The 72,089-nt window shown below is 39.5% G+C and overlaps 1 protein-coding gene across 1 annotated transcript; it reads right to left on the reverse strand.

Annotated features, from left to right (window-relative positions):
- Positions 1-1,817: 1,817 nt before the first annotated feature.
- On the reverse strand, positions 1,818-23,536 carry LOC131737609 (uncharacterized; the record flags this gene model as incomplete). The annotated part of the gene is made up of 2 exons (XM_059027863.1): positions 1,818-2,081; positions 21,335-23,536. Coding segments are annotated over 2 exons (2,466 nt in total), but the record flags the coding sequence as incomplete, so codon positions are not given.
- Positions 23,537-72,089: the final 48,553 nt, after the last annotated feature.

Below are 72,089 nucleotides of genomic sequence, written 5' to 3' on the forward strand. Positions count from 1 at the left end.
TAAATACACTTTTTAAATACACCATTGAGAGCTTAAATGCTTCTACACACTCTGTAAAAAAATTGAAATGATCGGATGTTCAAATCCGGCACTACAGTGAGATTTATTTTAGGACGTACGCCGTATGCCCCCTAGCACTTTATGAGGACATTTTTAGGGCGTACACCCCTGTGACCAAGTGGGTAAGTGTGTACAGGCAAAGAAACAGACAGACAACGGGGTGTTTAATGATCTTTGTTTTTCCAAAGCCTGGTGGCAAAACAAACAGTAAACAATAATGATAGAAAGTAATACAGCGGCGTGTATTACTTTACTTATAATCCCCGGGTTTGACCCGCAATCAAAAAGTCCTGTTCTTTATACACCCACACGCAACACAAAACACATACACAGTTCGTTAGTGAGTGAATTAGTGCTCGTGGTGCAAATACAATCCTCCGTGAAAACAAGTGTAGTGATCTTGTCCGGTTTAGTGCTGGCCTTTGGTGACAGCTCCGGATCGTGTTAGATGTCTAAATAACAAACAATTTAGACACGACAAACAAAACACTCATAGTTCACAATACAGGTCTCCTTTAGGTCTTGTTCTAATCATTTACAAAGGAACAGATCACTTTACTACATCCCCTTTATACCCTCCCTCATGACTCCTTGGTAAACGAGTCCATTCCACTCCTCCAATCCACGGATGCCACACCGTTTCCCGTCAAGGTCATTGAGTTTGTGTACCATAGCTCCGCCCCCTTTCTAGATGGCCGACTTCCACCTAACCCTTGAAATAAACTGTCATGCCATTTAGTCCAGGATACTCTGTTCCCTTTACACAGTGCCCTCACGGTCGGGAGGGAGATCTAACACCAAGAATCATTCGATCTCTGTCACAGCCCCCTAGCACTGAAGGGGTTAAAATAGCCACTCACACCTCTGCAAGGCTGAAGTACCATTCGTGGATAATTGCAGTTAGGCACACACATTCCCTTTAATGTGACCATTCACACTTTATCAATCAGGGGCAGAGTCCGTACTTGAAAATAATATGTGAATGCAACACCATTCCAACATTTGAAGACATTGAAAAAGACTTTGTCACAATGTTTGTCATTGACTTTATTACGTTTCTTTAGTATTTATAATTCCATTGAGTGTTTAATAGCTACAGTATGGAGGAGGTTCTTTACTACTGTCTGTTTTCACCTCCCTCTCAGCACCACCCTCTCCCATACCCATTCCTACTTCCTTTCCTCTACTGCTCTCTACCATAACTATCTTTAATATCCCTGTAATCCTCTCCTCTCATTCCTGTCCTCTGGATTCTCCCTACTACCACAAATTTAACTCCTCTAACCTCATCTCCCTGCCTCTCCCTCATCCCTCTGCTCACCAATACATACACACCACATAAAACATAAAATACAAAAAAATGCACTGGGGCGGGGCACCCCACCACATATCTCCCCCCTTGTGTGCAGCACACATGGCCTCAAAGGCCACCTCCCCCCTTAAAAGCCCAAAAGTCCTAGGCGGTGCAGGCTGCAGGCTTGGCAGTCCTAGGCGGTGCAGGTTTTGCAGGCTCAGGCATGAGTTGATTCTTGGGAGGCGATGGCGGGAGCTATTCCTCGAAAGGTAGCTTCAGCTCCTGTGGTGGTTGAGGGAGCAACAGGTAGTTTCCCTCTTGTGGTGGAGGTGGGAGCTGCAGGTAGTCTCCTTCTATCTCTGAAGATACAGCTCTCCCTCGGTCACTGGAGAGTGGTGCGGCTGTCCCTTGGTCACTGGAGACAGCGGGGCTTCTCCCTCTCGTGCTGAGAACTGGTGCTCCTTCAAGACCTCGAAAGCGCTGAGGTAGGCCTCCCAGCTGCCCTCCGGTCGTTCCTCCTCCTCCTCTCGGGGGGGGGGTCAGTTGATGACGGAGTGGCCCCCCTCCCGCTCAGGAAGGGCACCAACTCGAGGCCTTGAGGCCCCCTCTTGGGCTGTGGATGCTCCTCCGGCTTCCCCCTTTTGGCCGCTGGACGCTCTGGCTCCTTAGCTCGCCTCTGGAGGTGAAACCAGTCGTCCGAGGAGTCCACCTCTTCCCGGCGGACCAACTCTCAGAAAAGGGGGTCCTCGTATGGGCATTCCCCCTGGAGATGCCTAAACCCTGCACTTTTCACACTGGGTTGCCCCCTCATCCTCCTGCCGCACCTCTCCTGGCCTGAGTCTTGGAGGTGCTGTTATCCCGGTTCTGACACCATATGTGAACAGGTTGGCTGGTGGTGATGTCAGGCTAGGAAATAGACAAATACATCAAATTTACAGTTTTTTTCCAATTGACGTAACACAAAAAAACAAAAACAATCCGGCAGTGAAATTCAATCCCTTCCCTATCCAATGATATGCTTTTGTACTGCAATCTGTACTGCAAAGTATGGTGGCTCAGTAAATCAAAGAAATTCAGTATACCTGTTGCAGTGCTATATAAATGTCAGTGACAAAACATTTATACAAGTTTGTCACTGACACTCTGAGTGCGAGACCTACATTCTCATAGAAATTATGAGTGTAGTTGCTGCTAATAGGTTCCAGTGGGGATGTGACATAATTAACAACTAAAAACAAGGATCTCAGTGACACAAGGGGCATGAAAGTGAATTATACTGTCTACTGAAATGTATATAAACAGCACTCCCCTATACAATAAAAGCAAGAGCCAGGAGAGTTGACAGATCTAATGAAAAGTGCTCTGGAAGTTCAATGTGATTTTTGACTTGTCTTCCGATGGCTAGCACCACCCAATTCTGTCAATTAGATTTTATTGTTATGATTTCAAGACGAATAACCTGGCTTGTTTTGTGCTGATGTCATGTTCACAACTTCTGTAGATACTGTTTCCGTCAGCACAGTGATTGTCCAAACGTTCGCAAAGTACTAGCTAACTTCAGCTTGCAGATTGTGCTTTATCAGACAGGGACATTAAACCTAACAAGAAACCAGAACTGCTACACATCATATTCCACATGTAAAGTGTGTATACTGAGGACCCCCCCCCCCCCCCCCCCCCGATTTTTACAGATGTTTCAATCAAAAACTATTTTTTACCGATCTTGTCCCTATTTTAATACATGTAAAATAAAATTCCCAGAACTTTTTTTTAAAGATAAAAAACGAAAACGTGGAACACTAAGTATAATTAATACAGGACTACTGCATAAATCTAATCTAATTGGTTTCACTTAAAACAAAATAAATGTACATATGATTTTACTAAAATAATTTATCTAAGGCTATTCCATTCTACAAAAAAATAAATGTTTTAATATATATATATATATATATATATATATATATATATATATATATATATATATATATATATACTAGTCTCTATAAAAAAAATGCTAAGCATTCGGTTTATCTCCTTTCCACTTAAATGGGTTCCAAGTAGGACCTTGTAATCTATTATTTTAATTACATTGTAAAAGATAAATCGATACCATCATGCTTACATCTGATTACATAAAATTAAAAACTGAGGCTTCACAGAAAAACTAAAGCAATACATCATGTTTTGTAAACCTCTAATGAATAATCATTGAGAAGGGTGTCTGGTGCAGCAGAGGTAGTTTAATTGGGGTTTGTGTTCATTCTGAAAGATTGAAAGTAATGATTGTGAGCTCTACATGATCACACTCTCTTGCTTTCCTGGTTAAATAAAAGGGGGTTGTTTTGTTATTTGCAGACCATATTTTCTGCAATAAACCAATAATACTGTAACTGCTACTTATATGTTGGCATACTTTATACTTTTTTTTAAATAGCTGTTAATGCACTTGGAAAGTTTAAGTTAAAACCAAACATTTGTTTTATGAGATCACTTATGTTTCAAGTATGTTTCTGAAAGCTAGCTGTCAACTAAAGAAGTGTTAAAAATGATTGCCTCTTTAGCTTTAATTACATGCTTATTAACTTGTATATGTTTCCGCTGGGCAATGTGATGATCCAACCATAAACTAGTGATTGGCTCAAAAACCAGCTACCTCCAGACCCTCATCTCTCCCTACACCCCCACTCGACCTCTCCGCTCCGCCTGCACTAGAAGACTGGCTCCACCTCCGCTACGCTCCCCTGCCTCCCGAGCCCGCTCCTTCTCCACCCTTGCTCCGCAGTGGTGGAACGACCTTCCTACAGATGTCAGGACTGCCCACATTCCGGCGCCTCCTTAAGACTCACCTCTTCAAACAGCACCTGTAGAACTCCTCTGTTGTATCCTGGGACACTATCACCCTTCATTTAAATATGCTTTATTTTGCTCTTATCTGCCCATTATTTTACTGCATTTAATCCTGTACCTCAGAATATTGTAATCTGCCAAGTGTTTAATCTGTAGTATTTTGTACTTAATCATATCCTGATGTAACTATCACTATTTAATCATATCCTGATGTAACTTTCACTATTATCTGCTGTATTATTGAATTGTGGTTTGTCACACTTGAGAATTATTGTATTTCTTGTTTTTATTGTATGATTTATATTGTAACACTTGAATGTATTTGTATTTGCTTGCGATTGTAAGTCGCCCTGGATAAGGGCGTCTGCTAAGAAATAAATAATAATAATAATAATAATAATAAAAACAGTACTAAACAAAACTCCACTATTACTGACCCTAAGCAGTCCCTCTATCAGCTCTTCACAAACTGAAAAGTCTTGGAAGTTTTGCTGGATTCAACCCTTAGCTTCCAGCCTCATGTCTCAGCTGTAGTTAAGTCTGCTTATTACCATCTGCGGAACATTGCTCAAGTCTGTTTGTATCTTGCTCAATATGATGCTAAGATTTTAATTCATGCGTTTTTTTTGTCCCGTTTGGCTATTGTAATGCCCTCCTGGCTGGTCTGCCCTGTAAGCTTATCAATCGCTTACAGCACATACAGAATGCAGCAGCACGTATTCTGACAGGAACAAAAAGATCTGAACACATTACACCAGTTCTTGCCCTGTTACATTGGCTTCTTCAAAATATTATTAATGACATTTGGTGCTGTTTCTGGAAATGGCCCTACTTACATTAACGACAAGCTTATATCCTATGTCCCTGGACATCAGTTGAGTGCAGCAGGTGCTTTTGGTGTCTACAGTTTGGTGGGCAGCAGTGTGGAGTAGTGGTTAGGGCTCTGGACTCTTGACCGGAGGGTCGTGGGTTTAATCCCCAGTGGGGACACTGCTGCTGTACCCTTGAGCAAGGTACTTTACCTAGATTGCTCCAGTAAAAACCCAACTGTATAAATGGGTAACTGTATGTAAAAATGATATCTTGTAACAATTGTAAGTCGCCCTGGATAAGGGCGTCAGCTAAGAAATAAATAATAATAATAATAATAAGTGTAGTTCCCTTGGTGGATGAGCCTTTGTGGAATTCTTTCCCTTTCGAAATTCATAATGCTGATTCATTAATTACATTTAAATCTAAACTTAAAACGCATTTTTACACAAAGGCCTATTTGTAGACTGGGATGGTCTTTTGGGGTGTTTTGTGTAACAGACTGTTTACATGCTGTGTAATATTGTTGTATTGTGTATTGGATTGTTATTAGATTGTTTTTAATATGAAATGTATATTTTTTTTGTTAAGTACTTATTTTGAATGTTTTAGTATTGATGTTTTTATTTTTATATTGTAAACTTGTTTTTACTGTGAAGCGCTTTGGGATGCCTTGGCATGAAAGGCGCTATATAAAATACATTTGATTGATTTATTGATTGAAATTACTGACCTCACTTTTTTGTCTGAGAATAATTTATTTTTCTCGTTTTTTTGTGAAAGCAGGATATGCAATTTAAAAAAAAATCAGTGATATAAAGAACATAAACTGCTGCATCTGTTTCCTCGATGATGGCAACATGGTCTGATTAAAGATTAAATATTGGAGTTTGAACAACAACAAATTATGTCATTCGGTACCATAAAAGTAGCAGCAACTTCCCATATATACCATTTTGTACCAAAATGCAAAGAAAGTAACACAATATATAAGAAAAGGTGATAACATGTCTGGATCTAATAACAGGTAAGAAATAGATTTGATGACCTTATTTATCCTGTGAGGTAAGCAATGTGATAATGTGGTCCAGGAATGAGGTTGTAAAAAGCAATTGCTACTACTACAGTGAGTTCACTTTGACTTAGCACAGCAGAAGAGCTATTAATTTGACATCCCCATGACACAAATTCAGTCTAAAAAAAAAAATCACATCACAACTTTCTTCCATCCAGGTAATCCACTGGATGGAAGTGCATTAAAATCTCTGTAAGGATTCCTGACAATGGCGAACAGATGAAACGTGAACTCACTCTGGTGCAAAATTGCATTCATGTGAAGACATTATTGGCAGATGTGAACTTCTAGTTGATAAGACACCATCGGAGCATGTTGAAACACAGTTCAGTTAATCACATTTTTTTTTTTTTTTTGGGGTGGTCAGCTTCAATCTAATCTTGTAAACCAGCTGTGGGCATGTTAAAATTTGACTTCAGTTGGCTGCTTTCAACATTTGCCAGAATGTTCTGTAAAGAATATATATATATATATATATATATATATATATATATATATATATATATATATATATATATATGAATATATATATATATATATATATATATATATATATATATATATATATATATATATATATATATATTCTGTGCATGACCTGGACTGTGAAGTCTTTAGAATAACATGATATCCACAGACAAGATCAAGGCAGGACACGGACATTGAATCCCAATGCATGCTAACATGGTGTGAAGGTCAAGTTATGGCATATACATGCTTTTCATCCTTTGAAAAAAATATCTGGTAAAAAAAGTAGTAGGTTAAAACTGGAAGTCAGCCATTTTAGAGGAAGCGCATAGCTGCAAGTGCACCGAACATCTCCATTGTGATCAGCTGCAGGGCAGGCAGTGATTGGATAGACCAGGGCGCCGGGCTGATTACAGGAAGGAGTTTGGTAGTACAAAGGGGATGCAGCTACGAGAGTACGGCCCCTAATGCTGGAGAAGCAATTGAGCCAGAGCATTGTGTTTGTGTTTGTTTGTTTTACGTGCTGTTTGTAATGCAGAGGAGGATTAAGAGCCAGGAGCTGCAGCCATGAAGCCAACACCAACCCTTGAGCACTACCCTCACTGCACAACATGGACACTCACCACTTTCTCCCACTGAAGAGCACAGTTTTGTGCATGGAGAACTGTGGCTATTGGAGTGATTGTTTTGTGTTTGGGACTGAAATCCCACCGTGGAAACTAAACCTATACCATTGCTGGTATTGGGGTGGAGCATTTATTATTCAGTATTTAATAAACCACAGGCACGTTTGTAAAAGTACTGTTTGGACATTCACTTTGTGTACACACACTACTCACATCCTGACACCCCCACTCTGGGCATATTAGCAATACTACATTGGGCAAAATAAATATAATGGAAAGAGGAACAAATATAAGACTCCAAAGCGGTTGACGACCGGCAGGCCATTTTTTTCCTGAGGTGCTGGTTGACATTGACTTTGGTTCCTGAGGTTGCTGCACCTAAACAGAAGGAATTGATTGTCTTTTGTGTGGACAAGTAATGCTGAATGCAGTCCTGGTTGAAGCGAAAATCCGGTTGAAAGTGGTGAAGGCAGACCAGTGGAGGAGCGGGTGGAAGGAGCGAGGGAGCTGTGTAGTCCTTGATGGAGGTGAGGAGATTGTGTAGGGATGAATTGAATTGAATACCAGATTGCTGAACTGAGGAATAGGCAGTGGGGAACAAATGAGCTGACAGAGCCTGGTCTGAACCGTAAAGCCTTCAATAGTGCCGTAGCAGTGGAGAGAGAGACAGAGGTGGAGGCAGATCAGGAAGCAGTGGCCCTGTGAAGATTGGCAGCTTGGCGGCAGGGCAGGTGCAATGGAAACAGCAGAAGTGATGGCCGCGGCTGGTGTGGGGGGAGAGAGACTGATGGTTCCAGGCGTGATCTGATTTTCAAGTTCATCCAGGTGATCAGAGACTGAAAAAACTGTGGTGCTGAGTGGTACAATGAATTGCTGATGTCATAGTGATTTGGAGGCGCATGTCGGAGAAACAATCAGTAGAAGCAGATGGATCGGATAAAACACCTGTCCTTTGTTGATATTAACCATAGCTTGGTTGTCGCAGAACAGAATGGGAGTTCCCGAAAGGAGATGTGTGAAGCTCTGAAAGGACTGGATCATGTAGCTCCATGACAGGGAATAAGAGGAATCAGAAACTGCCATATCTAAAGGCAGTGCCAACAATGACAGATCCCGGGTAACAGAAAAGACTGGGAAGAATCACCTAAATTAAGATAATTCAATAGATGTGGATCCTGGAGCTTCAATTATATTATGGCAGAGGAAGACAGCAGAGGAAGGACCAGTTCTTGAACCACGGCTAAAGGTTACAACATTGCTTTGCTAGCACACCTACCAAACAGTTCTGTGTCAAAAATTACAACTCATGTAGTTTTGACCAATTCTAATCTATGGTTTTAATTTACATTTCCCTGCTCTTTATCTTACAGTGGTACCTTACCATGGAAGACTATTCTGTGTCAAATTAAAGATTCAAATAAGGTAGGGATTTCAAGTCTTGACTGAAAATCTATTTATTTTTCTTAACATTCACTTAGCTGTGATCTTTTAATTTGTAGCTTTCCAAATAACAATTTAGTATAATTGTGTTAACTTTTAATGTTCATTGATTATTATTATTATTACATTTTAAATGAATAAATAGGTAACAGTGTACAGTGTCTTGGGATGGCTTGCTGTGAAGGGCATTTTATAAATGTGTTGTATAGTGCTCAAGTGTCAATGTTACTAAGTCCATCAAAGATATGAATGCACAGTATGCATACCAATCATTTTTTAAAAGTGGAAAGCATTAAGCACTGAAGTGCAACATCAAAAGTCCAACCAACAGTAAAACGCTCTGACTCACTTCAGTCAGCTTCACTCAATTTTATTTTATTTACCCAATTAAAAGTCAACGTTTTTGAGCAAGCAGCTCCTTCATCAGGACCATAAAATAACCCAGTTCTATAAAATCAGAGCTTAACCACTTCAATTCCAGATGTAAAAATGAAACCCCTTCCCAGGTACCAGATTTTGAAAATAATAATAATGTTTCCAAACCTGCAATTGCTATAAAATGTTAACATATGATGAATCAAACACAAATGAATGACCTAAACTGTGTTTTTCATTAACCCTTTATGCTCCTGTGTACTACATAACCATGCTCAATATAGAGATAAAAACACGTTTTTTTTATTTTTTGTTTGAACAATGAAAATGAAAACACTGCTAATAATGCTAATAACAATAATAATCAGTAAACAGTAATTATCAAATAAAAATCAAACAACATCAAAACGTGTGCCATTATCGACTTGCTCTGTGCCATTTATTGAAATGTTCAATACAACAGAACCCGGGGTTGCCTTCACAACCACTGTACATTTTTCTTGTGTCCTTTCTTTTGTTTTCATTTTCGTAGCAGACCCTGCACCTTTTTTGCGGTCTCTGCTTCCCTTGTGTTGGATGGATCGTCACAAATGCGTGTACAGCACTACTTTGCCCAGGCATTGTGATGGATCTGGCTGCCGCAGACGCCTGCTTTATTGCCTCGTACCCAGTACTGTGTTTTAATAGTATTCCCGTTTGCAGCTGGCTTACCTGTAAAGTAGCTCTTTTGTTTGTACAGTCACAAAGGTAAGTGATTTGCTTTTTGGGAACAAAAGCCAAAAAGCACCCCAATGGAGAATGCAAACTCTCTAGTTCAATGGCGGGGTGCACATCTGTGTAAACAGGTGCAAAATCAAATGATGGAGGACTGGCATCATGGTAGGGATCAGTAATAAACACCCAGTCCCCTGCTGTTCTTGGCTCCACATCCTCTTCATCATCATCGCTGAATGATAAGTCAGCATCACTGTCGCTGGTATCAAAATCCTCCGAACCAACTTCAAAATCTTCATCACTCCTATTGTCGCTAATAATAAACAAAAAATAATAATTTAAAGCACTATATATACTGTATATATATATATATATATATATATATATATATATATATATATATATATATATATATAGTCTTCTAAACGCCCACAGTTAGATTGGAATTGCTACATGACACGCAATTGGATACAAATGTCACCTGACCCTCCCCTGACTTTCTTTGCACATTCCACAGTACTAGCACTGCCTTAGAGAATGAAAGCTGAAACGCTAGACCGAAAAACCGCTCATAGAACAGAATGGGAAACTTGACGTACGCACGTACGGCATGGTACTGTAAGTGAGTTTTCATTTGACGTACGCGCGTACGTCATGGTGTTGAAGTGGTTAAATCTCATGGGTGCTTGGTCATTTTCCCACTTCTTAGTATAATTTTGCATGTTACTATAATTGAACTACTCTACAGTTTGTGGCTTATGCATATATTGGCTTACATTAACAAAGTAATTACATTTTCTTAAACAAAGATTGCCTCTATGTTCTTTTGACTTTAATTAGTTTAAGTGATAACAGTTGCAGAGCTCCATGGCATTTTAATCATGTAGACACATCTTTTGCTGTCAGAAGGGGAAATTAAAAACCACTAGGAGGTCTTTTATTTGCCATGATAGCTGGAGAGGAAATTAAAATGGGTACAATAATTAATGACTGATTTGTTCAATTAGAGGGAGGACAAGAAGACATTTCTCATAAGATGAAACAAAAGGACAACCAGAAGAGTTATTGAAATGGAATAAAATGTAATTAATTTAAGAACTGTTACAAGGGTGTCACTTTCAAATTCAACCCCCTAAATTAACTAGCTAAAACTAACCAAGTAACCTTTTCTCTTTGGTACAGACTTGCAGCACAGAATATAGATCAGTCAGACATTTCTGTAAATAGTTAAAAAGACTACATTTACATGATAGTTGAGCTGTCAGTTTAACATTTATTGATTTAAAGCACTATGCTAGCTGTAAATAATTTAACATACATTAGGGGTGCTGTGACAAAGTTCTACAAGAGTGTAAATCAACCCCCCCGATGCAAGGAGGTGCATAAAGAGGAAGTAGTGGGGTTCTGAAAAATATAGCGTTACACGTCCTCACATGTTGTTACAACTATTTAAATAACGTACCTGTAATTCTTCTTTCATTGTTAACATCCTGACAACTTTTTATATTAATAACTTTTGTCTATTTCAAAGATCTTTTCAAAATGTCCACTCTAGTGCACTGGTAGTGTAAGGAATATTGCCCACATTGTCAAACAGAGCAATAACAATCCATGATGTGGTAGGGAACAGAAAAGCCAGGGCACTTGTTACGTTTTTATTTTTTTAATTGCTCTTCCAGCAGTTATTTAGAGGACAGACTTCAAACCCCAGTGCACCAGAGCGGCCATTTTGAAAAGAGCTGTAAAACATTGTCAGGAGAAACACCAAATTGCTTGTCGACTTGTGTCTGATTCAGGTTTTTTTCAGGAGCTCGAACATTTTCCAACTTTTTGTAGCAAGAGAACAGCAGCATGTTTCCCCGTTTGTTTACATGCCATTTTGTAGCGATGAGGTGCAATCATAATACAAAACAAGGCAATGGTATGACGTGGTTCTTGAAAAATGTAATAAACTAATCAGTGTGCCTCAAAGAGTCACATTTGAAAAGATTGAATAAACCATTTGAATTTAAGTTTGATGATGGTGAGTTATCAGGTTACAAAACAGTACTGTATCAGTTGTGAATGAATCACTAGCGGTGCCAAAAAGGTGTTCTTTTAAGTGAAGTTCCTGTTCCTCTAGGCAGAGAATTTACAATGGGAAAAATCAATGTCACCACAATGGTGTTCTCTTAGGTGAAGTGTTCTCTTAGGAGGTGTTCCTATACGCAGAGACTACTGTATTATAAGAATATTATGTAGTGGAAAATGTGGGCAAGTAGAGTAGCCTATTGTAGATTTACTACCAGTAAAAATTACTGTACTGAATATTTTGACTGGACTACCATAAGGATCAGAATTGTTGATACTAGGTTCTATTGGAAAACTTGTATAAATTATATATGTAAATGTATAATAGGTTTAAAATAAATATATACTGTATGCAGTCAAAAATATTTAGCAAATAATACTTCTTTCTTATGGAATGTTGATTATTCATTTTTTTTATTTGTGTAACGCTATGTCTGGGTTTTTGTCTGGCTAAAAGAAAACTACATGGAAACCCAAAAGGTATTACCAAAATAACGTAAGAAAAAGATGAGACTTTTTTTTTTTTTCATGGAAACCTGGCCAAAAAAATTGGATTTAACAATCCATTTGTGAGAATTGTTTCGCTATTTTTTTCAAGTATATTTGGTAACCCCACCCTTAAAGCCACTGTAAGGCGCAAACAATTAAAATTGAGCCTGTGTAGTTGCTCTTCCTTCTGTCAACCAGAAACAAATTATTCACCTGGAACCAATAGACCACTGAAAATCAATGGACCTGGACAAAACTACGACCTGGGAATGTCAATTTCCGGGTAAACACAAGATGAACATAAAATACTTTCAACACTGCATCCTAAAGGTAAAGAATGTATCAAACGCATATTATCACAATTTAATGTATTCTGAATATATTTCTGCTTTTTAAATTCATTATTATATAGCTATTATACAGCTGCTTCCCAGACACCAGCAAGTGCTAAAACAGTCATCTATAGCAGTGATGATCTAGTTTGTATTAAAGTATCTGCACTATTTACCCTTGAACAGACACTAATAGAGTTTGACGAGTAAAACATCTGTTTTGATTAATGTAGATAGCAGATACATACCACCACAACTGAATATGCCCATTCAAGAGGTCCCTAGAGAAATATGTGGTGGCATGCATAACTTTTCTATCCAACTGCTTGTGAAGACTAACACTGTAGCTCTGCTGCAGGGAGGATTGTGATTTCAGTGAATAAATAGGCAGTTCAAATTCTTGTCAATAATGGAGGCATAGTTCTCAGGTCCCTCAATGGTAGCTGCTCTCACAGGATGGCAATTTAGTGCTCTGCTGAACATTTAACAGAATAGATGAATTGAAAAATCTAAAGATAAATTAGAATCAGCATGCACTGAAGTGTCTGCACTACTGGTTCTCATCTGCAGTCTGCAGGACTGTTTCTTCTAACTGTGGATGAGGGGAATAGGGGGGAGGGGGCACATGCCCAGCTTCAGTAAGCTCTCATTAAGTGACAGGGAACGTTCTCAATGAAGAAAAATACCCCTATTATTTAAGCTAATGTGACTGTAGCAATCTTGACTGTAAAGTGCCAATTGGTGTGAAAATTAATTGAAAGGTTACTGAAACACCCTTGTCAGATATAGAAAAGCTGAATGCTGCCCTGCAGACATTTGTCAGTGAATAAACATTGAAAAGGCAGCATAACAGATCAGAAAATATGCTGACCACAGAGCATTAACCTTTTTCTGTTGCTAACACTGTAGTTAGAAAATGGTGTGTGTCATGAGATATATTGATTCTCAATCAATAATCGGGAGCCCTGTGGAATCTGCCCGCCAATCATGGCAATGACACAGAGAGGTTGGGTGAGGGTGTGTCATCTCTCCCTCTCTCTCTGAGTGGTCGGGAGGCAGGTCTTGGGGGGGGTCACTCGACCAATAAAAGTGATGCTTTGCTGTTCCCCCAGTCTCGCCCTTTCTAGGAGAAACAACAGTGGGAGCTCCGTTTGCAAAACTTGGATTACAAATCATAACAGAAAGTCAGGGTCTGGAGAAAGAGAGAGGGGTCTGGCGTGGCTGCCTCCGCTCAGGACCGATCTGATTCCGAGCTGGAAGCCATGGGAGATGATTTCTTTGCTTGCTCCCATGACTTCCGACTTGAGCAAGAGCGTGACAATGTGCTGGGCAGACTCTTTGACCAAGCTGCTGAGATTAATGGTCGGGTGGTCGAGCCCAGACGCGCCGCCACGTACCCTCACTTTGAAATCAATCGAGATCTCTTGTACCGTGTTGAAAATTACCCCAGACGGTAATGTTGCTCGTTCCGCAGCCCTTTAAGGAGGATTTATTGCCGTTGGCTCATGCTATTCCCCTGTCCGGTCATTTGGGAAGGGACAAAACCAAAGTGAGGCTCATGGCACAATTCTAGTGGCTGGGGCTGGATGGTGATGTGCGGTGGTTTTGCGAACGCTGCGGGGAGTGCCAGAAGGCCAGCCCTAGAGCTGTTCCACGGGCCCCACTGGTGCCATTGCCACTAGTGGAAGCTCAGTTGTGCACGTTTCACCCAGGGGATAAAGTGCTTCTAAGTGTCAAGGACCTTTTGAGATTACACGTCTGGTTGGGACGGTGGACTATGAGATCTGCCAGCCGGAGCAGCGGAGAGAATATATATATTAGGCAGAGCCTAATATATCTGCTTTGTCACTGTCATCACCACAGCTAATCACTTCTTAGCCCAAATCTTCCTCCCAACCTAAATGTATTCCAAGATACAGACTTGACGTTTCAAACAACTACCAACTGCTTCTTTTTATTTTATTTATTATATAGAAGAAAATGATTGAAAGCATTTTCCATGTACTATATGTGGCAGTAAAAATCAGTTTTCTTCTAAACTCCTTGGGCCTGTTCACATAGCTTTGACTCCTGAGTTATTTAAAGAATGTTTTTATCAAAGTTTGTTTTATGTATGAATAACAGTTTGATATTCTATACTGTTGGCACTACAAGAGTTTCATGAATATACAACTTTTTTGAAACAGACTTTTTTTAAACTAACTGTGTGAACAGGGGCCCTTTTATGTGCTGACTGTGTCTGTCTGTCCCTCCGTCTGTCTGTCACGCTCTACATGGCGAACAATGCTTTGATTTTGCACCAATCTACACCAAACTGTTATCGTGCGCTCGCAGCCTCCTACAGAGTTCAGATTGCATTTGGCTATAATCTGATTATCCAATCATTTTATTTTTAACCTTTGACTTACAGGGTTCTCCGACTGAAGTCCCTGGTTTTATGTTCTGTTATTGGGTTATTTTACTGTCACTTAAGGATGAGCATGGAGTTCTTATCCTGCCACAGGTTTTAGACCAGATGACAGTTGGATATGAGAACAGAATGGAAGCTCCCCATGTAAAGTGTAGGAAAAGCTACTTCCGTTCCTGCCTATGCACAGTAGGGCTCAATATGATAATTTAAAATAAATATTCCCCGCCCCAGGGTTGTAGGATTGAATAACAAGTGTTAGTGTTATATGTTTATCCCGAATGAAACACTGTTTTATTGCTGCATATATATAATCAGAAAAATATATTAATGTAATTACTGTTTCAGCTATGGAGTCTTTATGGTCAGTCTGTCTATTGTACTTTTTAAAATTTTAATTAGCAATTAGTATTAACTACTTTAAAATGATTATATATATATATATATATATATATATATATATATATATATATATATATACACACACACAGACGTGCTCAAATTTGTTGGTACCCTTACAGCTCATTGAAATAATGCTTCATTCCTCCTGAAACGTGATGAAATTAAAAGCTATTTTATCATGTATACTTGCATGCCTTTGGTATGTCATAGAATAAAGCAAAGAAGCTGTGAAAAGAGATGAATTATTGCTTATTCTACAAAGATATTCTAAAATGGCCTGGACACATTTGTTGGTACCCCTTAGAAAAGATAATAAATAATTGGATTATAGTGATATTTCAAACTAATTAGTTTCTTTAATTAGTATCACACATGTCTCCAATCTTGTAATCAGCCTATTTAAATGGAGAAAAGTAGTCACTGTGCTGTTTGGTATCATTGTGTGCACCACACTGAACATGGACCAGAGAAAGCAAAGGAGAGAGTTGTCTGAGGAGATCAGAAAGAAAATAATAGACAAGCATGGTAAAGGTAAAGGCTATAAGACCATCTCCAAGCAGCTTGATGTTCCTGTGACAACAGTTGCAAATATTATTAAGAAGTTTAAGATCCATGGAACTGTAGCCAACCTCCCTGGGCGCGGCCGCAAGAGGAAAATCGACCCCAGATTTAACAGAAGGATAGTGCGAATGGTAGAAAAAGAATCAAGGATACTCCAAGGTGAAGGTATGTCAGTTTTTGATCGCACCATCCCTCGCTTTTTGAGCGAAAGCGGGCTCCATGGAAGAAGACCCAGGAGGACTCCACTTTTGAAAGAAAAACATAAAAAAGCCAGACTGGAATTTGCTAAAATGCATATTGACAAGCCACAATCCTCCTGGGAGAATGTCCTTTGGACAGATGAGTCAAAACTGGAGCTTTTTGGCAGGTCACATCAGCTCTATGTTCACAAACGAAAAAATGAAGCTTTCAAAGGAAAGAACACCATACCTGCAGTGAAACAAGGAGGAGGCTCGGTTATGTTTTGGGGCTGCTTTGCTGCGCCTGGCACAGGGTGCCTTGAATCTGTGCAGGGCACAATGAGATCTCAAGACTATCAAGGCATTCTGGAGTGAAACGTACTGCCCAGTGTCAGAAAGCTCTGTCTCAGTTGCAGGTCATGGGTCCTCCAACAGGATAATGACCCAAAACACACAGCTAAAAGCACCCAAGAATGGATAAGAACAAAACATTGGACTATTCTGAAGTGGCCTTCTATGAGTCCTGATCTGAATCCTATCGAACATCTATGGAAAGAGCTGAAACTTGCAGTCTGGAGAAGGCACCCATCAAACCTGAGACAGCTGGAGCAGTTTGCTCAGGAAGAGTGGGCCAAACTACCTGTTAACAGGTGCAGAAGTCTCATTGAGAGCTACAGAAAACGTTTGATTGCAGTGATTGCCTCTAAAGGTTGTGCAACAAAATATTAGGTTAGCGGTCCCATCATTTTTGTCCATACCATTTTCATTTGTTTTATTATTTACAATATTATGTTGAATAAAAAATCAAAAGCAAAGTCTGATTTCTATTAAATATGGAATAAACAATGGTGGATGCCAATTACTTTTGTCAGTTTCAAGTTATTTCAGAGAAAATTGTGCATTCTTCGTTTTTTGTGGAGGGGTACCAACAAATTTGAGCACGTCTGTATATAGCCATTATACAAGGTGACAATAAGGTTTATTTGGTTCATAAACTGTATACTGTTTATGGTCTTGGGTAAATTTTGCAATTCCCATTTTGCTAATTTCCTTTTAAATTTGATAATCGTTAATTTCCTAAGGGATTAAATGTGACGTGACCTCTAGCAGTCGCTGCTGCACTAATTCTTGTAATTGGTCTTTTCAATAGAGCCTTTTAAAAAGAATGTTCTCTTTTATAAAACTATTAAAGTGTAAAGCTAGTAAAAGCATTTCTGTTGGAAAAAGATGCATAAGGAATTTGTCATTGTCTTTCAATTTCCTTGTTCATGAACAGCACAGTCAATTATTAGACTAGAAAAGATCTCAAACCTGTTTTGAAGGAAGATATCAATATTTTAGTTCATTTTATTGGATAAACCCAGCATTTTTCCAACAGTAACAATTGGATGCTTTTTTATGTTTATTTTTGACTGCCCATATAACTGTCTGTTACTGAAATTTTAAATGACTTGATTCGTTAAGCAATAGGTTGGGTGATCTCAAAGAGTGATTGGAGGGTGCATTTCAATGCTGAAGGTGCACGATGAGATAAGAGTTTTAAATGGAGCTGTTTAGTACCATTTAACCAAATACAGATACTGTACCAATATTTGTTAGTACTGAGCCAACAACAATATACTGATTGATTGATCTTGCAATGTTGCCCTTTATCTATGAATTGTCTGCAATTGTAATTACATCTTGTGCTTGCCTAAAGAAATATCCACATCAAAATAAGTACAATTACACCAGCAAATTAATACTTTTGAAGTTCAGTGTCTGTTTCACTTTTCTCACACATACAATAAGGGTTGTTACATATCATTTCTTATAGTAGTTACTACCACTAATAATAAAAATAATAATGCTGTAAAGTTCAATACACTGCATAGATTGGCCCTGTTTTACTTATTAAATATGAATAAATAATGATCATAAAGCAGAAAAAAACTCAAATTCACTTCACATACCTTATTAGTAACACGACTGGCAAAGAGGCCAAGCGAATCTGTTATGACACAGAATGACACAGATGTGTGTAACAAAGCATGTCTTTATCCCTCTCTATCTACTGAAGCTTCCGTTACTATGGTAATGGGGCATTTACCTCAAACATGATGTACAATCCAGTTTCACACAACATGTTATTTGACTTATTGTATATATTAATTGAGTAAGGTTATTCTCCTTTGTTAACAATTAATGAAAATGATTGCATATAGTTGTAAATATATATTTTCTCATGTATTATTTTCATTTCTTTTGAAACTTTGAAAATGTTTTTTTAAGATATGAATGCTATCTAAGGCAGAATTAAACATTTAAAAACCAAGTTGCTAGCAATTAACTGTCCATCTGTCACCTGATTGCACATTTGCAGAAATCACTGTAAGGAGCTACTTTCCCCCAGTGAAATAATACAAGATGCATAAAGAAATAAAAGCAGAAATAAAATTCACATTCATATCTTCAATAATACCTTTCACGTCAGAAATTATAAGATAAGTCATGCGTCAGATCGTCTCCTGCTAAAATTATTATGGATAATACTTTGTTTGTAAACTACAATTATATAATTTCAGTATTTATCTGCTGAGATCAATTGCTCTATACATTTTGAGGCAGCATATTTGGTTTGTCTTCCTTTTTCTTTTAGTCCCATTAGTGACAATAACAGCATGTACCATGACTAACCCATATGGCCACATCCCTTCAGCTCCACAAGATGAAGAGACTTGCTAATTCAAGGTAATTACTCTCCTTTCCAATACTGGTAGTATTGCAAGATTCAGACCTGTGCTGAGTTTATATTACAATTTAGGTCTTTGCAATCCATCACTTTACAGAAAAAGATATATGAAAATGTCCTGTAGGGTTGCTTAATATTATTTATATCTCAGATAGAAATGATCTGATATTGCTTCAGAATGTCATTTCACTTCAAAAGGGAGAGGCAATGAAATATACTTCATGCTTACTGAGACTGCATTACTCTGCTCTTTATCAACTAGCTAAGTGCATCTCCTTTCTTAAAAATGTACTACTTTTGTATTAGGACCCTAGTCATTGGCCCGTCTTAAGATGTTTGAAGTCAGTCTCATGTGCTTGAACCTGAATCCAAGTGTGGGGAAACATTCAGCATTGTGGGGTGGATTTGTGCAGCAACAAATTGTGTCCTTGTTGAATCTGGAAAATTTGTATCCCAAAAAAATACGAACATAAGGAAATGTATGAAAGAGAGGCCATTCCTTGTAGCTGATTGATCTCAGAACTTTGTCAAGTTGGGTCTTAAAAGATCCAAGGGTTCTGCCTCAACAACATGACTAGGTAACTTATTCCATAGCCTAATCACTCTCTGTGTGAAGAAGTGAGGGTACAGTGGGTGTCACTGTAGTTGTAAATAGCACACAGCAAGCACTATCATGAATAAAATAAAATGTACTACAACAGTATTTGTGAAACTGCTCTAGTGTGTGTTGTGTTGGCCACTGAAGCCTGTTTTGCAAGTGTTGGCCAAAACGCAAAAAAAAAAACACTTCTACCTTCTCTATAGTTAAACAACTCTGTTGTATGTTTTTGCAAATGCACAATTATCATTCATACTTTTGTATTGTTCCAGTTCACAGAAAACGATAGGTTGCGGATGCAACCCCGGTTCCCTGAAAGAGAAAATAACCATCAAGGTATGGGATATTGCCGTCAGGCAGTAGCGATTGGCTGAGCTTTTATAGCAAAGCTGCCGATAGGCCTCTGCGCGAGCTGCCACGTAAGCCCGCCCCCTTGGGAGCTTACTATACGCAGCGCGCAGAGACTCACTTCCTCTTTTGCTCTTCAGGCCGTGGAGGCTTCTGAAGCGACCACGCGGCTTGATGGTTATTTTCTCTTTCAGGGAACCGGGGTTGCATCCGCAACCTATCGTTCCCTTTCAAGTCGAAAATAACCATCAAGGTATGGGAACAGTGTACCCAAGCCGTCGCGAGGGAGGATTCTCGGCAGTAGGACAGACTTACGTCATAACGCAACTGCGTAGGCAGAACATCTAGGCATATGCGGAGCTGCGCCTCAGCGTCTATGCTCGTAATGACACCTGTCTTAAAGGTGGAACAGTCAACACCATGCTATCAACCACTCTATACGTCCGCATCCTGAGGCGTCGTAGAGTGTAAAACAGATGCTCCAAACAGTGGAGCAGAGGAATCCAGTACATTTAACCTGTAAAACCTCATGAAAGTATGCGGCGTAGCCCAACTGGCTGCCGCGCAAATATCAGACAAAGGCACCCCTCGAAAGAGGGCCCAGGATGTCGCCATACCCCTGGTAGAATGCGCCTTCAACTGCCCTGGTGGTGGAAGGCCTGCAGATTCATACGCTAATTTAATAGCATCCACTATCCAGTGGGAAAGGCGCTGTTTAGACAGCGGCTGACCCAAAGATCTAGAACCATGGCATATGAACAACTGTTCTGTCTGCCTCACAGTCTTTTTACGGTCCATATAACACCTCAATGCCCTCACGGGGCAGAGCATGTGTAACCGCTCTTCCTCTGGGGAAGAAAAAGGAGGAGGATGGAACGCCATCAACTCGACTGACTGGTTCATGTGGAACGGGGATATAACCTTTGGTAAAAAGGCCGGATTAGGGCGCATGGAGACCTTAGAACCGTCTCCTGCAAAACGAGTACAAGAAGGATGCACTGAAAGTGCATGTAACTCGCTCACGCGTTTTGCTGATACCACAGCCAGCAAAAAAGCTGTCTTAATAGATATGAGCTTCATATCCACGCTGTGGAGAGGCTCAAACAGTGCCTTGGTAAGGGCTTCTAGCACCACATCAAGGCTCCACGACGGTAAACTGGTCGTTCTTGGAGGCCGCAAGCGTCTTGCGCCTTTCAGAAACTGAGATGCCAAAAAATGACAACCAGGTGATAACCCGTCAATGCGTACATGACAAACCGAAATGGCGGCTAAATACACTTTAAGTGTAGAAGGAGATTTCCCTTCATCCAGCAGTTTCTGCAGAAACTGCAATATTACTGCCATAGGACAGGAGACTGGGTCGTGGCTCTCAGCCAGACACCAACTCTGAAACAGCTGCCACTTATACGCATACTGCGACCTAGTAGAGGGCGCTCTCGCACTCTGGATGGTCGATATAACTGCAGTCGAAAGCCCTAAGGCTGACAGGCGCTCCCGCTCAGGGGCCAAGCCCACAACTGCATGAGTTTGGGGTTCGGATGCCAAAGCTGTCCTTGAGCTTGGGACAACAAGTCCGCTCGCAAAGGGAGTTCCCTCGGGCGACCGTGCAGTAACTGCACTAGACTCGGGAACCATATTCTCCGAGGCCACCGAGGAGCGATCAGAATCACTGTCGCTCGCTCTACCCTGACCTTCTCCAAGAAGGCGGGGAGCATCGGAATCGGTGGAAAGGCATACAGGAGCCCTGGCGGCCATTCGTGAGCCAGTGCATCCACCCCCAGGGGGCTGTCGAGGTCCTTCACCGAGAACCATAGGGGACAGTGCGTGGTCTCTCGCGAAGCGAAGAGATCGACCTGCGCTGTGCCGAACCATTCCCAGATGCGCTCCACCACTTGAGGGTGGAGACGCCATTCGCCCGCAAGAGGACCTCCTCTGGACAGGAGATCCGCTGCGTAATTGACTCTGCCCGGCAGATGAACTGCACGCAGAGAGGCTAAACGCGGTTGAGCCCAGAGCAACAGCCGCGTTACCATCTGGTGAAGACTGGGGGACCGCAATCCGCCCTGGCGATTGATATACGCCACTACTGTGGTGTTGTCTGACCGCACTAACACGTGCTTGTCTAGAAGCACTGGCAAGAAGTGCCGGAGGGCGAGGTCCACCGCTCTGAGCTCTAGAGCGTTGATGTGGGCTGACCTCCAGGGTCCTGACCACACTCCATGGGTCCCTGTCCCGTTCCAGACTGCTCCCCAACCGTGGTTGGAAGCGTCGGTCGTGATGACCTGCCTTCTGAAAATGGGACCCAAGCGTACGCCTTGGCGGAGGTTTGACGGAACTCTCCACCAGCGTAGCGCTTCCCAGCAGGCTTGGGATACCCTTAGCCTGCGGTGTTTGTCTCTCCGCGGATGCAACGCGAAGGCATTGAACCAGGCCTGCAGAGGTCTCTGGTGTAGTAAGCCCAAAGGAAGGGCTTGTGAGGCTGCAGCCATCAACCCCAGCATGCGCTGACACAGCTCCATGCTGACTGTTTGTCTCAACCTGAATAGGGAAAGACACCGCTCTATTGAGGCAACTCTTTGTGTCGACAGGGTCGCTTCCATGGACACTGAGTCCAGATGCAGACCCAAGAATTCGGTCTGTTGGCTCGGCACTAGGCGGCTCTTTTCTGAATTGATCTTCAGACCTAGCCGCCGAAGATGGTCTGTAACCATCACTGTGTGCTGTGCCACCTGCTCCTTCGACTGCGCGCAGACGAGCCAGTCGTCCAGATAATTCAGCAGTCGGACACCTTGAGCCCGCAAGGGAGCTAGAATGGCATCCATACATTTCGAAAAGGTTCGAGGAGCTAGTGACAGGCCGAACGGAAGGACACAAAACTCGTATACCCTGCTCTGGAATGCGAAACGCAGATACTTCCTGTGACCCGGGCAGATGGGAACGTGAAAGTACGCATCTGTCAGGTCCACGGTGGTGAACCAGTCGCCGTGTCGGACTGACTGGATGATGTGCCTGTGCGTAAGCATCCTGAACGATAACACCCGCAGGTATTTGTTCAGTACTCGCAGATCTAAAATAGGACGGAGCCCGCCGTCCTTCTTGGGCACCAGGAAGTATTTGGAATAGAACCCCTGGTCGATCAGAGCAGGGTCTACTTGTTGAATGGCACGCTTGCTGAGCAATGCTTGTATTTCCACATTCAGAGCTGAGGACTGAACCGAGTCCTTCACTGCAGTTACGACCACCCCCCGAAAGGGGGGAGGTTTTAACTGGAACTGAAGGGTGTACCCGGTGGATATAGTTTTGTGCACCCAGATGTCGTTGGTGCATTGTTGCCAGAACTGGAGCTGGGAGACAGTGTAGGGGAGGGTTAACAGCTGCCTGGTGTTCTCAGGGCTGTTTGGGCTGGGCTCGTTCGCGAGGGGCCTGGCCAGAGCCCCGAGGGCGTGGCTTGGCACCACCTCTAGGGCGCCACCCTCCGCGCTGCGGTCTTGAAAAAGGAGGTTGACCGCGCGCTGCTGTGCTTGAGGGAGAGGTCTTAGTACCCCCTGGCCGTGGCTGGTGCTGTGGTGGTGCCCTGCGCCACTGATGTTCCTGAGGCCGCTTCGGCTGGAACGACGGTTTTGGCCACATTTTCGCCATCTGCTGTGACGCCTCCCGCGCCTTGGCGGAGCGTTGCAGCATCTCCTCCACCGCTGGACCAAATGTGTGTCCCGGTGTAATTGGGGCATCCAGCAACGGGGCCTTATCAGGTTCCTGCACTCTCGCCTGCGAGAGCCAGAGCTGCCTTCTGGCCACCACCAGAGACGCGATGCTCCTGCCCTGAGCCCGCGCGTTGAGCTGGGCCAGCTTCACCAGCAGTTGACTGATGGTCCCCAACTCGCTTCTGAGGGCCGCCGAAGGGCACTCAGGCAGGTCTTTGATTAATGCCGCTTGGTAGACCGTCAGCAAGCTGGCCACATTAGAGAGCTTGACCGCCTCTGTGGCCGCAGCGTACCCCTTCTTGAGGTGTACCTCAGTGGTCCTGCACTGCTTATTGGGGCATGCAGGATCTTTCGTCAGCCCCGATAATGTTGGCGTCTTCACCAACGCGGCGAACGCAGCGTCCACAGGTGGGAAGGACGCCAACCCAGCCTCACTTGCCCCTTGTATGTTAAAGGCCGAGGCCTTGCGAGAAGTCGCCGGGGCAGAGGCCGGAGCCCCCCAGGTGGACTGTACCTCCTTAATAAAGTCTGGGAATGCCGGAAGCATCCTGGACTGACTGGACTGGGCTGAAGGCGACTCAAACAAGGAGCGCCGAGGCGGCTCCGCCATCGGCCACTCGACGCCCAGGTGGCGGGTTGCTCTGTCCACCACAGACCACGTAGGGTCATTGGTGTCCAGCACGTGGAGCTCGTCCTCAGAGTGCTGGGAGGCTACCTCAGCCTCTGTACTGTCCCCCTCTAGGATGTCAGATGCGTCTCTAGACAGCGCATCGATATCCCACTCCCCTTGAGACTGCACTGGAGGAGCGACGACCGGTGCAGGTTGTGGAGGGGCCACTGGCTGACTAGCAATGGGCCCAGTCGGTTGTCCTGGGACTGGAGGCACCACATTTGCTAAGGACATGAGGATGGACTGCTGCCCCATCATAACCTCCATGAATTGAGACATTTTGGAGGTTAGCTCTGCCACCCCCGACCTGTCTCTGTATCGCCTGTCCCGACGAGGGGAACGAGAGCGTGCTCTCCGTCGAGGCGATCTGGAGTGCGACCTAGACTCCCGACGGGGGCGTACCCTACGAGGGGAGGGGCTGCGCTCCCGAGCGCGTCTGGTGAGGGACCTCTGACCAGCCGTTAGCTGGGAGGACGGGCTCCTGGAGAGCTGCAGCCGCCCTGGCGGCGTCGCCGTAGATGACGGCGGGGCAGAAATGGTGTGGGACGATCCAGTGGAAGGAGAGCGCCCACCCACTGCTTTCTTCGCCCTTTGGCGGAGGGTGCGTGTCTGGAAACCAGCACAAAGATGGCAAAAAGCCCTATCCGCCAACGCGGATGCGGCGTGCTCTGGCCCCAGACACGCCACACAGTCCTCATGGGGATCGCTCGCTGGCAATTTTGCCTGGCAGGTGACGCAACGGTGGAACCCGGACATGGTTGCCGAAGCGTGGACGTGCCCTGATCGTAAAGGCGTCGATGCGCCAAGCGTCGAGCGCCGAAGCGTCGAGCGTTGAGGTGCGTGCACCGAGTGTCAAGGCGTCGAAGCGCCGAGCGTCGAGGTGCGTGCACCGAGCGAGCGCCGAAGTGCGTGCCCCGAGCGTCGAGGTGCGTGCACCGAGCGTCAAGGCGTCGAAGCGCTGAGCGTCGAGGTGCGTGCACCGAGCGTCGAGCGTCGAGGTGCGTGCACCGAGCGTCGAGCGTCGAGGTGCGTGCACCGAGCGTCGAAGCGCCGAGCGTCGAGGTGCGTGCACCGAGCGTCAAGGCGTCGATGCGCCGAGCGTCGAGCGCCGAAGCGTCGAGCGTCGAGGTGCGTGCACCGAGCGTCGAGCGCCGAAGCGTCGAGCGTCGAGGTGCGTGCACCGAACGTCGAGCGCCGAAGCGTCGAGCGTCGAGGTGCGTGCACCGAGCGTCGAGGCGTCGACGCGCCGAGCGTCGAGCGCCGAAGCGTCGAGCGTCGAGGTGCGTGCACCGAGCGTCGAGCGCCAAAACGTCGAGCGTCGAGGTGCGTGCACCGAGCGTCGATGCGCCGAAGTCCCCAAGCGCAGACGCGCTAGCACCAAGCTCTGATGCGCTGCACAAAGCGCCGAAGCGCTGCACCAAGTGGCAAAGTGCCGACACCAAGCGCCTAAGCGCAGCACGCCGGAGCGTGAGTACCGAGCGTAGAACGCTAGCACAGACGCCTAAGTGTCAGCTGACCCGCAGAGCGGAGACGCTATGTGCTGGTACAGTGTCTGATGCTGTGCACTACTTACCTGCTGGTGCTGGGGATTGAGGCTTAGTGGTCGTCTTCCTCTGTGTAGTGAATGGGATTTTTTTTTTTTTTTTTTTTTTTTTTTTCGCTGCAGCAGTACTGCTGGTGGTGATTATGTGACTGGGACACAGTATATGTGGGCACAGTACAACTACCACGCGTTTTTATTTTTTTTTTTTTTTTTTACCGCAGGCAGTACGTGGGAGACAGCAGAGCAGGCTCCACACACACGCGGTCTAGCCAAGGCAAGACCGGGGCTGCAGACACGCGCGCGGCCAAGGCCAACGCAACGTGCGTCACAAATATATACAAATACACACAGAAAAATATATATTTTAATACAACCCAAAACACAACACAATAATCAAAATTAATTAATAAAGGAAAGACGGGAGACCACGAGAAACGCGATGCAAGCAAAGCGTGAAGGAAATATATAAAATATATAAAAATATACACAATATATAAAATCCTTAAATAATAATAATAACGACTCCGAAGAGTGTAACTGAAATAAACTCGGAGAAGGGGCAAAAACCAGCTTCTCAAGCTTTAAGCTTATTGAGTACAGTCAGCTACAGGCTCTAATACCTACCGCTACCAATGCTGAAGACAAAAGAGGAAGTGAGTCTCTGCGCGCTGCGTATAGTAAGCTCCCAAGGGGGCGGGCTTACGTGGCAGCTCGCGCAGAGGCCTATCGGCAGCTTTGCTATAAAAGCTCAGCCAATCGCTACTGCCTGACGGCAATATCCCATACCTTGATGGTTATTTTCGACTTGAAAGGGAACCTCTGTTAACAGTGACAAAGAAAATAACTACAAAGCCCATTTCCATAGCTTTTCTAGCCCAATTAAAAATATATATTTTAAAATGATATAATGCTCTTTTTTAATAAAACATACCAGTCCAGGAGTGTTTGTATTATTATGTCTCCTGTCAGAAAGGCACACAATATTGTATTATTGTACTGTACTAGTTAGAAGTGAATATACTGATGTAATCGTGATAGAAATTGGGGACTTGATCCATTGATCCAAGTCAGTCTATACATAACAGACAATTCAAGTTTACTGTGTGAATTATCTTTGTTCTCCAAGATGAACATTATTAACATTTTTAATATCAGCATTCTTCTTCTTTTTTTGTTTGCCTCCATATTGCACTTAATGAGTTCTCACACAGCTTTAATGTCCTAATCCAGCAGAGGACCTACCACTTACACCACTGACCTTGAGTGTTATTATCAAAATGAATCATACTGATCTGTAGTTCAATTAGGTTTACTACAATTTGCTTTACTTTTATAATAGTGGATAGCAAAAACATAAAAATAGATTCACAGTTCTGTGGTTTTGGCAGGGAAGTAACTCAAGCGAGACAGCAATGAAGGCAGACTTGTATAATACATTTGAAAATTATATATATATATATATATATATATATATATATATATATATATATATATATATATATATATATGCTTGTGGGTAAGGGGACAGGTGTGTGAAAATGTTGCATTGGACCTGACATTCCTGTAACCAAGAATTTTGGGATCTTAACAGAACATAATGGACTACTCTTGCTACGGGGTCTGTGAATAAAGTAATTTCATAAAAGGCTGTTATTGATTTGTATCAAAAAACATTTAAGAATATTTTTTAATAAAAGTTAAGTAGGTCGGGGATAAATTAGCCATCAGAAATACCAACACACTCTCCACTGTGCTAGAAGAGCCAGGGTCCATAAGAAATAGAAGCCATAAAAGAGGACTCCACTTTGTTGCATTATTTAGTAGGAAGTGTAGGTAACTGGAGTGGGACTGTAAGTCAAAAGAATGTTTGGACATTGAAACACAGTGAATCAGAGCTGCACTGGTTTGTGAGGCAGTCTGGAACCATGCTGTTTACAGCTTTGTAGGTCAGGGCTAACTCCACTGGGAGCCAGTGAATACAGTAAAGCCTGAGGATTCCTAGATACACCATGCTGGCATAGCACGTGTCATAAACACTTTCATGGTCACATTATTGTTTATCCTTATTAGTGACACAGAATTATTTCCCTCCATAAATGGTTATTTCCAATGTTACATTATGGTGACCATACCTACAATATGACTGTGAACAAAAAATCTTTCAAGGTTTAATGTAGTGTTTAATAACGTGTATAAATAATCTTATGTCATCTTCACTTGCTGTCATTGATATGGTCTCCTTGATTTAATGCTAAATGAGATTTCATTTTGTTTTTAAATGTTTTGTGGTCAAATGTCTTGTTATCATTTATCTGGTTTTAAACCCATTTTGTCTGCAGTCTCAATGATTGTGTTGTATATTGTCATTTTCTTTCTGTTTTTGAGAAAATAAATTGGTTAGATTGATGTCAAACAGACTACAATAACCAATAGTCCATTTATACAATGCAATGTATGATTAGAGAAATCTTTTTATTTTTTATAATTTTTCGTTTTATTTATCACAAAATTGCATTCTATTTCCTTTTATTACAGATACACATTTTAATAAAACAACTCATATTTTATATTTTAACTACATACATATATTTTTATTAAACATTATCCACTTTTTTTACATTTGACAAACAGATGCACAGAAAAATAATTTAGTTACCATAATGTATTATTAGCAGCAGTAATGGTAATGTACAGTTCCCCAGTATTTTTAATGAATCTCCTGTTTACAGTAAATACTGCTCATGCCCTTTTACACTGCCCTACTATTGTGTCATAATAATTGCACATACAGCTCTCTTCTCTACCCATTGAAACAGGGCTCCAGTACACAAGCTTGGGGTTTCTCAGTATTTAAAATCATTCAAAACCAAAACAGCAAGGGGGCTCCTGAGTGGCGCATCTGGTAAAAGCGCTCCACGTGCAGTGCAGGATGCGCCCTATAGCCTGGACATCACTGGTTCGAGTCCAGGCTATTCCACTGCCGACCATGGACGGGAGTTCCCAGGGGGTGGCACACAATAGGCCAAGGGCTGCCCGGGGGGGAGGGGCTTAGGTCAGCCAGAGTGTCCTCGGCTCACCGTGCACCAGCGACCCCTGTAGTCTGGCCGGGCGCCTGCATGCTTGCCTGTAAGCTGCCCAGAGCAGCGTTGTCCTCCAACGTTGTAGCTGAGGTGGCTGCATGGCGGGCCTGCAGTGTGAAAAAGAAGCGGTAGGCTGACGACACACGCTTCGAGGGACTATGCATTTTTGTTGCATTGATTTGAAGTGGAAATAGTTTGGGAATCAGTATGTAACTTGTTAGGTAAAAAATGACCCTACTGTTTAGGTCCACCCTGTTATCCATATGGAATGGTACGTCACTCTTAGCTTTCATTTATTTAACTTTAATCATGTTTATATTATTTCTCCATTTATGGGACAATATTTCTTGATTCTCAAGCTGCTAAAGTGTCCAGTAAGTCCAGCATCAACAGAAGAAATTCCTGGATTCCTGTTATGCAGACAGTGGCCTGTTTCACACTAACTAAAAGGTATGGAATCATGTTTGTTTCTGAATTGCAACACTGGCAGCTGTTAAACTTGTCACACATGCATGATTTCCACACACTCTGTTTAAAATGGATGTACCTTTCAAGAAAAGAAAGAAAAAATGAACGCCCCAGTTTTTTCCAACCCCCTTTGACACTGCTGTGAAGATAAAAGCTCATTGCATCTTCTTCAAAAATAATGTATCTGTGAGGTGCACACGTTCTCCCAGTCATGTGCTCATCCTTCAAAAAGCAAGACTGAATAAAAAGCCTTTTTCAAGAGTGCTGTGCGTCCGTATGTGGGAGAAATGTGCAGGACTACAATAGCTCTTTGAATTGCTAAAATCCTTTTATTGCTAACCAAAGTTTTAATTAACACTTTCATGAAAAGTAACCATATGGGCAAACTGTCTTCAGTCTGTATCTGATTATCACTGATTGGCTGTGGCGTGCCATCTATGCATTGCATGCCGTGGAATATATTTTATTCCAGATATTTAAGAATATGATAGAAAAATATGTTTATTCTAAAACATTTTTAAGTATATGATAGCCCTGTATGCAAGCAATCTGTTCGCCTCGGCAGTCTTCTTGTTTTGTTGGTCAAGGCATGCAACGCTCCAAGTTGCATCAGGTTGCCTAGGTAATGTGATGCAGCGTGCACATCGCTTCCTGGTGGCCATGCGCTGGAAAACATAAGCAAAGCATGCAACTGTAGAATTGAATCCTCCTTGACTGAACACTGAGGGGTAGGTTTACTAAAGTGTTGCGCCTGTTGCAATAGTTGCAAATGGGTCAGAAGTCTTGGGTGAAATGGACTGGACAGGCACAATGCTATTTGCAACTTTTTAGTGAATGCTTTGCAGCAGCATTTTTTTCATTGTGGTTCATCCTCAGATGAATATGTAGTTATGAACGTTACTGCATAAATTTGCTAAAAGGTGGTGGAGAGAGTGCAAATCAGTGTTCTCAAATATTATAATGAGATGTACGAAAGCTGCAGACAATTGCGACACTTACAATTGCATCCACTTTTTAAGAACTTTTGAAAGCATGTTTTAAACAGCCGCAGTTGCTGCTGGCATTTCCCAGGCCGCCTTTTCTCGTGCATTGCCAGTTGTGCACTATTGCCTTGTTATTAAAACTGGAGGTATGATCTGCCCTTTGCAACACCTTGAATTTTTAATTTATATTCTAATTCTGAGGTGATATACTAAATGTTGCTATGAGACGCAGAATTGTAATAGCATCCATAACCCCTGTACACTGTAGACACTTAAATGCATATTTTTCAAATTGATAACATCTGTACTGTAAAACTCAGGAATATAAATATTTAAAGTTGGTAGCAGCAGAAAATCTGCTTTCAGTTATTTGTCACTTGTTTTGTGTGAAATTAGACAGGAAGGTAAAGTGGCAATAAAAATTAGTGTATGTATGGCAGTTGCAAAGAAATACCGTTATTTATCGAGCCTAGTCTGAAGTTTTTTTTGTGATACAGCTATTTTATGATAATTATTTACTTAAACCTTTCTAGTCTACAGATCCGAAGAGACAAAATGTATGTGTACTATTACTTATATATGTATATGCACTTAAAACATGAATATATATGAGATTTTTTACCTGAAAAAGATCTGGGTACCCAGGTATTTTTCATGTTGGGTACCCAGTTCTGGATTTTGTACCCATTCCGACCTCTAATATATATATATATATATATATATATATATATATATATATATATAATTAGGCTTGTAAGCTTATTATTATTAATTTCTTAACAGACACCCTTATCCAGGGCGACTTACAATTGTTAGAATTATATTACATTATTATTATTTTTACTGAAGTACCTTGCTCAAGGGTACAGCAGCAGTGTCTACCACCTGGGATTGAACCCACAATCCTCTGGTCGGGAGTCAAGAGCTCTAACAACTACTCCACACTTAACGTATATATTAACTTTCTGTCAAGAACGTAACCTGTGTTGTTGCTTAAAAGTTACTGAGAATGCGTCTGAACAAATACAGGATGATGATGCAGAGATCAAAAGTAACCTGCTTTATTAATTTATTTTATACATATTATATTGTTTTAAAATCAGTCCCAACTGTAACCGTCTGTCTTGAGCGAAACTTTTTAAAACCTTTTTGTTTTGAAGCAATGCATTATCTTCAACCTTTTTCATTTTTGATTGCTGTCTAAGTCTAAACGCCGCTGGATCGTAGTTCGACATATGTGATCAAATGAAACATTGCAGGTTGTACAAAATAGTTTGCCACCATCACCATGTAGAATGCAAAATTATTGTACATGATCCTCTGCAGTAATATTTTTGTAGGTTTTTTTTTTTTTTAATTCATTTTGGAAACTCGCTTAACAATACCAGTTGAGATCTCCTAGGATACTAAACCCGCCCCATATGCCCATATCTACCAATCAGTGAGGAGAGCCCAGAGTGGTTATTGGCTGCTGTTAAGTGTCAATCAATAAATCCTGCCAGTTTTCTTTTTGAAATTGAAATAAACTTATAATCACATCAGGAACCTGAACTGGTACACATAACTTAATTGGATTTAAGTGCAGGGTAAAAGTACACAAAATAGACCGTTTACACGGTGAAGAATGAATTTCAAGGTCCGTGTGATGTTTTTCACGGCCGTGAAATAGGTAGGGCTTATGGTAATGTATGTCAGCGAATCCACGTGGGCGAAACATTGCAACATGTTAAATCAATTAATAATAAATCCATACGTGTATGAAAGAGATATTCTACATATTCAAGTATGGAGATGCAAAATAAAATGATCAACCGGAGAATGTGTCGCTGTGGAAAGTTCCGTTGCAGGAAAGGGTAGGCTACCTCTAATGTACTGTTTGGAAAAATGACGATATAGTTGTATTCACCGAAGATAATGCAAATCTTAGTGTAAGTGGCTATACAAAGTCATGTACAGTTTTGATTAAAATACGAAAGCAAAAAGTGAAATTCATCTCTGCAGCCATGGCACTGGCAGGGACTGCTGTATTCACTAGAAGCAGGCTACACAATTCATAAATTGTAACCCCAACAGCAAATCAAAAAAGAGAGAATTATTTCCATGTGAATAGACTATAGACTATAGTATAGTGTTAACACAGTTTTCAAACCTTGTTTCTTTTCTCCTTTAGACAGTGGGGTTGTTTTTTTGTTGTTGTTTTTTTTTTTCTAAACAGTTATGTTTACACTGGAAATAATCGATAATTGATAATCGATGTCAGTGTCAGAGTCCGATTTACAACACTTATATATATATATATATATATATATATATATATATATATATATATATATATATATATATATATATATATATATATTGTATTCATTGTATTGTATTGTATTTTTTCCACTTTGTATTTCTCTCACTGTGAGCAGAATTTAATATCCATCATTTGCTTAGGTCTCTGTGTGCTTTCCACAATATAGAGATTTTATGCCTTTTGATCAATAAAAAATGATGATGTTTTATTAGAGATTGAAATATTCACATGCCTTCCTGCATAAGAACTGTACACATCAGAAATGTCATTTTTGTCACAGTTCTGATATTTTACATTTGTTTGAGAAAAGGGATCCTCTTATGTTAGCACATGTTTCCTTTCCTGCTCACGAGAGAGTATAGAAGGCCATGGAGCATCAGCATTTTAATCAACATAAAAATTAAGAGGAAATTATAACAGCTCTAAAGTTATCTAATTTATTAAATTTCTCTGTAAAAAAAACAAAAAACAAAAAAACCTTCACATATAACATTAAAATTTAGTGAATCAATTCAATAGTACTTCACAAAAGACTAGTTAAAGATCTGCAGTTAGCAAAGACATGGAACTCCAGGTTTGTGTCTGTGGCTGGAGCAAGGTGACAACGGTCAAGGGTTTGAAGATTCATCAAGGGAGAATGAATGCTTGCAGGAGAAAGGACAAGGGCCTCGCATTGATCAGTACTTCCTACGAAGTCAGTCAAGTCAGTCAAATGAAAACCAGCGACAGGAAGCAAACCTGGTTTTGACATTTCCAGGCCATATATTATGCAAATGCATGTTCTGCAATAAAATGTCAAAAACATGTTGATTAATCAATAATACAATGCCTAGCTTGGATTGTATTTTTAGAATTTAGTGCTGAAAAAGTAAAGCAACATACCTTAATCAACAGTCCTTACAATTCCTTTGTAAAGTACAGGGAGGAAAGGCATTCATACTGGTGCTGTCAACAAGAACCTAGACAAAGAACAAAGTTATTTGTGATTAACAAATAAAGGATGAAAATGAGTACTAGCATTCAGCCTGATGTTAATAGTGAAAGCATGTCAGCTCACTGAGGATATGAATAAAAACAGCTTTACGCCAATAGGCTGTCTGAAACCCTTGAAACGTGGCATTCCATACATATGCTGTCTATCCAAAGCAAAGACAAACTTTGCTTTGGATACAAACCACTTTAACCATTTGTGACTAGAATTATAAATAATAAAGGATTAACGAACACAACAAAAGCTGATGATAAAGAATTGTTTGTATTGAATCATTCACTTATCTCACAACTGTTAAAACAAAAATGAAAACATGTAATACCAAAAGGTTTTATTTGTAATTCCTTTTTCAGGGGTAGTTCCTGTGGCCATACCAACAATGGTAAGACCACGGGTATATGTACACAAACTGGAGCGTAAACACAGGGTGGGTACATACAGCAACAAAACAATGCCAAAATAAAACACTGGTACTATAGTTTTTGTCGCGGTGTAGCACTGTTGCTACATATGTGGGTGTAATTTTCACTCACCTGTCTCTTTAAGTAAAGGCAGTAGCCTGGCCAGGCCAACCTATAAAAACTACATTTCCCAGTGTCCATTTCTTTCTTTCTTTCACCCCATTGGTCCATTCAAAATTTCATCCACCAATCCTCTCACACAGTCAATCTTCACCTGTCTCTTATTTCTCTGATTGTGGGGGGTTGGGAGTGTGTTTTTTTTTTTCCTGTAGCTAGCACCTTGGTGAGAGAGTCTGTCTACCTTTTGAAACCTAATCTTTATACTGTTAGCTAGATATTATTCTTTAGCCTTTGTTTTTCTTTTTGTCTGCTGCTTTAGTTTATTGTCTAGTTACTGTTTTTTGCTTAATTAGGTGGGGTAGTTTCTGTTGTGTTTTTTGCTGGAGTGTGTGGTTGTATGTTTTTATGCATCTGTTCTGGACTGTTTGCAACCTCAGTTTTCATCAAATATCCATTTCATCGTTCTTAATGTTTTTCATCTCCTGAAGACCTCTACATCATCGTTCACATTCATCCCAAGTAACTAACTGGACTTCCATACCGGTTTGGTGAGCTCTTTCCGTTGACTGTGTCATTGTTGTTGTTTTTTTTCTTTTGTTACTTTTTGGGACTTCATTACTATTTTGTTGATTTATATTTTGTGTTGCATTGTTTATTCATTCTGTATATTAATCAGCCTCAGTGTCAGTAATTGTTAAATTGTTGTGGTTATATTCTTAAGCTCTGCTGTGTATCTTCATTTATAATCTGTTTTCCTGGGTTTGTTTGCACTTTATTCTCTTCCTTGTCACTCTGTCCCTAATTGAGTTGTTTTCTTCTGTAATTGTTTAGTCTTATTCTTTTTGTCAAGTTTTGTGTTCTTTGGAATAAACCAGAGTTTGTGTAGTTAAATTGACGCATTGTGACGACCCTGTTTTACTGTCAGTCACCCTTACTGACTTATTTAGTTTTAATTATTTGGCCAGTAGTATCTCCTAAGGGAGGACAGTACAGTTGCCTATCAACTGTGTAGGGTGACCGTTACAGCGGGATGAGGAGCTTGCAGGACTGGGTGCTTCTACCCTGCCACCTTGCTGAAATCGGGACTATGCAATACTGGCTTGCTGCACAGTTTCGCCTTCAGGATCCATAAGGCCCTCTGGCATGGCTCCATCCACTGGTCCGTATTTGGGGCAGCCTTTTTGTCTTGGGGATCGGACAAGCAACCAGTAGCCTGATTTGTCTGCCCCCCAATCGATACCCCCAAATACTCAGAATCGCTCTTCCCAATTTAACACTTCTTTGGATTAGCAGTGAGTCTGGCTTCCCGCAAGGATTGCAATATGGCCGCTGCTCTACGCAGCTGGCTTGACCGGTCTACACTGTGGATGACCACATCATCTATGTAGGCAGCAACGTATTGCTGATGGGGCCGCAAGATGAGGTCCATCATCCTCTGGAAAGTGGCCGGGGCTCCATGCAACCCAAAAGGCAGTGCTGTGAACTGGTATAACCCAAAGGGTTTCACACCAGCGCAGACTTAGACCCCCCAGCCTTTTCTGGCGTTCCCGGATTTCCTGGAGGAGGTGAAATCCTCTTGGCAACACCCGGACTCGGCGCCCAATGTATCCAAGAGCGCAGCCGCATTTGCTTCCATGGAGGGAGTGGAGGCGGTAGGGCAGTTCCCTTCTGTGGACCCCACCACAGCTGCCCTAGTGCGAGCCCCCACTGTGGGAGGCCTGTCCAAGGATCCTGTATGCCGTAATGGCCAATGCAGATAAAGTAAAACACTCATGTAATGTGGCCTAATGTGTCTTGATTGCCACCATTTAGCCAGGCACATACCACAGTCTTTGTAATCTGAATGAAACTCAGAAAACAGAATGGGATTTTTAAACAGGGCGGTACCTGTATTTTTACTGACCAATAACCGGGCAGCTAAGCTGCTTGCTGGTCTCCGCCACGCTCCACGGCCTTAGCCTTAACACAGACAGCTAGCAAGCGGATTCAGGGTCTTTAAATATACGTGCCAATAAACCACAGGTGTTCTGAATTCCCAGGACCTTGTAACACCTGCTGGGAAGTGTAGTTATTTTACCCTGCCCTTAGGCTGCTGGACTACACTGTCTCATCCAGTGGTTATAGAGGGAATAACTCTACCCTACATTTTACCGCTCATTGTATAAACATTTATACTAGTTGACTTGAATCTCCCGGCTCTTTCAGAAATTAAAGCCAGTTTAAAAACGCACTGTGTTTCTGTGTTCACAGCCAGTGACCAGAGCAGCAACACAGAGAACTTTCACAGTTTACCTGGAAACCGTTTGTGGCCTTGCATAAGAAGCAGAGCATATGTCTTTGTTTTAATATTCTAAATTGCATGAAAATAGAATACAATTAAATTAACTCTGTATCTTTTTGTTATTTTTATTCAAATGGGGCTTTGACATTTATCGTCAATATGCACCATTTTATAGTCTAAACAATCCATCATAGACAAGCAATATGTACTGTGGTCACAAAAATGAGATATTGTAAGTATACAGCGGTGATGATTTTAAATGACAGGCACTTTATCCAATTGATATTTGGTATCTGAATATGGTACTTTTTGATGTTTAAAAACAAGGTTTTTAAAATATTATTTTCCTTTTTTTTTCTCTTTTAACTGCAGGGATTCTGCCCCCTGGGCACCACCAAAAATTTTACAAACATGGTGCCAATGGGTACAGTAAAACAGTCAAGCAAAAGCAGATCTTTGCTGGGGATTTCACAGAGATCTAGTCCAGCAGCATAGGTGAAAAATTGTGCACATTTTGATACTAGTATCAGATTTGCAGGGTGTTGTGCATGATCCTTCTGATTAATTTGTGAAATTGTGCCAATTGAAATTAACCCTTGTGTGTTGTATGCGACACGAGTTGCCAGGGTGAAATACGCTGCATCTGACTGGGTGATATTTGTCCCCAAACTTGAATTTCCTGCACTTATTGCATGATGGGTGCAAAATAACCAATCAAAAGCCAGTTTTCACTCAAAAGGAATTAGGTGAGATTAGTAGAATACAATATGGCTGATTGAGTGGTCCAGAAAATTCAGTTTCCGACCAAATTCCGGCCACTTTTTGGCAATTTTGAGCAGTGTTAACCAAACTAGTTCCTGAAATGGAGGGTAGTAATTAAGTGTAAATAAGATATTAGCATTAAGGTACACTGTTTAAAGTAATTTTTCACTTCAAATAAGTAGAGATGGTCAGCAAGATCAAAGGAGACAAAGCATATGTAGTTGGGTACTAGGAACAGTTTGCCTGTATCTGGTATTCCAAGGGACCCATTCTCATGGGTCAAACCCTGATAGGAAAGGGGAGGGGATCTGCAGTGTCTGTGAGTTTGACAGCAGACAGCTAGAGACAGCAGCAGACACACAGAGCTCCACATGGGTTGATAAGCAGGTAAACTGATTCTGCCCAAACTGTAATTGTTCCAGGTAGGACAGTATGCTTATTTCACCTACTTGTAATATTAGTTGTTTAACTGTTAAATAATTTGCATAATGGGTTAAAGTGTAGACATATAGTCTAGAGTTAAAAGTTATCATAATCATGCATTTACATATTATTGATAAAGGCAGTTTAATATGTGAATGAGAAAGGCAGTTTAATATGAGATATTAAAAGAAAAAAGTTTTTATTAGTTATGATTTTCTAATTATAAAAGTTTGAAATGAGGCTGTGCTTAAACCATCATGATGTGCTGGGAAAGTGAGAGTGTAATGTATCCTGGTACGATGTAGCAATTTTGGGCAGTTGCCATACAATGAGCACAACAGCTGAACTAGAGAGAGTTGTCTGTGAGTTTGTCAGCAGACACATAGAGCTCCACATGGGTTGTTAAGCAGGGAAACTGATTCTCTCCAAACTGTTGTTTTTGCAGTTTTCCCAGTGAAATAAATCATCTGAAGAACTGAGTGCCTTCATTTGCAGACACAACACAATGCAATCATTCGTAGTACTGTAAATCATTACAATTACAGTTTAGTGATTGTGAACAACACTTATTACACAATAAGCTGATAAACAACATACATTACCAGATGGCAGCGGACTTCATCCACAAATATGCAAGCTTAAAAGGCACCAGTTAGATGCACAGTGCCATCTGGAGGTGTCAGCATAAAGATTTGTTTTAAGTTAATATATACCTGTAGCAGGGCGGTAAGAAAGCCCTGCCCATGAAAAGTGGGCAGGGCAAAGCCCTGCTGTTTAAATGTATTGTTTATTTATTTGTAGAACGGGGTCTCCCCCTCCGCTCCTGTGTTATTTTGTATCTGTGTATTATGATTTAGTTATTGTATTTATGACGACGTGTTATTGTTTATTTATGGTTTATTGTTTTATAAATATGACGGCGAAACGCCATGTTATTATTTTGCTTTTATTTAAACGTGTTCTGGCAGAGGCGAGGTTGGTCGCTCGCCCTCTGCCAGGAGTAATTAAAAACCTTGTGCAGAAGGTGGCCATCTCCCGAATTAAGTGATTAATTTGTCACTAAATCGGGAGATGGTCACCTGCATATAAACCTGCAGCGCTCTCGGTTCCATGTGTGGGTTTTCAGAGGAGGAACGAGAGTGAGAGAGGAGAACGAAAGGTAAAGTAAAACCAATACTAGACAGGATCAGTGAAGGCTGTTGCCCAGCCTGACCAGGAGTTTTGGTGTGTGTTTAGTGTGCGTGATTATTTTGTTTAAACTTTTATTTTGCTCTGTGAGCAGTGTTTTTTTGTTTAAATATTTATTTTATTTTTGTTGAAAATAAATGGCGCATGGTGCGTCTTTTTGTCCTGCAGTACTGTCTTTGTTTCTGTTCCAGCATCTGGCCTGACATTGTCACAACGCCATTCCTGTCACAATACCGTATAAAACGGGAGATTTTGGCTAGTATTAAATTCAGTGGATTTGCTACATTGGGTTTTTTTCATGGCATGTTCACAAAAGTTAGTTTTGCATTTTAATTCCAAAAACATTTCAATAAATATTTACTGAATCAAATGTGTCTGCTAAAACAGTATCTAATTTAACTCGTCACAGCATCTACAATGTAACTGCAGCAACTTGGAGAACAACAAAGAAGGCTTTCTAATCAGTTACAGTATTTATCGCTCTTATATGGCCCTTAATTTTAAGAACCAGTATACTTTTATGATAAGCATTTGATATCTCTCAGTTTTAAAACTATGGTTCACAACATAACGCAGTGGCACAACCACAGTATTACCATGCAGTAACTGTAGGGCAGTATTGCCACTTGTGAAATCTTTAACAATAAAGCCGAAACGAAAATGCTTTTATTTGCTTCAAAATCATTTCAAACTGGTTAATAGACTAGCAAACACTGGCAAAATCAGCTCAGTTTTATACAGTGCAAAACAGTTTTAACGTTTTGTTTTGTTTCTGGACTTTGCAATACCTGCATGATGCCTGCATTAATAGTCGTATCTACAACATATTGACAATAACAATCAACCGTTTTGTTACAGACTTTCACTAAGTCTGACACAAACAATTTTGGCTGTTAATTAAACCCTTGTAAAAAAAAAAGAAAAAAAACACACGCACATACACACAAAAAATGCTTAACATAAAAAACAACAGTCCTACTACAGTAGCAGGCGCAGTTCACACTGCCTCTGGGTTTCAGATCGCATCATCAATTCCAGATTTTTTAAATCCATTGATGGAAATGTCCGGTCTACTTTCAATGTTTTCAAGCAAATTGGCTTCATCACTGCCATTCTCATATCCACTTTGATATCTGACACATTATTCCTCTTTTCTTTAATATGTTCTGTATACCAGTCTGACAAAGGGCAAGATCATTATGAGTACTGTATGCAACCCTCTGATTGTTGGAAGTATTATTGGTGATCCAATCAAACTAGCCAATAAAGCCCAAATAAATTATCCGCCCATTATTCAGTATAGCCTAGGTTAAGATGTGCGCTGGAATTAAAAAATAAAAATGCATAGAGAACCTTGTTAAAAACAAAAGTAGCTCAACATGTATATAACCTGTGCTTGTTAGCAGTATACATCCTTAAGCTTAGCTGCCCCTGCATGTCAGCCTTTTCTCTTCTTTTACAGATTAAGTAAAAGACAAGGAGGCTGTGTGGTCCAGTGCTTAAAGAAAATGGCTTGTAAGCAGGAGGTCCCCGGTTCAAATCCCACCTCAGCCACTGACTCATTGTGTGTCTCTTAACCTCCGTGTGCTCCGTCTTTCGGGTGAGACGTAATTGTAAGTGACTCTGCAGCTGATGCATAGTTCACACACCCTAGTCTCTGTAAGTCGCCTTGGATAAAGGCGTCTGCTAAATAAACAAATAATAATAATAATGAACCATTGCATTGTAGAGTAGGAAGTAGAAGTAGTGACAACTACCTAAAGAATTGTGGTGGTAGAATGTACAGTATAGTACAGCTAAAGACTGGTAGTTACTAACAATGGAGAAAAGTCCTCAAGAGTATGAACCCAGAAGGAACAGTCCTTCCTCTGGGCCATGAAGATCATACGCAATTAACCTGTCACTCTGCATCATCAGTCAAATTGTAACACAAGAACATCCCACGTGTTCTGCAAAGTCAAACAGAATGGACTGGTGCAGGTTATAAGACAAGGCTTTGCTGATATCCACGAGCTACCTGCAACTTTTGAACTTTGATTATTTAGATGAAGGCAAAGGGGTAGCAGAATGTCTACTACAACATAATGCAGTGTATCACAAGTCCTGCAGGGACACATGCAATAAAACCAAGCTGAAAAGAATGATAAAAAGGAAGTCCCAAGATTTTCATGGAGAGAGAGTCAACAGGGTTACAAAAGTGCACACGCTCAGCTTCATGTGTCCAGCAGAAAGATCCCACTGAGGCAGTTCGCTTCCTCTGTGATCAGGTGTCTTCCCTAGAGGATCCTACAGAAGCATACACATTTGGCCTGGATGCTCATGTTCGCTCTGTAGCTCTGCGGATACAAGATTATGAACTGCTTCGTAAACTCAGTGCCGGAGTCTTGATTTGCCATTGAAGCCAAATACCACAAAACATGCCTTGCTTCATTCTATAATCGTGCATGACCGAAGGCCAAAGAGCACTCACCACACCAGGACAGTGAAACAGTGACACACAGCATTGTTCTTGCTGAGCTGATATCATACATTGAATTGTCAATGTGAAATGAACCGTGGAGGAAAGGCTAATATCCTGAGACAATGCCTGCATTTTTTGCCAGCACTATCTAAACAAGGGATTTAAGGGAGTTCCCTAATAAAAGCTGAATCTCAAAACAATAATAATATAGTATAGTAATTGTTATAGCTGTGTATAATGGTGTTTAAAACAGGATTCATGTATCCGCCTTTTTACATATCCACCCTTACTCTGGTCCCACCACAGTCAGATATGCGAGAGATTACTGTATCTTCAAATGATTTAGAGATACCTTTAAAACCCTCATTTTAAAATATCTCTAAATGACAGTTTAGCTTACCATGCTAGCAAAATCCAAATGGTTTACATATTTATTTCATTTTTAGATATCTCTAATTGACATACAGATATCATTAAATGAATTTTAGGTATCTTAAAAACTGCACAATTAAAGATATCTGTAATTCAATTTGAGATATCTGAAAATGTTTTACAGCTATCTCTAAATATTTCAAGATATCTTAAAATACAATTTGAGATATCTCTAAATTATCTTTTGGCTTGCCATAGTCCCTTGGTTTAAGGCATCTGGAACTGTTTGTTATTGAGTAGCATAAATAACAGGACGAACTCCCAAGTTTTGGCAATCAAGCTGCATTTATTCACCAACAGGAATCCAAGGATACACATTTCACTTTCCTATTTGTTTAAGTCTAAGCATTTATTGAGTAAAGATACTGCAGGCAATGCATAGGACTGAGGCAACACAGATAACAGGCTTCCTAATACTGTTGTCTTAGCTAATTGTTATTTACTTTAGGGAGTGAGTGCTCACAAATCTACCTTACTTTCCACAAATTCCATCTGTCACTCACACGCAATACGTGTCACACACCAACTGTGGCTGTGGCTTGGCATGGGACTTGTAGTACAGCAGAAGCCTATTTAAAAAATATAGTACTTTTTAAGTTAGAGGTTTTAAATTAGAGGTTCATTTCACCTTATTCTTGGTAGATGTGGGAGTTAGAATACGATTCAGGAATGTTTCTTGAATTTCTTTTGCAGTTGGAAATCACTGGCATTACATGCTTTCAAAAAGTCAGGGTCTCGTAACAGTCTTTGTAAAGGTACTACTCCCATCAGTCAAGCAGAAACTTTGTGTTGACATCAGTTTCACAAGATTAAAATCCATTATATACACAAGGGAATGCAAATGTCAAGTTAACCTCCCCACTTCAAACTCGGATTCACTTATCATGTATTTTATCAGCAAGAGGTAGTCTTCACAAGCTTCAAGATGACATTCAATTCCCTAAAGTTTGTGAATTATTTTAACATTCTCCTATGTTTTATGAATCACAATTTAAAAGAGAGACAATCAATCATTTTAGCAACCCTGAGTGTCCTCGTTAGACAAGGTTTCATGTACTTTACCAATGTTTCTCTTATTAAATGCTTTATGTAGTTGCCTATGGTCTGAGGCAGGCAGGGAGTGTTGTGAACAAAGTTGAGCACCTGCTGCAAGGTGGACAAGGGGGAGAGGTGGGCAACGATGGGAAAGGGTGGAACAGGTAAGCCTTTTACAGTACACCAGCAACTTTAATAGTCATCATCATCATCATCATAATCATCATCGCACGGGTGGCTGATATGTATGCCTTTTCTGCTTTTAGAACATGAAATTGAGCATAAATCAGTGACATTCAACTTCCTACTGAAACACATCATCCATTGTTGTGTTGTTGATGTAATCAACTCTCTGAACCTTTAAAAACTTCTACTGTGTACTCTGTGGTGGAATAATAACTACCATTAGCTACAGAAATGAACAAGTTCCATTGTTGAACAGTTTGTTATGTTACATTGAACACTGAATCCATAGTGTGTGCAAACAGGATAATAATAATAATAATAATAATGAGATATTGCAAGATACAGTAATAGTGTTACTCACCTGCAATAGTTTGCAGGTGAGTAATACAGTAATCCATTGTGTATCCGACTGCGGTGAGACCAGAGTAAGGGCAGATATGTAAAAAGGCGGATGAATGAATCCCCAAAAGCACCCCCTGTACTGCAAGTAAATTGGTCATGGTGTGAAATACTAATCTATGAATTCATTAATAAGTCAGGCTTTCCAGGCAGGATGAGTTCTTCACTTATATGAATTCTTTGTGTCCTTTTGTATAAAGCATTTAATTTGTTCTATTTTGTACCGTTTTTTTCTTTCTTGTTTGCTTACTTTGATACTGTTGCATACAGTATTGGAATAAAAAGATATAAATTATTGATTGTTGCTTCTTTGCCTGCACATAGAGATTGTCATTATGTGAAATGGAATTTGTTGCATGACAGTGTCCATAAATGTTATTACCAATTCACAAGAACAGAAAAAAAAAATCCCTTTATCGCCACCACGGCACTTAGGAGTAAGACAGAGAAAATATATAATGGGTTCCAGCGGGATTATTGTGTAGTTAGGATGTCACAGTCGGTTTTATAAATTGGATTAGTTTTTATATCCCACTGAAACCCATTATTTATTCTATTTATACCACATTTTATTCTGTGTGTGATCTTTTTTGTGCACAAATAAATTGTATAACTATTTATGAAAAGAATAAATTGTCTTTGAAACTAATTTTGATGCTGTAATAGGCCCGGGAAGCAGACCGACTGCAACCTCTCAGGGTAGAACAAATAAGTGAGAAGTAAAGCTTATTTCTTCCCAAAATGTATTGCAAGTGGAAGGTAGGTTGACAGGTTTTATGGATTGGCTGGTTAGGACGCTTTCTTGTGAAAATGCTTGCTTGGGCTAATTGACAGGTTCAGTTCGCTTACAGGCTCATGGAGAGTTACCTGCCTGATACCTAGACAGATCAGTCATATGCTACAGCATCTGACAATAAGCATTATACTGTATAATAATTCTTACACATATAGTAATCAATGACTATATGTTAGGGCTGTCAAGCGGTTAAAAAAATTGTGATTAATCTCGCAATTAAACATTTTAATCTTTGTTAATCTTGGTTTTAATCACATATTTAATTAACACAATTACTGCATTCATCTCGTTCGTTTGTTTTATTACTGATGCTGTAATTATTATTATTATTATTATTATTGTTATTGTTATTGTTATTGTTATTGTTATTGTTATTATTTTAAAGTTCTTATTATCTATAAGGCCTTACATGGTCTTGGAACCTTCTTATCTTCAAGATCTGCTGACCCCATATGTTCCTGGTCGTTCCCTGAGATCAGAAAATGCTAATCTTCTGACAGTCCCTAAAATTAATTTGAACTCTGTCGGAAACCAAGGCATTTACCTATAATGCCCCCCATCTTTGGAACTTGCTCCGATTCATATTGGGAATGCTAGCACAACTGAATCTTTTAAATCCTGTTTGAAAATGTATTTGTTTGTATCTGTTTATTTGTAGCTGGATTATATATTAGACACTGGCCTTTTTATATTTCTGTTGCAAAGCACCCTGAAATGCTTGCATGAAGAGCGCGATATAAGTGAAATTTGTATTGTATTGTCATTGTCGTCGTTATAGTATTATTATTATTATTATTATTATTATTATTATTATTATTATTATTATTATTATTATTATTATCATCCAAAAAACAACCTGTTGTCCTATTTCTGGATTAATATTGCTACCCCTTCTTTATAGTTTTATATTTATTTACACAGAATTACACAGATAAATTCCAGCATTTGCTGTTAAATTGTGTGAACCAACTGCTAAAGTACCTGAAATAGAAGTTGAATTTCACTAATGAGAAGAATATTCTATGCGATGCTATGTTCTGTATGATTCTTTTAGTACATTGCATATCACTGTCTCACATCAGCTGTGACAGAAAGAGACATTTATTGCAACGCAGGAGTTTATCTAACGAGATGCTGATAAAAGCACTGTGTATTAATAAAAAAATAAGTTTAAAAAAAGTAAATGTCAAGAAATAATGAAAATATTTAAATACAACTTTCTGTAGTATATTTATATATAAGCAGCACAACGAGTTATCGCAAGAAGGTTGATTTGATTATCTGCAGTAACGGTGTTCTACCAAAATAGGTTGTTTTGCATCTACAGCGATATACAGTAGTCTCTGCATAAAGGAACACCTCCTAAGAGAATACTTCGCCTAAGGGAACACCCTTGTGGTGAAATCGATTATTCCCATTGTAAATGCTCTGGCTAAAGCCAATAGAGATGCCCAAGCCAATATAGATGCCTTTTTAAATCCAGCATTACCGGAGTGCATAATAAATTGCTTTACATAATCAAGAATGTTTACCGACCTGAAAAAAATTATTTTGTTTTACAGAAGATGTTGATGGGTTGACAGATCTCTAGGATGCCAAACTTCTTCACAGTGATTCTAGTAAAGAATCTGAAGTAGACTAGCCTTAGCACCCATCAAACAACTGTAAAATCAAAATCATAAACAGTATTTTCAAAATTCTTCTTGATCCTAGTTCTTGAGGGCTGTGACTACCACTGGTCATTTTACAGTTTCTTGGTAGTGTTGGAAAACATGGAACAAGTATTGAATAGCAGTTTGCTACGCATGAGGAATGACGGCTGTATTCATGTTATTTTTCTGAAAAGTGATTTAACATTGGATAGAAAAAACTGTTAGTTCCAAAAATGCAAGCACTGCTGTGATAGATGAAAGCTGCAATATGGTAGAGAAGTTAAGATTCATTTGTGTCAAAGCAAATGGCTGGCCAGCAGCACACGGCTGTACAAACAAGTCCTTTGATCTCCAGCCCTGACATGAAAGAAGTTTGCCCTTCGGGAGTCCACTGGGTTATAAAACTAGTTAACAGGTTTTTGCTTAGAAAATACAGCTGGTTTATGACGGGGTCATAAAGCTAGTTTTCAAGGGGGACCGAAGAGCCAAAAAGAGATAATGAAACTGGGATCAAAGTGTCTTAGGCAAATCGGAGAGATAGGAACAAGGAAGATGACAAAAACCAGATGTATGGACCTTTGTGACACCAGGGGTTTGAGGAATGCACTGAGTTCAGAGGTCGTCACACTGGACTACACACACACACACACACACACACTCACACACTAAATGAAATATATGTTAACAGGATAATGAGTTGTACCTTTTCTATTGGTTAAGTGTCAGAGAAAGAGGAGGAGAAAGACACCTATGCAGAAGGGTATTTAATGTCATGCAACAATTGTAAGAACGAGTATTCTGTGTCCTGTACCTGGGACCAGGCTCCCTGCATATTTCAATAAACCTAACAACTGACTGAAGAAAAGGACTCTGTGCAGTTTCTTGAATCTACTTACTCACCATCCTTTTTTAAGTTACATCAGGTAGGAAATCACTCAATTGCAGTTATGAGGACATTTCTAAAGAAAAAAAAAATATGAGTGAATTTTTTAACTTTTTGTTTGACTTCAAACTAGGTAACCTTAGGGTATATTTCATTATAGAGTGAAAACGTTATTTTCTTAATAATCCTCAGACCCTCAGCTGTTTAGAAATATATAATATATATATATATATATAATATATATATATATATTAGTGGATATTTGCTCTGATACAAACCCTGGAGTAAAGTTATCCATTGTTTTGGTTTCTGTACTTCCTGGTCCGTGACGTCACCACTGCGAGCCAGCCTGCCACACCCCTGCTCGTACACTTTAACTAATGTGTAATTACATTACTAGGCTTTTGTTATCAACATTTTGTTACCTGATAGAATAACATGGTAATTGCACATTTATTCCACCAGTAGTTACCATGTAAGAACAGAAACCATTGGCAATTACCTACATAGTTAGCATGTTTTTACACGGTTATATATGCCCCCAAATCAACTAAGTAAAACTTCAGGAAAGAGGAATCTGTTGTTTACGTTCAATTAATAATTTATATCAAAGGTTGTATCATCAGCTCCTCTAAATATACCAGCCCATGTGTAGTTAGTTAAATTAAAAGTATCAGTATTTATTATTTTAGAATGAATACGAAACTCCACATATTAAATAACTCACCAGAATAAGAAAGTAGTCCAGCTCTGAACACTGCATCGTACAAACAGCAGCCAGTACCTGAAAAATGTGTTAACCACTATCTGTACCTTTGGAACTTACTGTTTTTCATAAATAACTTGCTTATGTTTAACAATGGGAGTGAAATGGATAGTGGGTTAACCACTCCCTATTGTTTACTTGGGTTGAGTCTGTATGTACAGTAACAGAATTTGTACTTTTTGCTTTTGTGATCATGACACTAGCTGCAAGATGCACATTTAACATGCATCTTCATGATATTGATTTGTGTACACCTCCACCCAAAATCTTCTATAAAAAATGACTATGCTTCGATGTAGAATTCTGAACATTAGTGTATAGTCTGTATCTAAAAAAATATATGAATCTCACCCTTTGTGTGGCTCCCAAAGTACTGATTGCATTTTGATCTATGAATAATCAAGGGCCATCTCTTGTGTTAAAAGGTGCTAGTCAAGTAATGATGCTGAAGTCATTTTATATTACGATTGTAAAACAATAGCAATAGACATCACACCAATTCAGTACATAAAGTTGAGGTAAAATGTGCCAATCTTCCTATTATTCAGTATTTTGTTCTATAGCAGGGATAGGCCCTTCCAGACCTAGTATTCATTTCAACCATATCCTTAATTGTTTAATTGAGTCAATTACACCCCCCAAAGTATTATTTTATTTGACCTGGTGTAGAATGGGTCTCCAAGGCTGCAGTTACCCATCCCTGTTATATATGCAGGGAAAGATTCTTCAAGCATTGTCCTCCCAGTTACAATTACTTGCTATCACGGTTTTTTTAAAAGGAAAAAGCAACAAATACAATCTAAAGCTAATAAGAATCAACTTTACAATACTTACACACCACAAATACCCTATTCACACTATTTATTTAATGCATCATTTTTGAAAATGTGGTTTTCGGTTTATTATTATTATTATTATTATTATTATTATTATTATTATTATACATAATTAGATACCGTACACTTTCTTTTAAAAAAAGTAATGGTAACTGTTTCATCAGTATTACTTCCAAACTGTGTCCAAAAGGAAGTGAAACAATGACTTTACCAGTCAGCGCTAAATATTTATATACCCCCTTTCTATTGCTGCTGCCTTAAAGCCATTCAGTAGCAGGGGTACTTTGTGCACTCTATCAGAGTGAGTGAATGATGTGGCCTCCCACAAAAGAAGGTAATTTTCTTTTAATGTAGTGCTGTAAACATTCATCACAATGGCAGCCCGCTGCTGAAGCCAGCAGCAATTTCTCTGCCTTGAGGCAGCCGACACTTTGTGTATACTGTATTACTTGCTGCCTAATTCCTGTCTTGTTATATGGTGCTATAATTTAAGTAAGGTAGTGGGAAGTTCACAAGTTGTCCAATAATACACTGTGTTTTGAGAAGGGAATGGAATCCCACTTTGTTGATTTGTAAATGTAACACTGTTTCAAGTTTTTAGATATATATTTTGGTTTGCGCAGACAAACTTCCCAACATTTCGGTATGTTTAACATTCCTTTGTCAAGGGAAAGTGTGTTTGAAAACAAACAGTGGAGGTACTTATAGGCTTTTGATGACATGGCAACTATACTCACTACTTATTTCTATTTAAATCTATTAATGTGTTTATGATGTAATTTACTAAAAAACAGGCGCAGCTGGTGTATAAGAGGCGTTGGGACACTGCCCCACCAGTTTGATTTAAATAACAATTCACTATTTTGTCACTGGCTGCTAGTAACATTATTACCTCAACTTTATGTACTGAATTGGTGTGATGTCTATTGCCATTGTTTTACAATCGTAATATAAAATGACTTCAGCATCATTACTTGACCAGCACCTTTTAACACAAGGGATGGCCCTTGATTATTCATAGATTACGGTAATTACATTGCCTACTGCTACCACCGTAAATGAGCATGAGCATGTGCAGTAAGGACCTTGGGCGGTTTCCCTGCTGCCCCTGTAGCACATGTGCAGCAGTAATTCCTGAGCTCTGCGTTGAATGGCAATGCTTGTGTGTTCAGTGCTCTATGGGACATGTTATTTGTCGTCCAAGTGCAGTGTTTCACTGGTAAAACAGCCGTTACCTAGGAAACTGGCAGTATATCTAATCTGAGGAGGCTGTTGCATTGCAAAAATGGCAGAGATTAATAGTGTTGACAGCTTACTGACAAATCCATTCTAAGCAATGAGTTTCCAGGAGATGCTGAAACTGAAAATATTAGGAACCCTTCAGCCTGATCTGACGCTTCAGCAATCTGCAAAAGACAGGGCTAAGGCATATGTTCGACAGTTTGCAAAATCGTGGTACAAGAAAAATAAGTGGCTGTATGGCAGCTCTACTAGAAATTCACTGTCCTGCTTCCCATGCTTGCTGTTTGGAGTGGACTTTGCTTGGACTAAAACAGGAGTGAGTGACTTAAAGCATCTTTACGAAAGGATTTAAAAAAAACATGAATCATGTAAATGTCTCTTGCCATGTTGGGGAGTGTAAATATAGCTACACAATTAGATTAAAGCTACCATGCCAGAATAAAAAAGCACAGTGCTGAAGCCGATAAAAAACAGATACATTCGGTCAAAGGTGCTTGACTGTGTGCAATTTTGTGGTGCTTTTGAATTGGCATTACGTGGACACGATGAAATCGAATCATCTTTGAACCCGGGGGTGTTTCACGGCCTGGTGGATTTTGTGTCTAATATAGATAATGCAATGGAGGAGCATTTGAAAACTGCAACTGTGTTAAAACAGTGCAAAATGAACTGTTGGGCTGTATGCTTGAAGTAACCAGGGAGTTCATTGTGCAGCAGTTGAGAAGTACTGCATTTGTGGTTATACAAGCTGATGATACTACTGATCTGTCAACAAAGTGCCAGTATATTGATGGATGCAGCAAAGTTGTGGAAAGGTTTTATGGTTTCAGTCAGCTACAACAGTGGTTCCCAATCCCGGTCCTGGGGACCCACTGTATCTGCTATTTTTCATTCCAACTGAGCTTTCAATTACTTAACTAGACCCTTATTTTCACCTTATACATGGAAGCTTTTTTTTTTTAACTGTATGAAAAGTAATGTCTGTTGCTCACCACGGAAATTCACAAAGTGCTGAGTGCCTAGAACAGTGAAGCACTGTACAACATGTGTGTGGCCATTCTTAACAAATGTATTTCTGTCAGTCTGGTAAATGTGTGAAAAGGAGACATCCATTCCTCAATACCCTGTCCACTAATATGATACTGAATCACAAGTCAGCAGAGTGGAACTTAGACAAAGTGGATGTCAACTTTGTTTTGAGTTGATAGATGGAGAGGTTGTGCCATGATGGATGCCTTAAAAGGCCTTTTATTTTACTGAGAGTGAGACTGGTGTCTTAAAAGAAACCAACCTTTACAAAGAGCTTGTGTTGCGGCAGTCATGTCCTTTGAGAGAATTCAGAGGAGGAATTGTATATGATCTTAGCTTGCTGCTGAGCCAAACCTCGTTCCTAATTAGTAAGACAGATTTTTTTTTTCTATAAAAAGGCAAAAGCTGTTTTCTTTAATTGCCTTTGCAATTATCTATCATCTTGTTTCTGTACATATGATCAAAACTAATGATGTTAATTAAACATCCAAAAAGTAATTAAAATACACCAGCTATCAGCAAAACACAGATACAGACCACTTGTGAAATAGAAGATAAACTATAAAGTTGTTTTTCCTTAAAAAGCTTGAGGACCTAGAGATTAACTGCAGAATTTTGACTACAACATTTATCATTGCTAATTAACTTTAATTCTAAATTGGATTTGTTTAAAATCAATTGGGGAAACCTAGTGGATACTTTTGTGCGTCTGTACTTGTAATTTGCATATGTAACAAAACTAGGATATTGTTAGGTTTCTCAATAAATAAATACAATTATTAATACAATTAAATATTCTTCGGGGAAAACACTCTAGATGATATTTATAATTTATTTATAGTTTGAATTATATAAATTGAAACCAACTCATATTTTGAGCTCCCCCTTCAGTTCCTGTTTGGTAACACACTGCAATAAAGAGCTTAATCCTGTGCTGTGTAGTAAAGTTGGGGATTAGCTGATCCCCAACTTTGTTCTGCATCTTTTTTCGTTGCAATTGGTGCTAAATTAGTATCGAGCTGAGGATGATCCCGAGATAGTACCGTACTAGCCAGTCCATAGCTTGGTGCGCAGCTCTGTATTAAATTCCCAAGTTCACTACAATTGACCCATAGAACATAAGAACATAAGAATGTTTGCAAACGAGAGGAGGCCATTCGGCCCATTTGCTTGTTTGGTTGTTAGTAGCTTATTGACCCCAGAATCTCATCAAGCAGCTTCTTGAAGGATCCCAGGGTGTCAGCTTCAACAACATTACTGGGGAGTTGGTTTCAGACCCTCACAATTCTCTGTGTAAAAAAAGTTATTATTTTCTGTTCTGAATACCCCTTTATCTAATCTCCATTTGCGACCCCTGGTCCTTGTTTCTTTTTTCAGGTCGAAAAAGTCCCCTGGGTCGACATTGTCAATACCTTTTAGAATTTTGAATGTTTGAATCAGATCACTGCATAGTCTTCTTTGATCAAGACTAAATGGATTAATTTTTGTAGCCTGTCTTCATAGGACATGCCTTTTAAACCTGGGATAATTCTGGTCGCTCTTCTTTGCACTCTTTCTAGGTAGCAATATCCTTTTTGTAACGAGGTGACCAGAACTGAACACAATATTCTAGGTGAAGTCTTACTAGTGCATTGTAAAGTTTTAACATTACTTCCCTTGATTTAAATTCAACACTTTTCACAATATATCCGAGCATCTTGTTGGCCTTTTTTATAGCTTCCCCACATTGTCTAGATGAAGACATTTCTGAGTCAACATAAACTCCTAGGACTTTTTCATAGATTCCTTCTTCAATTTCTTTATCTCCCATATGATATATAATGCACATTTTTATTGCCTGCGTGCAGTACCTTACACTTTTCTCTATTAAATGCCATTTGCCATGTGTCTGCCCAGTTCTGAATAAATTTAACAAGTTTGCTTACTATACCAGAATCTAAATCATTAATGATTAGGAATAGCAGAGAACCTAATACTGATCCCTTTGGTACACCACTGGTTACCTCATTCCATTTTGAGGTTTCTCCTCTAATCAGTACTTTCTGTTTTCTACATGTTAACCACTCCCTAACCCATGTGCATGCATTTCCTTGAATCCCTACTGCGTTCAGTTTGAGGATTAATCATTTATGCGGGACTTTGTCAAAAGCTTTCTGGAAATCTAAATAAACCATGTCGTATACTTTGCAATTATCCATTGTCATTGTTGCATCTTCAAAAAAATCAAGCAGGTTGGTTAGACACAATCTCCCTTTCCTAAAACCATGCTGACTGTCTCCCAGGATACTATTACCATATAGGTAATTTTCCATTTTGGATTTTATTATAGTTTCCATAAGTTTACATATAATAGAAGTCAGGCTTATTGGTCTGTAGTTACCTGGTTCGGTTTTGTCTCCCTTTTTGTGGATCAGTATTACCTTTGCAATTTTCTAGTCTGTCGGCACAACCACTGTGTCAAGAGACTGTTGCATGATCTTGGTTAGCGGTAAATAACTTTCATTTCTTTGAGTACTATTGGGAGGATCTCATCCAGCCCAGGGGATTTGTTTATTTTAAGAGCTCCTAGTCCCTTTAACACTTCTGCCTCTGTTATGCTAAAGTTATTTAAAACTGGATAGGAACAGGTCGACATGTGGGGCATGTTGTCCGTGTCCTCCTTTGTAAAAACTTGTGAAAAGTAATAATTTAATATATTTGCTATTTTTTTTTTTCTTCATCTATGATTTTGCCATTTGTGTCTCTTAGACATTTAACCTCCTCTTTGAATGTTCTCTTGCTGTTATAGTATTGGAAAAAACATTTTGGAATTGGTTTTAGCCCCCTTAGCAATGTTCATTTCTATCTCTCTCTTGGCCTTTCTAACTTCCTGTGACAGAGATCGAATGATTCTTGGTGTTAGATCTCCCTCTCGACCTGTGAGGGCACGGTGCGAGAGGAACAGAGTACCCTTAATTAAATGGCACGACAATTTATTCCGTAGGGTAGGTGGAAGTCGGTCATTTAGGAAAGGGGCGGAGCTACGGCACCCAAGCTCATTGACCCGGACGGTAAGCGGCGTGGCATCCGAGGACTGGAGGAGCGGATGCGCTCGTTAACCTCGGGTCATGAGCGAGGGTATAAATAGGGGCATGGCTTGAGTGATCTGTTTCTTTGTAGATGGTTAAATTACATAGCTGAGAAGGAGCCTGTATTTACGAAACTAAGTGTGTCTTGTCTGTGTCTTAACACTGTGTGTCTTTTGTGTTATTTCTCACTAAAAGAATACTGAGCACGATCCGGAGCTGCAGCCGCAGGGCAGCGAAAACCCGGACCTCAGCACTCACTTTTCCACTGCAGGAACTGTCTTTGTTTGCACCACTAACACCAAAATCACGCACTATCTAAATTGTGTCTGTGTTTTGTGTTTTATGTGGGTGACGAAACGGGACTTTTTGGGTTACGGGTCAAACCCGTTGGATTATAAAACGGAGTGATACACGCTGCTGTACCACTTCCTACAGTGTTATTATTTGCAGGTTTGCCTTAAGGCTCTGGACATTTTCTTAATAAAATAAACACCCTTGCACCTGTACCAAACGTTGTTTGTGTAATTACTCTGCACTGCACTCACCTGCACGTATTCACCACTCTGCCACACTTCCTTATAGAGATTATGTGTTGGTTCAACCTGGACAACACAAAAGTAAACAACGAGTGAGGAAAGATTTAATCAACAAGCAACAGCTGGGTTGGAAAGTCTGATTGAATTGTGCCTTAGAAAAGGGGAATGCAGTGGTTGCTGTGTTTTTTGATTGAATCCTTACTCAGAAATAACAACAAAGAAATTACAGTATTTTTTATTCTTTTTTTATTGGACTTATCGAGGGACTTCTAGATCTAACGAAAGCATCACACTTATTATGACCATGACAAACTGATTTTCACTTCTGATTCTATCATTCTTCATATAGGAAACATTGCTTGCTGTATGTTAACAAGAATATTTTCACTATCACACTCATCACATTTCAACAGCTAAGGGGAGGGTGAGTCTGAAAGCCAGTACAATATGTTAATGACTAGATTCTTTAAGCCAAATAGATATCATTTCTAGGAGCAGGAATCAAAATAACTCTTAACTGTTCATCACGGAAGATCAGCTTAGAACAATTATCAATGGGACTGGTTCAAGATGTTTTAGATTGTAATCTAAATCCAATTAGCTGGTAAACAGTCACAGGACTGATTATTGAAGGTGTCATTCTTTTCTGCTGATGTAAGCATTAAGTTGGCCTTTAACATCTGCATGTGTAATACAATCGCAAGTTTTAATTAATTACCAATCTTTCCAGTTGCTTTTCTGAATATGTAGACCTGTGGCTACTATCCGCTGTTAATTTGGATTGGACACTAAACCAATACCTTCTATAAAGCTTAACTCATTTTCCAGTGTTATGTGTTTGGTGCATCTGTGTTGCCTGCTTTACTTTAACAATATTTTGTTGCAATTTCCCTTGTGTCAGGCTTTGCATTGTGAACCTGGACTAATCTTGCAGATATGTAATCAATATATATTGGATTTTGTTTGGTGCTGAAGAGTGACACCATGACATAATCTGACATTGTTTCTGGATGAGAAGTATATTATGAACAAAGAACTCAATGAAGATACTGTATACGGACTGTAGATCAATAGCTACAATTTGACGAATCATACAGAATGATAGCAGCCCAGAATCAGCTGTACAGGCTGTATTTTGACACAAACATGCATTGAAAGGTCCCACGATCAATTCTGTTCAATTTTAAACAACCCTCCATTCTCATTGCTTTTTGATTAAAAAAAATGCATGCATGTGACAGAGAGAGAATGAATCTGACCTGTAAATCTCCCTCCCGTGAGGATGTTGCGCTCGAGGGCAGGTAGGACCTGAAGCTGTTGTACTGTCAGTTGTACTCCTTATGGTCAGTACTGCAGTTTGCACTGATTGGCTGGATTTTGGTGCAGTGTACACTGATTGACTCGATTTTGGTGCAGTGTACACTGATTGGCTAGATTTTGGTGCAGTGTACACTGATTGGCTAGATTTTAGTGCAGTCCTGATTGTGAGGAGGAGCCTGGCAGTATATAGAGGAGCTCGCTCTCGAGTGTTGGGCTGCATTGTGTTGCCTGTGTTTTTGTGGCCAGCTTTGTGCTTACATCGTTGCAGACTACGAGGAGTGACTTGAAGGAGCAGCGCAGAGATACACGCCCTGTAGAGAAGCTGCCAACTGAGGTCCCCTGTGCCGTGCTGCCTGACCCTGTTGCGCCAGCTCTGTGAAACATTCTTTATTTGGATCATGTAAAAGTGTTTGAGACTTGTTTGTTTATTATTTTTATTTTCAGCCTGAACTTAATCATTGCTGGTTCTGTTCAGGCATGTTTATTTTTGTTTGCCTGTAATAATAAATGGCACCCACACAGGGCGTTATTCTGCATCTCCTGTTGTTGATGTCATTCTTGTGGAACCACTCACCACATGCTGACAAAGCATAAGGTCATTTACGTGTCTGCTTTAACTGAATGACTGCAAAACAAGGCGTTATTTTTTCCAGAATTATAACCCATTAAAATTCACTATTTATGCTGCCTTTCAAGTGGAAAGCTTAATGTTTTTTTTGTTCTGTATTTTAGATAAGAAACTCATTTGATTTTCTGTTTGATTTTGCTTTAGCAGTTTTAATCTAAGATGAAATTACTGTTTTGTTATTTGCAGTTGTGGCGAGTCATAATTTTTGTTAGCTCTGTAGCTTTCATTTATCTTATTTTGTTGTAGTTTTGAGCTGCATTTGAAGGTGAAATCATTTTTAATACATGATGAAGGCTGGTCTCCAGATGTGTTGTAGTCATCTGGCTTACACCCTCAAGCAATGAACAGCAGTTCTATAATGTTTTTTGAAGCTACATACAAAAAAACAAATAAAACAGTATGAAAGTTTTATATCAAAGACTTGCCATTAAGAAAACACATTGTTTTATGTATACTCATGTGGCACATTTTTATCCAGCACCAACATATTTCAAAGGCAAACACCGAGGAGAAAAAACCTACTGATGCTTCTGTGTTGTAAGATTCAATAATATAATTTTTGCAATGTCTTCATGCATCTTCAATCTATTTTTACTACCTGATACACAATAAGAAAAAGATGGATAATTTATTTTTCCATTTGTATGAACTGCATGAATCCAACCAATTTGTAATATACTAAGCTCTAATACCTAAAAATGTTTGCAGACCTGTAGACTTTTAATAAATCTTTTTTTTTTTTTTTAATAGATTTTATACCTGTCAACTTTTGAAAATACAAAAACGGGAGTGGGGGGGTGCAATCCGTGATTCATTTCTTACTGTTTCCCCTGTAGAGGGGGGGATGCAGGTGCGTGGCTAAATATGTAAACTTGCCTTGCGCACTGAATGTATGCCTGCAACAGGACTCCCCTGGGTCCTAAACCCTGCTATGTACAGACAGGGATTGCAGTAAATTACCCACCGGCCATGAATTTTGTACACATTAAAGGTTTGCTGACATGAGGGGGTTTAACAGAACAATACGGGAGAAAATATGTCCCGGGAGATGTCCAGGAGAAGGGTTCAAAATACGGGAGACTCCCTGTGAATACGGGAGAGTTGACAGGTCTGAGATTTGTGCTTAAAACATGGCTGACCTACAATGTAGCACATGAAAACCAATGTAACAAGATTCAAGTGCATTCAATATAATCATTTGTATTTAACTGCAGAATAAATAATTTGACTTCCACTACTGATATAGATGTGAATAATTAGAATCCAGAGTTTTCAAGTTTGATCTATATGTATTGAAGCATTTCCATGTATTTGATTTTCCTAGTTTGATTGCTACAGATTGTGCACAATAGATACAAGCTGGAGAGATGTCTATATGTTTTGTATGCTTGTTTTTTCATCAGGGTGTTTTGATTTAGAAACAACATTTTATTACACTACTGTATTTAACTTTTAAATTGTACTTGCTTACTGTGCATATCCATACAGTAAACCAATACATCTTTATATTTTGATATTTAGCTGAATTAAAAAAAAAAATCAATGCAATTCTGTGGGATCAAAGATGGCACATACAAATATTCTTTTTGATATGGCACGTAGAATGGTTGGGGTGGGCTATCTAAATCTGTCACAGCAGTAGGAGACTGTCTGAACACACACAAAGACAAGCAGCATGTGTATTCTGCTGGAAGGGCAGAAGGTAGATGAAAAAGGTAGACTGAGGATAGCAAGGCTGAGGACTGTGCAGTCGTGAGCGACTTAGTAGTTGATTCAAGTTACTGCCATCTGTACCAGGGGATGTCTAGAAAACAAGTCATGCTGGTATACCCTGTACCTGTTAAACCTTCAATGTATTGCCTGTTTACATGTATCCTCTCTAAGAAATACTTGACAAAAAAGGTTTTACTTAACGTATTTACCACTCTAGTTATGATGGAGCTCTATGAAAAAAAAAAGTCTTCTGCAATCAGAAAATCTGAGGTGAACCCCGCTCTGACTGTGTCGTGTGTCTGAGTTCCTGGTAAGTGATGTTTTTGTGAACTTCGCAGAGTCTTCTGGGAATTGTAGTTCGGCGTGGTGATGTCGTAGCACTGTTATGTGCAGTCGCTGTAATGGTCGGCGCTGTAATGTCCATCGCGGTCATGTGGTAGCGCTGTTATGGGCAGTCGCTGTAATGGTCGGTGAATTATGCTAGGATAAATTGTAATAGAAACTCAAAAAAAAAGCCTACAACACTGATTTTTTTTTTTAGTGTTGTTTTTACACTACCATATTTAAACACACTTAAGTTGAAACTGAGACATATATTATTGCACTGCATTTTTTTTTTCTAAAAGTAAAAACAAACTGTCTGTTAATGTTACAAAACAAGTACGAAAACAATACAAGTGTGTATAAACATTTATTATAAAAATATAGAATTTAAATGAGTGGTGTAAACTTTAAACTGGTGGAATAGCAGTTTCTATTATACAGTAGAAGACCCAAAAGACCCTCCTCAAAAATGGCAGCGAAATCCCAGCAGGGAGCAATCGAGAATCCCTTTTCATTTTCTATTGCGAATCCATCTCAGCAGAACCTATATTTCCACCCAAGAAAACTCCCCAGCCACGCTCAGCTGTTCAGTGGCCCAGGTCAGACAGCAGGCAGACTGTATTAGAGCAAGCTACTCCCGTTGCCAGCACGTCATCACACCAGCAGGCAGCCGCTCCACCCAGCAAAACTCAACAGGAACATTGTTACATTTTCAATGAAATGAAAGCATTCATGCAACCATTCACGGATACCTTATCCTCAGTTTATACCAATGAATCCATAGCAGTTTGGATAAACAGGTGTCCAACATCGAGCGAAAGAAGCAAGGTTCCACAGTTTCAGTATTTTCCTCCATTCCTGCCATAAACGCAGCCACAGCCAACATTTTCAGCCAAAGCAGCAGCTATTTTGGCAACAGATAACCACATCATCGACTGGGCACAACCTGATTTAGACCTATTCAAGAGGATTTTCAATGGTCTCAGAGCCAACGCATGCAGGGTCTGCAGTTCTACTGGCCACTCAACCTCTCTCTGCCCGAAAGCTGCCATAGCCTCAACCTCCTCCAGATCAGGAGTCTGCATTACTCCTCCCCGTTTCTCTAACAGAATCTCGATCCCTAACTCCATCCATTATTCTGCCCCACCTGAGCAATCTACAAGAGAAGACAAATTCGGGGAAAGAATCAGATACGCAGGAGGAAAGCAAATATGCAATTATTTCAATTTCGGTATCTGCTCGATGAGGCAATGCAAAAATATCCATATGTGCAGTTTCTGCAGGGACGTTCATTCAAAAGCCATCTGCCCAGTAGCTCCAAAGTGACTTTCTCCAACACTCATAGTCTCCACTCCTATTAATATTCACAAGTTAAAACAAAAACTTCTGAATCATCCAGACAAAATCTTCATTAACTATTTAATTGAAGGACTAAAAAATGGGTTTTCAACCGGACAGTCAAATCCCTCCCTCCTCCTTCCAAAGCAAAAAACCTCCATTCTGCTATTCAAGAGCCCAAGACAGTACAGTCTCTTATTCAAAAAGAGATTAAAAAAGGATTGATGGTCCGCCCGTTTGCAGCTCCCCCATTTCCAATATTTAGAATTAACCCCATCGGCATCACCACTCAGATGCATTTAAAGTAATGCCAATCCATCATTCTCTTTGCCACCTGTTCAGGATACTCAGTTAACTTTCAGCTGCTGCAGCAGCCCAAAATTATTTGATATTCTCTCAGAGGCTTTGTGCTGGATACTAATCAATTCATATCATGTTCCATTTCTGCTCCACCTACTCAATGATTTTCTCTTGATCTCTCCTTCCTCAGATCCGCCAGTAGAAGCGATCACCAATCTTAAAAGTTTATTTTCTGAGGTTGGCATCACGCTTTCAGAAGAAAAAAACAATTTCTAGGAATCATACTGGACGCAGAAAAGTTTGAAGCCAGCCTTCCTGTATCTAAACCATATTCGTTCTCTTATTCAGAACTTTCAGATCAGTAAAACAACCAGGAAATGTGCACTGCTCTCTTTACTGGTACATTTCAATTGTGCAATTCACATTATCCCCAAGGCACGGACATTTTTATCTTGATTACTTGCTCTTTCATTGACAGCAAAAAACTTGGACTCCTACATTAATATTTCATCAGAAGCTAGGAAAGACATTAAAATGTGGTCTGCTGTCATTCAGCATTGGAACAGCCTGTCTATGTTCTATGATGATTTCATTTCAGCACCTTATGACCTGGCTTTATTTACGGATGCTTCATTCACGGGATTTGGAGGTCAATCAATGGTTTTCTAGTGCCACTAGAAATTGAAAACCTATCACCGCATCTAAAATCCACAGCTCTTCTTGAAATGTACCCAATAGTCACGGCAGCATATCTATGGGGTTATCTTTGGTCAAAGAAATCAATACTATTCTTTTGCGACAACAAATCTACAGTTCATATTATCAATATCATCTGAGATATCTTCTGCACGTCAGTCTTTTGCTAGTATGTCCGGAGTGGGGATGACCCTTCTGCCGGGGCCACCAAAGGTTTCCCCCTAAAAAAGAATGTTTTTTTTTTCCTTTCCACTGAGTGGAGGGTCTTCACATAGTCAGTAGTTACTAATCTTCTTTGTTCTGTTAAATGTTTTCTTCTTTCTTTCTTTGTATATTCATTGGCGGTTCTTTTGTTTGTCTGCACTCGTAGGAATCTTTAGCAGGGAGCCGGGGGTCCATCCTTTTGGGGGGTTAGTGAGTCGCACTTCCCTGACCTTTGTGCAAGCTACGCTTCCTTTACCTACACTAGTGGGGTTCTCTCAGTGAGTCAGAGGGGACCCCCGGCCAAACCCAACCTTTTAGCATCTCATGCGCTATCGCTCCCCTCGCAATCCGAGGATCTAAGCTTATTCTAGTTAACCTCGCAGAAGGAGCTCTTCCTTTGTAACACAGGGCAATCTTCTCCTTTCAGGTTCTCTGAGGGTGCATCTCCGCCCCAGCTTTGGAAGTCTATAATTCACCTCATCGAGGGCAGCTCTCAACGAGCCAGAGTCCACTTTCTTTCTTCCTTTCAGGTTCTGAAGCCTCTATTTTATGTGCAGGGGATCTCCCCTGTGTGTCCGGTCCCCCAAATGGCAGGGACCCCCCTTCTATATGTTGGGCCTTAGCAAACGGCCTCTCATATGTTTTCAATCTTTACTAACTCTATGTCCCTGAGGGTGCCAAGCACCCAGTCTTGGACGCACGATGCAGCCCTCTGCAGCGCTGACCTCGTCCAGTCGAGGGCTTTGTCCTAATGGTGGGTGGCTCACCGAGAAGTCAGGCGACATCTCTACAGGCAGCCTGGCTCCTGCCCTGTGAATAATATGTAAAAGAGTGCCAGGGGTTATTTAATGTCCACATAAGTAGAAAATCAGGGCCTCCATTTAGTATCTCAAGGGCCAAGGTTGGTTTCTCTTGGAATAAATAGTCTTTTGCTGCTTGCATAACTAGTACGATATAAAATAAAGCAAAGGATATTAAATGATAGATTGTTTTAGGTTTTTTTTAAAGGCTGTACAAAGTATAGAACTGAAGCTTTAAATTGTAGTCAGATGAATTTCTGTGTTTCCAATATTCATCCAGCTTCACGATTTGTTCACTCTCTGTGCGAGAAATAATGAAAAAAAGTTTATGGTCCCTGTTTATGAATAATTTACATGGCATAATTGAATAGATGTTAATGGTTTGTATCCATCATTAGTCACAAGGAAAATGTGTTACAATAATTTATTTTAGATTATTTTGTGTTCTGCTGTAGTTTAGATACATAATAGTGGTTTTCACAAAATGCATTCTCTTTTTATCTGAATTTAAAAACAGGGGACTCAAGCTAGGAGCAGTATTTGGAAGCTTGTCAGAATGAAAACAGAACTTTCTGTAAATGGTATCTCATGTTATCTCATGTTCTAGATATATGTAATTCACATTAAATGTTATTGGCTTTCCCAAGGTGCTAATCATTATTTAAAGGGCACATATATTAACAAATGACCTCACACTGAAATGAAGAATCCCAAGGCAGTGAGGTAAAATTAATAAGCTTATACTCTGTGCAATTCAATAGTTTAAAATGAAGATAATATCCTTAAGGAATAGAAAGAAGACAAGCAGCACAGGTGTCATAAGAATATCTCTGTTTAGAAAGGGGAACAAGACTAAAAGGCTAAAATATGCACAATAACACAGAAATTGGACTATGGAACAATGGTCAAAGGTGACAAAGACAGAATGATTCTTGGTGAAATCTCCCTCCTGACCTGTGATGGTGCTGTGTAAAGGGAACAGAGTGCCCTGGACTGGATGGCCAGACAATTAATTCCCAGGGTTAGGCGAAAGTCGGCTATCTAGAAAGGGGGCAAAGCTACGGTACACTAAATCATCGACCCAGAAGGGAAACAATGTGGCAGCGGCGGACTGGAGGAATGGTTACAATTGTTAACCAAGGGGTCATGATTGACGGTATAAAAGTTGACTTAGCAAAGTGATCTGTTCCTTTGTTACGGTTAATGCTAACCGGAGGTTGTACTATATTGTGAAATCGTGAATGTTTTGTTTGTTTTTGTCGCGTCTAATTGTACTTGTTATTTTATTTAGACGGCTAACACAATCCGGAGCTGTCGCTACAGGCCAGCACAAAACCTGGACAACACTGCACTTTGTTTCATGATAAATTGTATTTGCACCACGAGCACTACAGCACTCGCTTTGGACTCGTTACCGTGTTTGTATATTGTGGGTGTATTAAAGACTGTGTTTATTGTTTCGGGACTGAACCCCAGGGTTAAACTGAGTAGTACACAGCCTTGTGTACTACCATTCATTATTATTTACCGTTTGTCATCAGACTTTGGATTACAAATAAAATACCCTTGCACCTGGATTATCATTGTCTTTCTGTTATTGGTCACCACATCACTCCAGCACCTGCACACTGTTAACCACTTTGCCACACTTTGTCACAGTCTTCCAGTCCTGGGTTTGTCAATTACAGATTGAGTGATGCGAGCTATTTCATAAGAACATAAGAAAGTTTACAAACGAGAGGATGCCATTCGGCTCATCTTGCTCGTTTGGTTGTTAGTAGCTTATTGATCCCAGAATCTCATCAAGAAGCTTCTTGAAGGATCCCAGGGTGTCAGCTTCAACAACATTACTGTGGAGTTGGTTCCAGTGCCTCCTATTTTCTGTTCTGAATGCCCCTTTATCTAATCTCCATTTGTGACCCCTGGTCCTTGTTTCTTTTTTCAGTTCGAGAAAGTCCCCTGTGTCGACATTGTCAATACCTTTTAGAATTTTGAATGCATGAATCAGATCACCGCGTAGTCTTCTTTGTTCAAGACTGAATAGATTCAATTGAATAGAGTCAATACAACATGACTTTTAAACCCGGGATAATTCTGGTCACTCTTCTTTGCACTCTTTCTAGAGCAGCAATATCCTTTTTGTAACGAGGTGACCAGAACTGAACACAATATTCTAGATGAGGTCTTACTAATGCATTGTAAAGTTTTAACATTACTTCCCTTGATTTAAATTCAACACTTTTCACAATATATCCGAGCATCTTGTTGTCCTTTTTTATAGCTTCTCCACATTGTCTAGATGAAGACATTTCTGACTCAACATAAACTCCTAGGTCTTTTTCATAGATTCCTTCTTCAATTTCAGTATCTCCCGTATGATATTTATAATGCACATTTTTATTGCCTACGTGCAGTACTTTACACTTTTCTCTATTAAATGTAATTTGCCATGTGTCTGCCCAGTTCTGAATGCTGTCTAGATCATTTTGAATGACCTTTGCTGCTGCAACAGCGTTTGCCACTCCTCCTATTTTTGTGTTGTCTGTAAATTTAACAAGTTTGCTTACTATATCAGAGTCTAAATCATTAAAGTAGATTAGGAATAGCAGGGGACCTAATACTGATCCCTGTGGTACACCACTGGTTACCTCGATCCATTTTGAGGTTTCTCCTCTAATCAGTACTTTCTGTTTTCTACATGTTAACCAGTCCCTGATCCATGTGCATGCTTTTTCTCGAATCCCTACTGCGTTCAGTTTGAGAATTAATCTTTTATGTGGGACTTTGTCAAAAGCTTTCTGGAGATCTAAATAAACCATGTTGTATGCTTTGCAATTATCCATTGTCAATGTTGCATCCTCAAAAAAATCAAGCAGGTTGGTTAGACACGATCTCCCTTTCCTAAAACCATGCTGACTGTCTCCCAGGATACTGTTACCATATAGGTAATTTCACATTTTGGATCTTATTATAGTTTCCATAAGTTTACATATAATAGAAGTCAGGCTATTGGTCTGTAGTTACTTGGTTCGGTTTTGTCTCCCGGTATTACGTTTGCAATTTTCCAGTCTGTCGGTACAACCCCTGTGTCAAGAGACTGTTGCATGATCTTGGTTAGCGGTTTGTAAATAACTTCTTTCATTTCTTTGAGTACTATTGGGAGGATCTCATCCGGCCCAGGGGATTTGTTTATTTTAAGAGCTCCTAGTCCCTTTAACACTTCTGCCTCTGTTATGCTGAAGTTATTTAAAACTGGATAGGACCAGGTCGACATGTGGGGCATATTGTCTGTATCCTCCTTTGTAAAAACTTGTGAAAAGTAATAATTTAATATATTTGCTATTTTTTTTCCTTCGTCTATGATTTTGCCATTTGTGTCTCTTAGACATTTAACCTCCTCTTTGAATGTTCTCTTGCTGTTATAATATTGGAAAAACATTTTGGAATTGTTTTAGCCCCCTTGGCAATGTTCATTTCTATCTTTCTCTTGGCCTTTCTAACTTCCTTTTTGACTTGCGTTTGCAGTTCCAAGTACTCTTTCTGTGTACTTTGTTTTTGGTCCCTTTTAAATGCTCTGTAAAGTGACTTTTTTCGCTGAATATTTCTTTTAATTGATCTATTAAACCATTTTGGCCATTTTGTTTTAGGTTTAGATTTGTCTACTTTTGGGATGTAATTGTTTTGTGCCTCTACTACTACATTTTTAAAAAACAGCCATCCTTTTTCTGTGGATGTTTTCTCTATTTTACTCCAATCTACTTCTGTTAGTCTCTGTTTCATATCTTCATAGTTTGCTTTTCTAAAATTGTAAACCTTAGCTTTAGTCATTACTTTTGGGGTTTTAAAAATCACTTTGATTGAATCACAATGATTTCATTTAATGTTTTTCTTTCTTTAAGCAAGTCAAGGTTGTTATAATAGTAGAAAACACTAGTGGATGCTTTGAGTAAATTGTTGATGCTCATAATGCATCAGAGTAGAAAAATGCAACATGTCTAAGACTTTTGCACAGCAGTGTACATATAAATAAAAAAATTAAAAAATCACACACACAGCTAAGGATGGCAGTAAAAGACCACTGTCCAAAACAGGAGAGCACTAAAAAAAAATAATCCAGAATAAAAAGGAAGACTTTGTTATAGCTGTTTTAGACTAAGTAACAGTACTATCTTTTAAAATAAATAAATACATATTTCAACCCCATTCTTTTATATGCATGATTAGACATATATAGGACTCATGTCACTGGCACAGTTGGATGCTGCTTTTATCCCCCAGACCTGCTGTTTAAATTATCAACTCAAAACTGAGGACAAGTCTGTGCATTTCCCTCCATGGAAGCACATAATATATTCATTAAACTCCAGAAAGTGGAAACTTGAAATTGTGTAAATTGCAAATACGAAAAATAAATAAATAAATACATGTTTCTTGTTAAAAACAAATGCTAACAATTTTATTTCAAAAACGTATCCTTGGATATTATTTACGTTTTAGTTAATATAATTGTATTTATCAAATAGAAACTGCAATTTGAAGGTGCTTTTATGTTTGTTATATTTTACTAGTGCTTTTACCTCATTGCATGTCATTTTTAGATATTTTATTATTCTTAAAATTAATATTATAAGGAAATATACAAAGTAGAGGTTGGCATGGGTAGAGAATCAGGAACCAGATACCCACCTTGAAAAATGCAATAATCTTCAGGTAATGATGATAATAAAAAATAATCACAAATATTAATGTTTTAAGTGCATAATACATATTTAAATACTGTACAGTACACATAAATATAGTCCTGTCAGATCTGTAGACCTTTTTAAGTACTGGAAACATCAAAATAACAATACTAATAATAAAAAAAACCCATCTCAGTTTGAATACAGTTATTCATGTTAAATGGACTTCATGCTGCGAGTTTCTTTGCGACAAATGTGTCTTTTACTTTGCGATATCTGTTGTTGTTGTTTTATAACATGGCTTCCAAGCAGGAGAAAATTGAATATGTTGCACATTTTGGAATGCATATGCTTTTTCTTTGTTAAGCAATAAAATAAAATAAAAAAATGTTTACAGTTTTCAGTCTTTTTTCTCGTTTACACCGTGTGCTGTCAGCTGACCACTTCTTTTCACACTGCAGACCCACCGTGCAGCCACCTCAGAGAAGAGGACAACGCAGCTCTGGACAGCTTACAGGCAAGCACGCAGGCAGCCTGGCCAGACTACAGGGGTCGCTGGTGCGTGTTGAGACGAGGACATCCTGGCCGACATATGACACACACCCCCCCCCCCCCCCATCTTTCTTTTTGTTTTGTAATTCATTTTCTGTTAACACAGAATCAGTGTTCCGGCATTTTCTCTTGTTGTGAAGAGTGCAGGGGAGAAAGGCGTTCCTTTGAAAAGGGGTGGGACTGACAGTGAAGTGAACCAATCACATGACAGCCAGAGGCTATTGACCGGTGGTGTAAGGATGTTAGGGCAATAGTTTAATCTATTTTACCTATATATATATATATATATATATATATATATATATATATATATATATATATAGACTAGTGTATGTTAATAAACTATAATAATAAAGTAACAAACAAATAGACGTTATATCTTTTTTTTACCAATGATTTTACCCAAGTAAATTGTGTTAATTTGCTGAGGTGAAGGAAAGATTGAGACACCTCACCCAATAGCATTTAATTAATTTTTAAAACAGTATTATTTTCATAAGAAAAACAGGGGAAATCTGCATTACATGCAAGTCAAATTACAAAACCAAAAAAGGTTTATATTTTTTAAAATTATAAAATTGAGTACATATACTCAAAATTTATTTACCATTTTTTTTTAAACTAACCCCCATCTGTTCAGTACTATATAAGTATTAAAAAAAAATTAAACATAATATAATTTTTAAAATGTACCACCATTTTCACACTCAGATGTCCACGGGACATTCTGAGGTAGGCCTACGCAAATCAGTTTTATTTCATAATGTTATTGCTACATAAAACAGTGTGTGATTATTTTCATTAGACACAGCTGTCTAAAATAAAACAACTGAACTGTGATAATATTTTGACAGTTTTGACATTAATTTAGAATTTTGATGAAATCTGGTTAACTTTATGTATCATGGCCAAGTTTATTAAAAAAAAAAAAAAAAAAAAAAAATCCTGAACTTCAAAAATCTGTGTAATTTCTTTCAATGATTAATAATGTATAAACTAAGGCTAAAGGGATATTAGCACTATATCGTTTATTCACTATGTTTTTCACTGATCTTTTTGTATTCAGACTTGCACGTCAAATATCACAGGCAAGATGGGGGAATGTCTGATTATAGCAGTGCAGAATATCTTGTTCTTTATGATAAGCAGCACAAGAAAAATCTTAATAAAGAATACACACAGAAAATATGAGGTAATCAGAAAGTAAGCACTATTGGTATGTTATAATAAACACACTGTTTTGACTACAGGTTTTCGTTAAATGTCCGGGTGTAGCTTAGTTTAATGCATGCCATGAGATACCGTGGCCCATTATTAAATATAGACTGAACTACAAAACAAAATCACGCATCTAATTATATCCAGTAGCATACACATGTAAGTGGTATTGTATTTACAGCAAATTAAACTGTCTAAAAGAGTTTTATGTCAATCATATATGTTAGTATACATGTAGTTTTCTGCCAATAATGTAAAAACACTGTCTGTGCTGTCTGACATTGCATCTGCATTGATAGTACCGTCTACCTGCGCTTCCTGTATTGTTATTATTGTTTATTATTGTTTATTTCCTTCAGATTATATCCAAATTTAGCAGGACAGGGTGGTGATCACTGTGTTTTTTGTCCAATAATCAAACCTGTTTCGATTTTTTTTTTTTTCGAGCGATTATGCTCAAGTGTGAAAGGTAATATTCAGTTCCATAGGTTAGATTTTGTTACCATAGAAAACGCAGCTAACAAATGCTATAGTGTGAATAGCCCTTAAGAGTTGCACGTCAACAGGCAGCACACATTGGTAGATCTGTTTTTTGTTTTTTTTTATGTATTGACATATTACAGAGGCACAGGAATCTCAATGTTACCTTTAGCCTTTCAGTCTCACAGGCCAAAGCTGAAGTGTACACTCATGGGGGTCGTTACTAATAGACATCTTAATTTATTACAGTCAGGAAAACCCTTGCTATAAATGAGCTGGAATCTAAAGGGACTCCTTCAGTGCTCCCTGTAAAAATCGTGTCAGCTTGTCAGCAAATTGATAGATGAGGAAAAGTTTAATAAATGGTTGCTGTAAATACTTGTGACAGTCTCACTGGACAGGAAAACTGTGAGCTCTGTAATGAAAAAAAAAATGAACAGCATTTTAACACCCCCTCACCGTTTCAGTAACAGTGCAGATCATTTATGTTGATTGTTGCAAAAGGGTGCAGTCAACATGGAAATGCAAAACGGAATTCACTGGTTTGCAAGAATTCTCATTTGAAACACACATTTTAAATGGTGCAAGCTACCACAGTGAAGACGAACAGGAGTAAGACTGCAGTGTAACAGATGGATGAAACAATTGGTTGATTACAGAGTGTGAATAACCATGCAAGTTAATTGTATTAACTAGGTAATTACAGATGGATTTTGCTTTTACACCTTAATGTCTGTGAAATACCTTAGAAATGGGCTTGTGAGAAGGGGGCTCCCAAGTGGCGCATACGGTAAAGTTTAGTTTAGTTTACGCTAGTTTAGGTGTATGCTTTGCCTGCTAGCACAATTATATTTAAAACTACACTTTAGAATGCCTTAATCCTGATATGTAATTTAGTCAGCCCTAATGGGGATTGAGCCTACATTCAAATGCATACTTTATTCATTTGTTTTATTTTTTATTATTCTGTTTATTAATAGGGTTTGAATAAATAGGGAAACTAACATTTTTTTCAGTTGCTGTGTTTGTGGGATCTTTGACATCTGTAGTGCAGTCTCAGTAGGTCTGCATGCTTTTATGAGATTATACTGCATATTTAAAAAAAAAAAAAACCTTAAACGATTTACCATTTAAAATTTAAAATTGATTTTAATGATTTATATTTAGTGGTTGAAAAGAAGTTAATAAATAATTCATATCTGCACATTATAATGGAAATAAGAAAATAATGCTGAAAAAATATAGAAAAGAAGTCTATTCATTAAGATGAAAAAAAGTTTAATCATTTGATACAACATGATTTTCCTGAAAATCAAGCAAGCATGCTATAAAAACTGAATTAAGTCTTGTCTTAATCTTATAGCTTGATGAGAGTGAACCATTCATGATTGTTTCCTGTTTTAGTTCAAGTACACTATTTTCCATTAAGCCAACTATCATTTAACAGAACTGCCTCATACATTTCTTATTTTCAAATAGATTAATCTCTTTAAGACAAGTGGGAAAGTCTGCCATAGGAAAGACTGGAGACAGTCAGTACAGTCCAGGCACACAGGCACTTCTATACCATTCATTGGATATCTGCAAGGGTATTTGCACACACTCCCTTTGAGAGAGTGTGTGACAGGTTCAGTGTCCAGTCGTCACTGACCAGGCTGGATGGAAGACTCGATGAAGACTCTGTTGTCTGATAGCTGACCTAGATTTTCTTTACCGCCCTCACTTTTGGCTCTGGAAGCTGGCCTCCTGTCTTGGTCAACAACCACATGGTAGAGCCTTCATTGCCGGGCACTTTCCTAAAATAACAATTTTTGCAAATAACTAAGAACAAACAAGATGTAATCAGTGATTCGTGTTATTGTAATTTATTTTAATCTTTTTTTAATCTACTAGCTTTTTTATCTTTCAGTTATATATCAATTCGTATGCATCTTATCACTGACTTATTTAACATTATTGGTGCCTTTTTGACAGCAACTTGCTACCCCAGATTGGAAGTAAATCACAAAATGCCAATCTTGCTGTCCCTAATCTTTACTGAATGTCAGTTTCTAACCAAACATTACTGGTATCAGAAATTCCCAGCAATGCTGCAGAAGTATATTTTCCTGACAGATACATCTAATATGTTGATACAATTAATCTTCCTCATGTCAGGCTTGACTGTTTTGCTTTTTTTTTTTTTTTAAATAATTTAGTCGTTGCCAATTAGTTTTTTTATTATTATTTTTTCCCCAATTTGAAATGCCCAATTATTTTTTAGGCTCAGCTCACCGCTACCACCCCTGCGCTGACTCGGGAGGGGCGAAGATGAACACACGCTGTCCTCCGAAGCGTGTGCCGTCAGCCGCCCGCTTCTTTACACACTGCGAACTCACCATGCAGCCGCCTCAGAGCTACAGCGTCGGAGGACAACGCAGCTGTGGGCAGCTTACAGGCGCCCGGCCAGACTACAGGGGTCGCTGCTGCGCGGTGAGCCGAGGACACCCTGGCCGACCTAACCCTCCCACCCCCCGGGCGACGCTCGGCCAATAGCCGACTATTCCACGGTCGGCTGTGGAATAGTCTGGACTCGAACCGGCGACGTCCTTTTACTGGATGCGCCTCTCGGGAGCCCCCTGTTTTGCTTTTTTAAATGTTTAATTCCGAGCTGTCTGTATTTGTCTATTTGTCTAAGAATCTACACTCATGCAGACCTTTCTTGTTTTTTAATCCACTAAACTTTGTCCATAATCATGTGGTGTTCTGTTTACCAGTAAAAAGTTATGTTCCACAATAACAAGAATATTTGAAAATGTGCTTATCATTTTTCATGAAATATACAATTTCAAGTGTTTCTTTTGTTCATTCAACTGTTACTTTTACACTACATGTTTAATTTTTATATTTGTTTTATGGTATTGTATGCATGTGTAATTGTTGTTCCCTGGGACAGGGTTGGAAACAAAAATATGTCCTCAGAAAAAGTCCTTGTATCTGCTTGTAAGTTTGCATCTTGACCTTGTTTTGTTTGCTTTTCATGTGAAGGACCTTAAGCCTTGTCAATTGATATGCCCCTGAAAGATGTACATATGATAGAGGTTGGCACGGTTACCCGAAAACCCAGGTACCTGTCTCTTTTTACAACCCGGGTATCGATTTATTAATTCGAGAATTTAAAGAAAATGTAGAAAATATGACAATGCAGTTGTAAGCACGGGTCTCTGGCCGGCGTAATAAAGACAATGTTAAAACAAGCTTTGCATGAAGCCTTTTCTTAAGTGACAGGATATCAATGTTTTACAGAAAACAATAACACACAGTGAGCAGCAAGTACACCTCAAAAATAACAACTGCGGCGACTATTGTTCAGGAACTAAACAAAAAGAAAACAACATAACAACATCCTGTTTGGTTTATGTCAGTGATAACACTGTGATCCATTAATAATAACTGTGTGGCTTCCAATACGGAATGCTTTATCTACAGTTATTGTGCAGATATAGTTTCTTACCAAAAGGATAAAATAAGTAGCCTTTATTTAAAAACAAATAAGCAAATCAATAAAATAAAAATAAAATAACGTGGAGCACGTTGAGTATGTGTGCTTCCTCCTTTGAATGAAATATTTTCTTGGCAGAGTTTGCAAATTTCGTTTTCTCCTGCTTGGTAAAGAAATTCCACCTAACGCTTTGCTTGGATGCCATTGTTATGTATTCACAAGATAGAATTTAGTGATCAGGAATGGCACTATTGTTACAACCAAACAGACGCACATGTCCCACTAACTCT

Source organism: Acipenser ruthenus, chromosome 7 (genome assembly GCF_902713425.1).
Source record: "Acipenser ruthenus chromosome 7, fAciRut3.2 maternal haplotype, whole genome shotgun sequence".
NCBI classification, from domain to species: Eukaryota; Metazoa; Chordata; class Actinopteri; order Acipenseriformes; family Acipenseridae; genus Acipenser; species Acipenser ruthenus.